At 39.8% G+C, this 72,089-nt stretch overlaps 4 protein-coding genes and 1 pseudogene across 4 annotated transcripts; 1 reads left to right on the top strand and 4 right to left on the bottom strand.

The window, feature by feature from the left end:
• Window positions 1-2,097: 2,097 nt before the first annotated feature.
• Window positions 2,098-3,625, bottom strand: LOC122486379 (olfactory receptor-like protein OLF4). The gene has a single exon (XM_043585815.1). The coding sequence runs from the start codon at window positions 3,588-3,590 to the stop codon at window positions 2,559-2,561; it is 1,032 nt and encodes a 343-aa protein (XP_043441750.1). The 5' UTR covers window positions 3,591-3,625; the 3' UTR covers window positions 2,098-2,558.
• An 8,906-nt stretch (window positions 3,626-12,531) lies between these two features.
• Window positions 12,532-13,401, bottom strand: LOC122486579 (olfactory receptor 7A10-like). The gene is made up of 2 exons (XM_043585925.1): window positions 13,050-13,401; window positions 12,532-12,764 (listed from the first exon to the last, which is right to left on the bottom strand). The coding sequence occupies exons 1-2, from the start codon at window positions 13,399-13,401 to the stop codon at window positions 12,532-12,534; spliced, it is 585 nt and encodes a 194-aa protein (XP_043441860.1).
• Window positions 13,402-26,014: 12,613 nt separating this feature from the next.
• On the top strand, window positions 26,015-26,953 carry LOC122486578 (olfactory receptor 7A17-like). Its single transcript, XM_043585924.1, has one exon. It carries the CDS (start codon window positions 26,015-26,017, stop codon window positions 26,951-26,953), a length of 939 nt encoding a protein of 312 aa, XP_043441859.1.
• A 10,031-nt stretch (window positions 26,954-36,984) lies between these two features.
• Window positions 36,985-37,951, bottom strand: LOC122486378 (olfactory receptor-like protein OLF4). The gene is given in 3 exon segments (XM_043585814.1): window positions 36,985-37,649; window positions 37,652-37,756; window positions 37,759-37,951. Coding segments are annotated over 3 exon segments (963 nt in total).
• A 21,448-nt stretch (window positions 37,952-59,399) lies between these two features.
• LOC122486577 lies at window positions 59,400-60,467 on the bottom strand (annotated as a pseudogene).
• Between the last annotated feature and the right edge of the window lie 11,622 nt (window positions 60,468-72,089).

The raw sequence follows: 72,089 nt of genomic DNA, 5'->3' as shown, positions 1-72,089 counted from the left end.
TATTATATTATATTATATTATATTATATTATATTATATATAATGTAATATTGCTCAAGAATAAAAAAAATGAAATCTTACCATTTGCAACAATGTGGATAGAACTAGAATGCATTACGCTATGCGAAATAAGTCAGTCAGAAAAAGATAAATATATCATTTCACTCATATGTAAAGTTAAACATAACAGATGAATATAAAGAAGGGAGAAAAAAAAGAATAAAATAGAGAGGGAGGCAAACCGTAAGAGAGTCTTAAAGTGAACAAACAGGGTTGCTGCAGAGGAGGGCAGAGGAATGGGCTAACTGGGTGATGGGCAATAAGGAGGATACCTGTTGGCATGAGCACTGGGTGTTCAAGGCAAATGATGAATCACTGGGTTCTACTGTTGAAACCAATACTACACTGTATGTTAACTATAACTGAATTTACATAAATAAAAAAATTTAAAGGTGTAACAAAAACCTTGGGTACTACATTCTTTGGCTTCGTGATAGTTTCGCCAAAACCATTAGGAATTTCATAGTTAGATCACAAATTAAGAGTCATCATTTACTTCCTCATGATGAAGTATTTATTAACTATAAGAGATACATTTAGATTTTCTGCAGCATAGACTAGCTTAGCACACTAAAGAGATTCTATGGTTTAATTTTTACAAAAGTATAATCCATGATGGAGTACTTTCATGAGCTGTATTTGCTATTGTAGAAATGGGCTCAGAGGAATTCAATGTTGTGCTCAAAGGCACAAACCAATTAGCATGTAGTCTTAATTGGAATGATTTCGGGATATTTCCGATTCTAAAACTCTGGGAAGTGGTTCCCAACCAGAGTTGCTCTTAGGATTTTTGTCCATGTCTGAAGAGGTGCTTCTGAATACCTTCAGCCACAGGACAGCACCCGACAAAAATAGTTATCCAGCTCCAAGGGTCAATGGCGAGAAGGTGAGGAAACCTGTTCCACCCTAAGGTTTCTCCACTTCACTGTGCACACAATTCATTAGAGACTGTAGTTGAAATGCAAATTCTGATTGCTCAGGTCTCCAGGGGCCCCAAGGACCCTGCTTCTCTAACAAGCTCCCTGGTAGTGGTGATGCTGCGGGTCCTGGATGTGGAGCCCAGACTGAGAGCAAAGCTGTGGTCCTTTAAGTTAGAATTTAAGTTAGAATTAAAGTTAGAGAAATTTAAGTTAGAATTAAAGTTGTTAAGATGGCAGGCAATACTACCCAAAGATCTACAGATTCAATGATAATCTGAAAATAACAAAAATGGGGTATCCTTGGAAAACATTTTGAAAACCATCCTAAAATTAAATAAAAAATCTTCCAAGCACAAGCACAGGAGGTCATCCCATTTATTTATGTATTCTTTAATTTCTTTCAGGACCATTTTATTGTTTTTATTTATAAGTCTTTTGACGGCAATAAGTAACCAATCATTCACCCCAGCGAGTAAATCCCCTTAAACACTGCCACTGCTATTCCATACTTGATTGAGAGATGTACAGCTTGAGAAGAAATGTAGAGCATAGTAATACAAAGGAGAATTAAAAATTTGCTTTATCATAGTCGAGGTCATCTTTGACTCCAAGGCCGTATTAAGTCATTCTACTTTTTTGAATTTCTGTTTCCGTGTAGACTCCACTGGTAGACAAGTTTTTGATAATCAGTTTTGCCAGTGACTAATGTAAGCACTGGGAGTGCTGAGAAAAGAACAGAATCCTAATTTGGAGAAAAAAGCTAATGGGCCATTATGAAACACACTGGTTTGTTCATCAGGAAAAACAGTTAAGGCAGTGATAAAGGAATGACAGACTCAAAATGAAAAACTGTGGTCCCAGAGTTAATAGAATAGAATAGAATAGATAGAATAGAATAGAATAGAATAGAATAAATAGAATAGAGAATAGAATAGAATAGAGAATAGAATAGAATAGAATAGAATAGAAATGGCCTATTTGCCAAATTGAATTTATTCCAACAGAGAGGTAACAAATCACTATTCTTTTAGTAAAAATAAAAACATTATTATGTGGAGTGATTTTGTCATTGGTGAAGAAATTATTCTTTTTTCTTTAAAAAATTTTTAATGTTTTTTTTTTATTCTTGAGGGAGAGAGACAGAGACAAAACATGAGTGGGGGGGTGCAGAGACAAAGGGAGAGACACAAATCTGAAACAGGCTCCAGGCTCTGAGCTATCAGCACACAGCCCAATGTGGGGCTCGAACTCAGGAACCAGAACCTGAGCCGAGGTCAGATGCTTAACCAACTGAGCCACCCAGGTGCCCCTGTGAAGAAATTATTCTTAAGAAATCCAGGCAGTTCCATGAGACAAATGAGAACTCCTAATTTTCTCATATCACAGCTTGTGAATCAATTTAGAAATAAAAGAAAAAGATGAAGGGAAAAAGGTTGGAACACAGAGAGGGAAAAACTTAATAAAATGAGGAACTAAATAGTACTGAGTGGTTGAAAAAATAAAAATTCCGGGAAATAAAGGAGAGACACAAACTCTATGTCTACAATCTGCTTAAAAAAACAAAACGCAATTTCTGACCCTAAGACTTTGAGGCTTGCAATCCTGGGAAATTCTTCAACCGCAGGACAATTGGACCTTTTCTAACTGCCATCGCAGAGAATCTCTTCAGAGCCCCCTTTATATCTTTGTTCCTCAGGCTGTGGATGAAGGGGTTCAGCATGGGCGTGACCACCGTGTACATCACCGAGGCTGTGGCACTTGAGTGGGAGCTCTGGGTAGCAGCAGAGCTGAGGTACACTCCCAGGCCGGTACAATAAAATAGAGAGACAACCGAGAGGTGAGATGCACAGGTGGAAAATGCTTTATCCTTGCCCTGAGCTGATGAGATCCCACGTATGGAGGAAAGTATCTTGGAGTAAGAGTAAAGGATCCCAACGAAAGGACCACCACCCACTAGGATAGCTGCAAAATACATCACCAAGTTATTAAGAAAGGTGTCAGAACAGGCAAGTTGGATCATCTGATTGAGTTCACAGGAAAAATGGAGGATTTCTAAGCCTGTACAGAAGGACAGCCGCAACACCATTGAAGTTTGCAACAAGGAATGCAGGACACTCGTGATCCAGGACATCAGGACCAGCAGTGCACAGAGCCGGGGGTTCATGATGACTGTGTAGTGTAAGGGGTGACAGATGGCCACAAACCTGTCATAGGCCATAATGGCCAGGAGGCAGATGTCCAATCCTGAAAAGATTATGAAAAAGTTCACCTGTGTGATGCAGCCTGCATAGGTTATGACTTTGGTCTGGGTCTGGATGTTCCAGAGCATCTTCGGGATGGTGGTGGAGGTGAAGCAGATGTCTACAAAGGACAGGTTGGCCAGGAAGAAGTACATGGGCGTGTGGAGGCGGGAGTCAGAGCTGACGGCCAGGAGGATGAGCAGGTTGCCAAACACAGTGATCAGGTACATGGAGAGGAAAAGCCCAAATACGAGGGGCTGCAGTTCTGGACCCTCTGAAAATCCCAGAAGCAGAAATTCTGATATCCGTGTGTCATTTCCTGGTTCCATGAGGTTGCACTGACCACGAGGAAAGACGATGGGAGACATCATTAATTTTCACATGAACAGTATCACTCACATTGTTGCAATGCTACGATTTATATTTTGCTGTCAAGAAGTTGTAGTGAGGGTCAAACATATTCCAGGCATTGTCGAGGCAATGAGTCAGGGAAAATCAAAAGCCAGTATAATCCAGTGATGGAGAATGAACAGAAGGAAATCAAAATATCAATAGGACACCAGAGAGTGTCAAGTGCTGTGAAGAGAACAAGAGTAGGTGTAAAGGAGAGCGTGGATACAAGTGTTATTTTGAAACTGGTGTTCAGTCAAGAACAGTGAACAAGGCGACATCTGAACGGAGACCTCAGGGAAAGGAAGGCAGGAGCCACGAGCATGTCTGGGGAAGTGTGTGCTGGCTGAGGGAATGGCCTCTGCTAAGGCCCCGAGGATGATCCTACTTTGAGCTATTTGGGTCCCAAACAGGAAGCATGTGTAGGAAGGGGAGTAAACAGGAGGGGAATCAGAGATGGTGTCAGGCAGTTTCAAGGAAATGGGCGCTGCTGGTTAACCCTCAAGAAAACAGAGTCACTCACCCACACTATGTACTGCTTGTATTTTAGACTCTACTTGCAAAGTCTCCTGTCAATTGACATTGAGCCCTCCTGAGTACTGTGTGTTGATTGAGTTCTGGCTTCTGTATTCACCTTAGAACATATTAGACCGTGTACCCCTGTTCTGAGGATGAATCCCACTCCAAAAAGCATGCACACACACACACACACACCCCAAATCATTGTTTCTCTGGCTGTGTTCTGACCATGACTTCTCACCCCCAGCCCCCGTGATTAAGTTTGGAGGGAGTATAACTCAAGCTGGCCAGATCCATAATCATTCCCCTAAACAATGTAAAATGTTACCTGAATTCCAATGAACAAGCTTCCCGTGAAGAAATAACATTGACAAGTCAGACTGGCATGTTCATTTTCTTTCCTGTATTTAAATTTTTTAACGTTTATTTATTATTGAGAGAGAGAGAGAGAGAGAGAGAGAGACAGAGCATGAGTGGGGGAGGGGAGGAGAGAGAGGGAGACACAGAATCTGCAGCAGGCTTCAGGCTCCAAGATGTCAACACAGAGCCCGACGTGGGACTTAAACTCACAGACCGCGAGATCATGACCTGAGCTGAAGTCAGACGCACACTCATCAGCCTTTTATAATACAGAAAATCCCACGCAGGCTCCACGCTCGGCATGGAGACTGATGGAGTTTGATCTCACGAACCATAAGACCATGACCTGAGTTGAAAGCAAGAGTCAGATGCTCAACTGACTGAGTCACCCAGGCACCACTGTACTCCAATTTAGTTGGTGAAGGTTGTTTCCTAAAGGCTGGCAAAGGTGGCTATCCATCTGAAAGAAAATAAAGTTTCCCTAGTACACACATCTTAAACAATTCAGAGGGATTAGAGATCTTGAAGTAAATGGAAACAGTACATTTTCAGTGAACATGCATAAAAAGGCAGATACATTGTATCTGCAAAATCATTGTATAAGGCAGGAAAATCGGAAGAAGATAGATATATTTAGCTACATAAAATTTAAATCATTTTGTGGACATAATATCCAACCCAAGGCAATAAACGGTAATCTGTGAACTTCATGTGAAATGCTGCTAGCTGTGGAATAGGCGTAGTCTTTATGGACATATAATAACAATAGACATGTAACAATGAACCTGGTGATCAAATATGTACATATTGGCTCAAATTCAGTAACGGTTGAAGAAAACAAGATCTCTCGAGCTGACTGGGTTGAAATTTTTAAACAGGTAGAAAAAAGAGATTCTCTAATTTTTCTGGGAGGAATGTGAACCACTGCGATGTAGAGAAAACAACTGAAGACAACTACAAATGTGAAAACACAGATATTCTTTAACTCATCGATTCTCAGTCTCGGCACCTTTGACGTTCTGATCCAGACTGGCCTCTGTGCTGTGTGTCCTGGGCTTTGAACGTGTTCAGAGCATCCCTGGACCTTCCTGAGCACCCCCCCCCCCACCATGTGACACCCAAATAAGTCGTGTCCCCCTGAGGGACAGTGTTTCCTCCAGTGGAGAACCAGATTTTTCACATAACAATCTCAAAATATTTTTGCAGAATTGTTATAATAGCAATGCATCGAGAAAAGCTAGGAAAAGCTTTCGAAGTGTGAGTAGCACAGCCGTATCATGAGATATTATGCAGACATTGAAATAAAGAATCAGCATTTCCCTAGTCGGTTGGAGACAAGTCCATGAGGGAGTTTTGAGGAAGAAGGAGAGTGGACGCAGGTCAAGAAAAGACTACCCGAAAACCTAAAGAGCGTTTATGTTGTCCACAGGCCGCCATTCATTCATCCGTCTGGTTATGAATGTGTATGTGCGCCTAAGATAGCAAGAGAAGCTTTATGAGAACTGAAAGAATAAAGACTTCCAGGGGGAGTGAAATTAGGGCAAGTTTCAAAACAACTGTGTGAAACAAAATTATGTGAGACTCTAAAACCGACTTACAAAAGGCATAAAATGATTTAGTGGTATCGAGGTGGGCCACTGATTTCCGATCACACTCCAAACACGTGGAAAGAAAAGAATGCGATAGAATCACCTTTATCACTGGGGAAGGAGCCATATCTAAATGATAAATATTTTCTTATAACGATACATGGATTCAAATATGCTTATGGAGAGTAAGGTGATCTTCAGTCAAATGTAAAGAAGCCGTGGTGTCAGAGTTAACGCAACTTCCAGAAATAGATCTTTTCACAACGGGCCAAAGGAACTGTAGGGAATAACAGAGATGGGAAGGCACGTGGAAATGTGTATAGACAGTGATTTGTGAGCAATGTACAAAGTACCACGTATACTCCTTTTTGTTTATAGCAAGAATTTGCAAGTGAAGAGTATTAGTGACAGCTCAGTATAGGATAATGAAGTAAGACAAACAAATAAATAAATACATAAGTAAATAAATAAATAACGAGAGAGAACACAGTATAACCGACTGACAGATTTGACCCCATATTACTAATGAACACAGTCCTATATGTCTATGTCACAGTGAGTATATGTCTATATGTACACAATAGAACTCAATGGTAAATGGCAAAGTGGGGAAAATAACACCGAACACCCCATCCACTTCCTTTTTAGAAAGAATGCAATCAGAAATGGAAGTAGCACCTCCCGACTCCACTGTACACATGCAAAGACCCGTTAGAGACAATGCGTAAATGAGGCAACCAAGGAATAACTAACCACAAATATAGTCAACTTCGTAGATAATGAAATCACTGCAAAGCAAAGCTAGGTAACTAACTACCCACAAATAGGTGTATTTGTTACCCACCTAAAAACCACAAATATAGTCAACTTCATAGATAATGAAATCACTGAAAAGCAAAGCTAGTTTTTACTTATCACATCATGGCGGTCATACGAATACCCAGAGCAAGAGCACGCTGTGAAAATACATGTCTCATGAATTAATGTTGTAAGGTCGTATATGCAAGCAGTAATTGGTCTAGATATGTCTCATCAATATGGAAACGTAGCCCAGTATGCCCCATTTGTTTAATGTTTTGTTATTTATTTTCAGACAGGGTGTGTGAACGGGGGAGAGGCAGAGAGGGAGAGAGACACAGAATCTAAAGCAGGTTCCAGTCTCTGAGCTGTCAGCCAGAGCCCGATGCAGGGCTTGACCTCACAAACCATAAGATCATGACCTGACCCGAAATCAAGAGTTTGCAGCTTAACCACCTGAGCCACCCAGGCACCCCCCAGGATGCCTCATTTACAGACAAAAAAGGAATGTCCTGACTTCACTGCGCATCCCTCCATCCCTAATTTTCCTACTCCCTTCAACTGCAAAACTCATTGGACGTGTTCTACTTTTACTGGAAGTATTTCCTGCCTCCCCTCCCATCACTTCACTGGCAACAATCACCCATGTGTGGCTGAGTTCAATGTGCAATCCTTTCTGTAACATCATCCACGAGGTCATTAAGTAATCAGGCAAGCAAATGACCATAGAGATCTCCAGGTTCTGGGCTAGGCTGGTGGCTGTGTGGTGACCTTAGGTAAATGCACCTGGCTTTGATTCTCCCTAATCTTTTCCTGAAGATCCTGCTGGGTGTCAGACTCACCTGAATGGGAGCTCTGAGGGAGAGGTCTCCTTGTGGCTGTCTGAATTCCCTCCAGATGGTTATTGGTGGTGACTAAACTGTGTCCCCACACAAGATGACAGGAAGGAGGCTAGCATGAGTCTCCCAGCCAAGCTTCAGACTCCAGAAGCAACAACAGGGTCCCATCAGCCCAAGGTTGCACAGGCAGAGGGACAGCACACAGGAGATATTTATAGTTTCCTCTGTCTGTTCATGAGGCACGTTCCCCTCCTGCCTCTCCACCCTACAGCACATGATTTCCCTGGAGGACACTGGTCTGGAGACAAAGGAAAGTTTTTTGGAGATTCCATATTCCCAATAGACTGTGACCCCAGTGTTAATCACCCCTTGCTCTTGAACTCTGCTCCTCCCAGAGGGCAGACATTCCCGCATCTCATCCCAACCCTGATTTCAGCTTTTCCACCAAGTCTAGAACTGAACAATCTTTGTGGATTAGATGCCTTGGATGTCCAAACACTTGGCTTGTGGTGGAGACACAGCTCCGTTATCTATGGAACATTCCTATTTCCTTTTCAACGAGTTCCTTTGATATAAACCCCAAGCACTACGTACCTCAGCTTCATGACACATTTTCCAAACATTTAGGAATTCCATAATATGTCACAAGTTAACAGCTGCCATGTAGCCCCTCTGTGTGAAGCATTTGTCAGTTATATTAAATATATTTAGATCATATTTTGCACTATGATATGAGCTTGGGATAGAAAAGTAAACAGATTCTTCCCTGTAGCTTCCAGAAGGAACCAAGCCTTGCAAACATCTTCATTTCAGACCCATGAGAATGACTTCAGGCTTTTGAGCCCCAGAATTGTAAGAGCATACATGTGTTTTAAAACACTAATGTAGTCATTGTACATTAGCATTAGGACTTGAACACAAACATTTGTCCAATGAAATTTTGTTAAGAACCTGAGACTAAGCTTCTCCTTTCATTCAGTATAGCTCCCCCTGGGTAAAGGCATTTTGTGTTGTAATCCCATCTTTAAGTAGAAGAATTTTAAAATCAATTTGGAGATATTCGTCCTCTTTAGCTGGTAGAGAATTTCTCCGGGCATAAATACAAATGTGCTCCAGATTTTATTGTCTTTGACGCATTAGCAGAAGAAAAGTAATTCATCATTTGAATGTATGTCTATTGTTTATACTGAATTGTTGTGTCTACATGTCTACATTCTATCAATTGCATATTAACTCAAACATTTATTCTTTTGATATCAACACTCTTCAAATTTCACTCATTTCCTTTCAACATAAAATAAGAGGTCATAAATGAGTCTGTGTTCATTTTTTAAATTTTTGTTTGAGAGTAAGAGCATGTGTGATTGGAGGAGGGGCAGAGGGAGAGATTCAGAGAGAGAGAATCCTAAGCAAGTTCCATGCTCAGTGTGGCGGGGAACCCAATTCCACAACCCCATGGGAAATCAAGAGTCAGACATTCAGCCAACTGAGCCACTCGGGTGCCCCATTGAGTCTGCTTAAAATGAATAAACAAGCACACAAAACAGCAGAATCCGATCCATAAATATAGAGAATAAACTCGTGGTTGTCAGAGGGGGGTGGGGAGGATGGGTGGAGGGCAGTGGGAGGTACAGGCTTCCAGTTGTGGAATAAATGAGTCACGGAAATCAAAGGCACAGCGGACAGAATATAGTCAATGATATTGCAATGGCCCTGTAGGCTGACAGCCAGCAGCTGCCTTTGTGCTGAGCACCGCATAATGTACGGAGAAGTTGAATCTCTATGTTGTACACACGAACTCGTGTAGCATTGTGTGCCAAGTACACTCAGATAATATTTTTTAAAATGATTCTGTGTTGGGGTACCCATGTGTAGGTGTGTTTATTTGAAATAAAAATGTATACAGAGAAACACACATATATGCATACATACAACTTTACGGCTGAGCATTTTCTTCAGATTCAACGAAATATGTCCGCACACCCCATTTATTTCTTGCAATATCCATTTGAAGTTATGTTTACGCTCCCAAGTTACCTTTGGAAATAAAGAAGCTGAGGCCAAGGGAGATTACATTTTAACAATTGGATTAAGAAGTCATCAAGGTTGTGCATTTTCTTGAAGAACATCAAAAAGGAATGTGCAGTAGGTACTTTAGTGTTTGTATGGCTCCCTTGATCATCAAATCATACGTTCCGAATAGATGCAGTTTATAGCACATGATTATACCCCCACTAAATTGGTTAGAAGGGAAAAAAATCTAGCAGCGTACGGATCAGTGTGAAATATAGAGCAGAGGTAGCTGATTCATACTGAGTCGTGACAGGAGCTTTTTCTTCTCAGTAGGAAGAAAGCAAAGTGTCATGTATGAATACAGGAACAGTAGATGTAAATTAAAATCATTCACTTTTGATATTCTTTTTTTCCCTGTAAAACAGAAGATAAAAATGCACTCGGAAATCGAGTTAATTGATCATATACTTGTTCAGAAGAGAAGTGCCCCGTGGTCACACATGACATCATGGATGAGCCTTAGGAACAACGTAGAGTCGGGGCGCCTGAGTGGCTCAGTCGATTGAGTGTCCAACTTTGGCTCAGGTGATGATCTCACAGCTTGTGGGTTCAAGCCCTGCGTCAGGCTCGGTGCTGCCAGCTCGGAGCCTGGAGCCTGCTTCGGATTCTGTGTCTCCCTCTCTCTCTCTGCCCCTAACCCACTCTCATCCTGTCTCTGCCTCTCTCAAAACAAATAAACTTTAAGAAAAAATTAAAAAAAAAAGAAACAGTGTAGAGTCTCACAGCTCACTATAGACTCACGAGGAGACAGGCAGAGCTCAGAACAATCCCCAACATACAATATCATTTGGTAATAAAAGCATTACATTAAATCATTTTCTTTTAATTGTCTTGTTATGAGCAATCGCTAACTGATTCAATGATCACGGTGAACAGAAGTAAGGACAATTATAATCTGCTGCTGACTGTTCTTGGTATTTATTCTTGTATTTGAAGCCTGCATTCATGGTACCTCTGTTATTTCAGTTTAGTTCAGACAACTGCATATAAAACCTCTCACTGAGAAGCACCTTAGTGTCTCAGTCGGTCGAGTCTCCAACTCTTGATTTTGGCTCAGGTTGTGATCTCACAGTCATGAGATCAAGCCCCGTTCAACTTGGAGCCTGCTTAAGATTCTATCTCTGTCTCCCTCTCTGCCTCTTTCCCTCTCTCCTGCTCACTCCCCCTCTCTCTCTCTCTCTCTCTAAAAAACAAACAAACAATAACAACAAAAACAACAAAACAACTACCTCTCATTGAGGGTCATTTCCCCATAGCCAGAAAAGATTGAAAATGTATGCATTATTGTGTTGGAAAACTGGTGTCCCTGATTCACATGACCAGACAGGAATGCAAGCTCCCTCTTATGTCATCCCTTGAGCATAGAAGATGAATAGAATCCTGAGCCTGAGAAACATGTATAATGGAGGAAATGACCATTCGACACCCCTTTCATGGTTATGACAAAATTTAGAAGGAAGGAGGATATATTCCTTTTACAACAATGAAAGGAGTCATACCAAAGGCAGCGTAAAGATTTCAGGAAGAAACAAGGAGATATTTCAATAAAAGTAGAAAAATGTCAATCAGTCCTTCCCCCATTTGGATAAGCCCCCTTACACATGGCCACCAATCCTCCATACTCCAATGAATAGCTGTACAGCAGGAAGAATAAATATTTTAAAGAGCACAATGTGCAATTTAAAACTTCGCTTTGTTGGGATGGGCACTAGATGTTGTATGTAAGTGATGAATCACGGAATTCACTCCTGAAACCAATATTGCATGGTATATTAACTAACTAAAATTTAAATTGAACAAAACATAAAATAAAATTTTGCTTCATCATATTAAAGGGCATCTAGAGTCTAAGATCATATTCTAAAGTCAATCTATCTAAGTTTGTTGTTCCATGAAGACTTCTTTTGGAGACGCGTATTTGGTGAACACTTCAGTAAGGAAGTGACTTTCGTACACATTGTGGCCAACAAGGTACTAAGAGACCAGGATCCTAATGAGCAGAATAAAACCAATCTAGAAGACACATTAAGATATTAAGTGTCCACTATTAAGAAGAGCAGTTAAGATACTGATATACAAAGGACCTTCAGACATATAAGTGAAAAAACATAGTCTCAGAAATTGTTCTACTTTAAAATCATATATATTTGTCATAAAGTGTGGTTGTTTCCATAGGTGGAGTATCAATCATGACAGTTCTTTTTGTTTGTTTCACGTTTTTATTTAAATTCTAGTTAGTGAACATGTAGTGTAGTGTTGGTGTCAGGAGTAGAATTTAGTGATTCATCACTTACATACAACACCCAGTGCTCACCCCAACAAGTGCCCTCCCTAATGCCCATTGCCCATTTAGCCCATCACGCACCCAATTCTGCCCACTAATCCTAAGACATACAGAGAGCTAACCAGTGGTAAACGTGGCATTAAAAAAACACGTATGAAAGAAAAATGATTTGGTGTGACACAATTGTTTGAGAAAGATTATTTTTTAAAAACATCTATGTTGCCTCAAGGTAAATGAACATTTCCAAATATTTCAGATCCATGGTTGGAAATAAATATCAGAAAGTGGGAAATACAAGGGGAAAATCTGTAGGATATCAGAGAGAGCAGGGCTTCATAGAGTGACTTACATACATGGCATATGGAAGTTGAGGACAAGGAAATAAACGGGAAGAGGAATACTACATCTACAGTCTGAATAAAGACCACAATCTCTGACCCAGAGGCTTTGACCCCTGCAATCAGAGGCACTTCTTCAATCTTATGACGATTGGCCATGTAAGGGTCTCCTTCCCAAAGAATGCTTTCAGAGCCCTTTTCATGTCTTTGTTCCTCAAGCTGTAGATGAAGGGGTTCAGCATGGGCGTGACCACCGTGTACATCACCGCGGCTGTGGCACTTGACCGTGAGCTGTGGGTAGCAGCAGAGCTAAGGTACACGCCGAGCATCGTACAATAAAATAAGGAGACAACCGATAGATGAGATGCACAGGTGGAAAATGCTTTACACTTTCCCTGAGCTGATGATATCCCACATATGGAGGAAACTATCTTAGAGTAAGAGTAAAGGATCCCAATGAAGGGACCACCAGCCAACAAGACAGCTGCAAGATACATCACCACGTTATTAAGAAAGGTATCAGAACAGGCCAGTTGGAGCATCTGATTAAGTTCACAAAAAAAGTGGGGGATATGCAAGTGTGTACAGAAGGACAGCTGCAACATCATTAAACTTTGTAACAAGGAATTCAGGACACACGTGATCCAGGACACCAGAACCAGCAGCCCACAGAGCCGGGGGTTCATGATGATCGTGTAGTGCAGGGGGTGACGGATGGCCACAAACCGGTCATAGGCCATCACACTCAGGAGGAAGACGTCCATCACAGCAAAGAGTATGAGAAAATAAATCTGTGTGATACAGCCTGCATAGGTTATGACTTTGCTCTGAGTCTGGATGTTCACCAGCATCTTCGGGACGGTGGTGGACGTGAAGCAGATGTCTACAAAGGACAGGTTGGCCAGGAAGAAGTACATGGGCGTGTGGAGGTTGGGGTCTGTGCTGATGGCCAAGATGATGAGCAGGTTCCCAAACACAGTGATCAGGTACATGGAGAGGAAAAGCCCAAATATGAGGGGCTGCATTCCTGGTTCCTCTGAAAATCCCAGAAGAAGAAACTTTGAAAATTGTGTTTCATTGCTTGGTTCCATGTGGTGGAGGTGACCTCTGAGAAAGAGGGAAAGAAAAAAACACAAATTTGTATTACAAAATTGAAATGTGACTGGTTTTTTTTTATTTTGCAGTCCAGAAATTCCTTTTAATATGTTGTGCACGGATATGGTCCCCTTTAGGGAATCATCGCTGCCACATCTGATATATTTTTATTGTCAATCAGCTTCTTTCCTAAGAAATCATGTATTTTATACTTTTCCTGAGAAATGCTTCAAGTATTCAGGAATATAAATTGAGTGCTGACCAACTTTCACGCACTATCTAGGCAATGAGTATAGAGTGCTGAAGACAAAAATCCCTACAGCGATGGAGAAAAAATATGTAAGCAAAGAAGATAATTATACAATTTTCTTTTTGACACAATTATCTTTTGATTATCTCACGTTTTTGATGGTAAGATGTGCTGTGAAGAAATGGGAAACAGGGATAAAGCAGAGAGCAAATAGGGCATCTATTTTAATGGCATTTAGGCAATTCTGTACACAGGTGGCATTGGAGCACAGACGTCATGTAATACAGAAATATAGACACAGGATTCTGGGGGAAGTGTGTGCCTGGCAGGGGGAATGGCCAGTGCAAAGGCCCTGAGGAAGGTACTTGTTTCAAATGTTCAAGCGAAAAAGCAAAGCCAGCGCTGCAGGGGAATGATGTTGAGGGACACTGATGACAGACTCTGTCACACATGTGAGGAGGGATGTGGCCTCTCTGCAACAACTGTGACCCCCAGGCACAGAGTCGTCCTTGTCCACACTGCCTCTCCCTCGGTATTCATCGTGCTGCAAAGCCACCCCATGAATTGACACAGATCCCTGTCTTGGTGCCTGCTCTTGACTGAGTTCTGGCCCGTGTATGGTGTCACCTTGGGATTGAGGAGTCCTGGCCCCTGTTGTGAGGACGGCTCACCCTCTACAAGTCACACACGCACAAGACACCGTGGTCTTCTGGGTGGTGAATTTCCCTGTCCTCACAGCCCCCACATTCTTGGTTATGCTGGGAATGGATACAACCCAAGGAGACCCGATCAGCCATCTTTCCCCTGCAAAGTGTAGAAATGGTTCCCAGAAATGCTAATTCTTAAGCCTCCCATGGACCAATCATCGTGGAGCTCCATACTGGAATGTTAATTTTCCGCTGTGATTTACACCAATGTAACAAAATCTGTTCAATAAATGAAAGAGACAGAGGGTGAGATACAGAGGGAATGAAATCGATGAGGGAGAGCAATGATCTCATAAGCGGGGGTGGTCCCTGAGAGACTGTGAGGAAGAAATATCTCCCTTGCTTCTCCCCTGGTTACATCCCCTGATGCCCAGCAAAAATAATAAGAGAATGAAACAAACTTGTTTAAAAGACAGATAGTGATATATTCATGGTGTACTTGTACAAAACTATATAGATAAAAATATAAATAGATATAAATATTAACATATCCGTTTATATTATACATCAAGAAAAACAAACAAAGGGATAAACCAATACAATCAAAGTTGGGCATTTTTATATCAAACCTAGAAGACATTTTCCTGTACCTCCTGCATCATGATATGACTGATTCATTTCTATGTGATTGATAGGGGATGAGGTTAGCTCCTTTCTCCCTCTTCATATGTGGCACCTTTTCATTGATATTCCTGGGCTTGAGTAAAGATCTCTCTTTCTCAAACCCAATGGACACCCTCTAATCCTCATTCTGGATCTCATCCAACATGCAAAGGACTCCCCAGACTATGCTCTGTAAATCCTGCCCACATCATGACAGTCTCAATGCTACACTGTAACATTCAGAAGAGCAGGGACTTTATCCTCTCTGTTCATTTCTGTTTTTCACCAACTTAGTTGAATATATGTTTACTATAAAAAGATATAAGACTATGAGAAGTTATAGAATGGAAAGAATGAAAGGATCTGGAAACCAGGTTAAAATAGTAGCTTGAAAACAACTGTCATAAGCAAAGTTGTATGAAAAACAAAAGCAAAGTGGAACAGATAAAAATAGCAGTCATTAGTAATACCGACACAGATTAATAACTAAATTGTGAAAGACCATGAAAGAATATGACATATAACGTCCCTAGAATGTTCTGGCCCATGGCAGATGCTCAGTTATTATTTGTTGAATGAATCAGGAATTAAGTCTCAGTGTATAAGGACATTTACTATATGGCACGGTCGTATTTCAGTTTCGTTGGAAAAAGATGAATTGCTAAGTAACAGCTGGAATAAATGGATATCCATCTGGAAAAACATTAAATTAGTCCTCTTTCTCAGATACATTACTAACACCAGAGGGATAATGACTTCAGTGTAAATGTAACCATACAATATATGGAACATCAAGAAAACTGCATATAACATTTGCAGGTGGGAAAAACCACTAAAATAAAGCAAGAAACTCAGCAGTAAGAAGATAGGAATATTTAAACCAAGTTAAACATTTTTATGGTCAAAGAGTTTTTCCAAAGTCGACAGAAGCAATGATCTGAGGAAATCTTTTGAAATGCTAAAAAAAGTCAGGGAAGGGGGAATAGCATATGGCCATATAATAATCAGAAAGGTCATCAAATATATGACATTTGCTGAAACTGAGGGATAGATTAAGGAACAACAGGAAATGTCTTCTTCACCCAGGAACCTGGGGAAAAAACTTAGAGCAGTGTTACATTGTGTGTGGTTGGAACTTTTCTTTTAATGTTTATTTATTTTTGAGAGAGAGAGAGAGAGAGAGACAGAGTGCAAGTGGGGAGGGACAGAGAGAGAGGGAGACACAGAATCCGAAGCAGGTTCCAGACTCTGAGCTGTCAGCATAGAGCCTGGCGTGGGGCTCGAACTCATGGACTGTGAAATCATGACATGAGCCAAAGTCAGACGCTTAACTGACTGAGCCACCTAGGCGCCCCTGTGGTTGGACTTTTAAGCGGGTAGTCTTGGGGTTACACTGAATTTGCTGGTGGAAAAGTGGGTGTTACAGGTTGAAGGCAGGACCTGAAAGCAGCTATATTACAAATATTCATATTTTTAATGCAGGGTTTCTACGTCTCTGCCTATGGACATCCTGACCAGAGCCTGCCCAGTGCTGAGGTCTGTGTATCTTAGGATGTTTAGAGCATCCCTTTCATGATAAAGAATATGAAGGACTCTCAAAAGTGTTCGTAGGAGCCATTCTGCGAAACCGGCACAGTCAGTGAATAAATACATTCATTATTTACGCAAGCAAATAAACACAGTGATCACTTGCTATGGACTAAGTTGAACTGGCCCCCAGGTGATGATGGATTAATGTTCTCGGACAACCCTGTCATCCACGGTGCCCGGGGCTGTTGGACTCACCTGGCTGGGTGTCTGACAGGAAGGTCTCCGTGTGAAACTGAATTCCTCCCAGGACAGCAGGTAACAGGGACTAAGGCTCTGACCTCAGCAGAGGCAGTAGGGGGGAGTGAAGCATCAGTCCCAGCCGGAATTAGGACTCAGAACAAACAGACAAAAACCACTCGCCTTCCTGTCCAAGATCTCACAGGCTGACGGGAGACCAGAGGGTATTTATACCTCCCTGTATCTGCTCATTAGGCGCATTTCCCTCTTGTTACTCCAACCTCTAAGCGTATGATTCCCAATGGAAAGCTGCTCTGGACATAAAGGATTTCTTCCTGATGAATCTCAGTTCCCAAAAGACTAGGTTAGAGATCAAGCGAATCCAGTTCTTTTCTTCTTTCTCCTTTTCCCTGAACTTGCCCTCTTCCTGTTATGTAAATCTCCTAGCACGTTATCTCAGCTCAGAGTTACACTTTTCTCCAGCTCTAAGAAGGAAGAACACACCGGGATTAGGTCTCTCTAACTCCAAAACCTTGACTTGTCTCGGGGACCCAGCCCTGCCATCTCCAGTGTCTCCTCTTCTCCTTCCCCTCCCCTTCTTCCTTCTCCTTCTCCTCCTTCTTCTTCTTCTTCTTCTTCTTCTTCTTCTTCTTCATTGTCTTCTTCTATGGGAGAAAAAGTACCAGGGAGGGGCAGAGAGAGACAGGAAGAGAGATAATCATAAGCAGGCTCCTCACTCTCAATGCAGAACCTGATGGGGGCTCAATCTCCAGGCTCCTGAGATTGGGACCTGAGCCGAAATCAAGAGCCAGATGCTCAGCCAACTGAGTCACCCAGCATCCCTAGTGTCTATTCTTTAAAAAAATATTTTTTAACGTTTATTTATTTTTGAGAGACAGAGAGAGACAGAGCAGGATCAGGGGAGGGACAGAGAGAGAGGGATACAGAATCCGAAGCAGGCTCCGGGCTCTGAGCTATCAGCACAGAGAAGCACAGAGAACTGGGTTCTTCTGATAATAAACCTTGGGTTCTACACACACTGGCTTCAAGACACTTTTGCCATCACAATTAGGAACTTCTTACATTGTCACAAGGTAAAAGCTATTGGTTGGTCCTTTGTTATTAAATGTTTAATTATAATAGATGTATTTATATATTTTACGTACTACAATGTGAGCTTGACCTCTCATAGGGATAGTTGGATTCAATTTTTATAAACATACCTGAGGAAGTACATTTATGAGCTCCATTCTACATTGTAGAAATGGTGCTTTGTTATGTCTAGTCATCTGTCTAAACTTAATACCTGAGTATGTGGTGACCCTTGAGTTTGATTCTGTCAGGATGCTTCTAGTTCTCAGATTCTGGGGCAGTGTTTCAAAGCCAGAAATGAATTTTCCCCTGAGGATGTCTGTCAAAGTCTGAAGGGAAGCTGCCAAACACCTAAAATTCAAAGGAAAGCACCCCCTAAAATATTATCCTGCCACAAATGTTGATCATAAAAGGTGAGAAACCCAGCTACACCAGCAGTTCTCCAACTTCAATGTGCATGTACATTCACACAGATCCGACTACAAATGCAGAATCTAATCTCTCATCCTGGGTGGCCCAGAGATTCTGCATTTCTACCAGCTCCTGGGTGATGCTAAACTGTGGGTCTGGGTCTGTGGGCCACTCTTTGATTAGCAAGGCTGGGATCTTGGTGTTAAAGACAGGTGTAGGTATTTTTAAGTCTTCTGCACCAAATGGTGTCCTTGCATGCATGTAATTTTGAAGGAATAATGTATTCACTCTTTCTTAATTCTGTGTGAATTCTGTGTTTATTGCTTTTATAAGTGACAAAAATAATACATTTATGAAAAAGATTTTGTAGTGGGCAGAATAAGGCCCTTCCAAATATGTCCACATCCTAATTCCCAGGACCTTTCACATGTTATTTTTGAGAGCAATGTAGGATTAAGGTAGCAGACTAAACAGGGCTGTAAACTAGCTACCATGGAGATAAAAGGATCAGCTGTGATTCTCTAGGTGGGACTAGGGTAGTCAGGAAGGTCCTCCAAATGTTGAGGATGGAGACAAAAGAGTTGATGTCAGAGATTTTGAGAATGCACTCCTGCTGACTATGAAGGTGGTGAAAGAGCCATGAGTCAAGAAATGCAGGTGGCCAGCAACAGAGACTGCAATTGGAAAGGAAACACATTCTCCCCTGAGCCTCCAGAAGGACCACAACCCTGAAGACACCTTGCTATTAGCCCGACGGGAATCCTTCGAAGCTTCTGACTCCAGAACTGTAAGAACCTGTATGTGTTTGTCTTCAGCAGCTAGTGTGGGAATGATTTATAACAGCAGTAGGAATCTCACAGGGACATAGTCAATAAAATTATTTGAGGGAACCGAGTTTAAGCTTCTCCATTCATCAGCTTCCCCTGGTTAGGGTCAATTGACATTTAAAGAACCCACATTATAGAGAAGAAATTAAATCAATTTGGAGATATTCTGCCTAGCACCTGGTAGAGTGAATTCCTGGGGCATAAATGTGAGTGTGGTCTATGATGCTTTTGAGGTAGCAGATAGGCAAGCAGCTCATGATCAAAATTTAGGTCACTCACATCTTCTTTATCCATTCATCAATCCACGGACACTTGGGCTCTTTCCATAACTGGCTATTGTTAATAACACTTCTATAAACATTGGGGTACATATGCCCCTTTAATGGATCAAGAGGATGTGGCATATATATATATATATATATATATATATATATATAGTGAAGTATTACTCAGTGTTCAAAAAGAATGAAATCTTCCATTTGCAACAACGTGTATGGAACTAGAGTGTATTATGCTAAGCAAAATATGTCAATCAGAGAAAGATAAATATCATATGATTTCACTCATATGTGAAACTTAAGAAACAAAACCAATGAACACAGGGGAAGGGAAGGAAAACTAAGATGAAAACAGAGAGGGAGGCAATTTATAAGAGACTCAAAAATACAGAGAAGAAATTTAGGGTTGCAGGAGAGGAAGTGGGTGGGGGGAGGGGCTAAATGGGTGATGGGCATTAAGGAGGGCACTTGTTGGGAGGAGCACTGGGAGTTATATGTAAGTGATGTATCACTGGGTTCTACTCGTGAAACCAACACTCCACTGTATGTTAACTAACTTGAATTGAAATAAATAAATGTAAGGTGTGCTTGGGTGACTCAGTCAGTTAAGCATCTGACTTTGGCTCAGGTCATGATCTCACAGCTCAGTAACTTAACGTCTACTCTCTTCACTTCATTTCAGTTTATCTTAACTTCTGTCATTTTTATTATTGTTCTCAACAAACCAGCTTTTCATTTCAATGATCTTCTTTCTTGTTTTACTGGTTCATATTTTTATTATCACAAATCTTTATTACTTCCTATATACATACACATATATACTGTATAATAACATACTTAGGACCCTGAACTGCTTTTAGAACAGGCCATCACTGAATCCAAACTTCAGTCAACTAAGCGATAAAAATATATTTAAATATGCTCATTTGTTCAAGCTGCCATATGGACCTGGGTTTCTGAAAATCACTCCATCAATATATTTGGTTTGCTCACAAATTCCTTTCCATATTCCATCAAGCATGATCAGTAGAATTCATTCTGTTGTGCATTCATTACATTTTTATTAAAAAATTAGAAAAATCTCACAACTACTTGGATACCTTAATTTCCATATATATATATATATATATATTTTTTTTTTTTTTTTTTTTTTGAGAGAGAGAGGGAGAGAGCAGGGGAGGGGCAGAGAGACAGGGAGACACAGAATCTGAAGCAGGCTCCAGGCTCTGAGCTGTCAGCACAGAGCCCAATGGGGGGCTCAAACTCATGAACCACGAGATCATGACTTGAGCCTAAACTGGACACTTAACCAGTTGAGCCAGCCAGGTGCCCCTTAATTTAATCTTATCTAAACTTTGCATTTATCTCTGTGGTGTCCTGAGATCTGACGTCAGATGTTGGCTCAGGGAAGAGGAAAAGGAATGGACATGACAAGAATCGGCAGGCATCCCCTTGCAAGGTGAATGTGTTTTAGGTGAAGTGATTACAAAGCTTTTAGACAAGGTACTGTGTGGCTCATCAGACAGGTCAAGATGTGCTGTGTGGGCCAAACTGAAGCCTCTGTGTAGTTGGACAAATCAGAGTATTTGAATTTACCCAAATCCTAGATTCTTTCTACTCATTATTGTTCTCAACTGCCTCTTTACAAGTGATGCCTTGAATTTTATAAAAGATATTTAGCAGGCTATGAATTCAGCTTATTTTGTAGCACATCCATATGTGAGATCTGATTTTGTTTTTGTTCCATTCCCATACTGAGATACAGCTTTGAGAGATCAGAGATTTGATCTATGCAGTTCTGTATATGTCCTGATTATTGTATTCTAAATAATCTGAGGATCTAAAACCCCTATCTTTGTCATGTCTTTCTGTAGCCTCTCCAGTGCAATTGAAAGTGCTCAGCACACTCCCAACTTTATTCCTTTTCATGGCTGGATAACATCCCATGTATGGATACCCATGTATGGTCATTTGATGACCATGTGGGTAGTAACCATCTCTTGGCTATTGCCAATCTTTTCCCCACGTAACTACTTTCCATTCCAATCAGCAATGCATGAGGCTCCCAATTTCTCCACATCCTTGTAAACATTTCTCATATTCCATTTGAAAAATAGTAGCCTTCCTATCAGTGTGATTTGGTATCTCACGGTTGTGAGTTGTAGTTCCCTAATGACTGTTGATGTTGAACACGTGCCTCTTGACCCCTTGTATGTCCTCCTTGGGGAAATGTCTAGTTAGGTCTTTTGTCTGTTTTCAAATTGGGCTGTTATTTCTGTTGTTGAGTTTTTGTACTTTTTACATAGTCCTGATATTCAACTCTTACCAAATGTATAATTTGCAAACATACTGTGCTCTCCTATGGGTTGTATTTCTGCTCTCTTCATAGTGTCTATTGATACACTAAAGGGTTCAATGTGGTCCCGTTTTCTTTTCTTTTTCTTTTGTTGTTTGTGCGTTTGGTGTCATATTTAAGAAATCAGTGTCAAAATTCCCCTTGGTCACAGTGTAGGATCCTTTTAACATGTTCCTGGATTCCATTCGCTAGTAGTTTGTAGAAGATTTTTGCAGCTATACTCATAAGAACACTGGACTGTAATTTACATTTTTGTTTTCTTCAGTTAGGTGTCAGGGCGGTCTAGGTACCATCAAATATGTTTTGGAAGGGTTTGAGAAAGTTTAGTATAAATTAAGGTTTGATAGGATTAACCAATGAAGCCATCAGATCCTGGACTTTCCTCTGTTGGAAAGGTTTTTTTTTTTTTTAATTATTATTATTGTTCTAATATCCTTATTTGTTATAGATCTATTCAGATTTTTCATTTCTACTTGAGCCACTTTGTTAGTGTATTTCTAGGAATGCATCCGTTCAACTAGATGATCTAATTTGTTGGTGTACAATGTTTCATAACACTCTCTTATGTTCATTTTCCTATGGTCCACACTAATGTCCACACTTTCATCTCTTACTTCAGTAACTTATGTCTACTCTCTTCACTTTATTTCAGTTTATCTTAACTTTTGTCATTTTTATTAATGTTCTCAACAAACCAACTTTTATTTTCATTGATTTTCTTTCTTGTTTTACTGGTCTATATTTTTATTATCATGGATCTATTATTTCCTTAAGTAGCTTGGAGTTGAGTTTGCTATTATTATTATTAATTATTTCTTTAAGGTATAAAATTAGGATATTGATTTGAAGTCTTTCTTTTTTTTTTTTTTTAGATGTAGTCATTGATAGCTATAAGCTTACCCTCTGATCATTGCTTTTGCCAAACTCATAAGTTCTGGGAGGTTGTATTCTTGTTTTTGTTCTTTTTTTTTTAAAAAATTAATGTTTCTTTTTGAGAGAGAGAGAGACAGAACATGAGTGTGGAGGAACAGAGAGAGAGGACGACATAGAATCCAAAGCAGGCTCCAGGCTCTGAGCTGTCCACACAGAGTCCGGCATGGGGCTTGAACTCATGAGCCGTGAGATCATAACCTGAACCAAAGTCCGATGCTTAACTTACTGAGCCACCCAGGTGCCCCTTGTTTTTGTTCTTATCAAAGTGTTTTGTAATATCCCTCATTGTTTCTTCTTGGACTCACTGGTTGGTTAAGTGTGTGTTTTTGAACCTTCATGTATTTGACAATTTTCTAGTTTTCCTTCTGATACTGATGTCTAGTTTCCCTTCATTTGATTGGAGAAAATATTTTATATCATTTTAAACTTTTAAAAATTATTGAAGCATATTCAACATTTTGATGTAGTAACAGGAATCATCAGAGTCTCCACTCTCCGCCTCCCCCCACCCCCACCCCCAGGAATTATCTCGTTGTTTGCTGGGTTTATAGTCTGTTGAGTATTATTCTGAACTGTTTTTGTAATGACTGCATTCTCTTTCATGTGTGATCTCCGATGTCTCTGTTCTTTTAGCTTGGGTGTCAGCGTGCAGTTTGAAACAGAATTTGTTTAATGTCATGATTGAGGACAACACCAGAGAAAATAGATGGGAGAAAGAAGATATTCTGGTATAATCATGGTGTCCCTCCAGAATCAAGGCTAGAGCAGGCATTGTGGGTTTCTCTGCATTACAGCGGCCATACCTAAAAAGTGGTGGTCTTTTTCTGGGAGGAAAGAGTCCAAAGAGGTAAGAACTCCAAAGATGTCTCCCAGGATTAAATCCAGCACATGAGCACATGCCTGCACCGTGTTTTTCTCTTTTAGCTCCAGGGAACAAAATCTCTCAAGGTATAGAGAGACAAAAGAATACTTCATCAACAGGACTGTTGGGAATTCAGCTCCTAAAGCCACAGAAATTCTTAAATGCTTCCACTAGGCCCTCTAAAGTCAATTCTACTAATTTCGGATGGTGAGGAAACACAGTTGTGTCTTCCAGAGACCTCATGAGTGGTTCCATCACCCTGCCCTTTCTGGGGGCAAATTCATTCATCTCAGTGGGAAGGAACTTCATGAGTGAGCTCAGACTTTTTTGTGATAATATCTGGGTGAACCACAGCATTTTCACAGGTACTGGGGAGTATGATAATGATGCATAGGACTCTCTTTATTGGCAGTAACTTTATGTTATACAAAAGGATAACAAGTAAAGAAATGTTTGTTAATACAAAATCCTGGCACGTTTAAGTCCCAGATTTTGGAAGTCAATAAGTGGGATGCACTAAAATGTCTTTTTGCACCCATCGGTCTCCTCTGGTGTTGGCTATCCATCATGGGGCCTCCCTGTCTCAATGGTTTGTTCTGTTGTTTCACTGTTTCTTCCTTTTCCCTGTTAGTGGTATCTCTTTTTAATGCCACTCAACCATTCGTTCTTTCCACAAACATTTATTGAGAAATTACTGCATGGTAGGAACTAACATATTCTGGGAATAAAGAAATTAATAAGGTATTGTTTCTTCTCTCGAGGTGCTCCTGATCTAAACAGAGGAAGAGACATAGAAATAAGTAAATGCAATCTTTGATATGGTATTCCAATTCTGGTGAAGTGGGTCCTAAAATAGTAGACTTTTCCTGAGGAGATTAGTAAAGGCTTCACAGTCAAGGTTTTAAATGTACAGAGCTTTGGGGCATCTGGGTGGCTCAGCCGATTAAGCATCCGACTTGAGCTCAGGTCATGATCTCACCTTTTGTGGGATCAAGCCCCACGTTGGGCTCTGTGCTGACAGCCCAGAGCCTGGAGCCTGCTTCGGATTCTGTGTCTCCCTGTCTCTCTGCCCCTTGATGAAGGCCTTGATGAAGCTGGAGAATTGAGTCCCTAAGTCTTCTTTGCCAGTGGAAGCTGCCTATCTACCCCAATGGGTTTGGCCTCCCCATGCCTAGTGATAGGGTCACCCGCCGCCCCAGTGGTAGTGGCCTCCATACCCACAGTGGTGTCACCTCTCCACTTCAGTCTGAGGGGTTAACTCTGCTCTGCCTGAGGAAACGAATGCCTCCCCACCAGGCAGTTGCCACCCAAGACAATGCCAAATCTCCTCATGTCCCACCCTTAACACTCCTCTTTGCTTCTAGATCCATAATTAGACTCATTTGCTGGCAGGCCCCTAAGGATAAGGTGCAGTGTGATCTGTGAGAAAGTGTTCTACACTCCAGAAGAACGACTTGAGTTTTCTAATTTATACAGACAGAAATCCAGGGAACATGTGTGGGAAGGGATAGATTCAGAGTGTGGGCTAATGTGGGAAAGAACATAACGGTGGAACGTGCTGAACGTATTGATATGGGCTCACTAAGCAGACATTCTGCGTTCAATGTTGCAGCCTGGGAACTTACAGTTTGTTTGGTGGAAACCGGACCACAGGTAGCCCACAGTGAGTGAGTTGAAAGTGCCAGACATGCCTAGGTTTAATGTAGAGTTGTGGATTTAGAGGCTTGGGGAGATTGGAATGTTAGAATGGGTTTATCGGGTTAGACCTACTCACCCACGCTGGAAGAGTCCAGAGGACATACCTTGCACAATGACTATGAGAAATGGATTGTGAGGGGAGCCACAATATCCTTGATGAGCTCTGGGATTGCTGTTCTCTGTAGGCTAGATCTTACAGTGGAAACTTCAGCCACTGGGTTGGAAAACTTAAATGAAGTGGGAGTAATTGGGTCCTGGGATGGCAGAGGCCAAGTAGCAGCATCAACAACCAAAGGCAAAGTGCAAATGATTGCTGTAGTGGACTGGAATAGTCTGACTTACTCCAATGGTTGGTGGTGACTAGTTGACCATGGTGCTCCTGGAAGAGAAATTAGGTAGAAAGTCTACTAAATTCTTGCTTGATCTGTTTAAGCAGAAAAGTTCAAGGTCAAGTAAACAAAAACTAACCTTAATCAAAAAACGGTGAGTCCCAACCTCTTAATAAATTCCCAGAGCTGGTTTACAGACCTAGAAATTTTGGAATGAAAGGGGGCCAAGTCCTCTTGAGGAAGGACCCCTGTATACTACCCTAAACTTATTTGATTAATCTTTTTCCTCACCTTCCCAATCAGGACCTTCAGCCTTTTACCAGGGTAATTGTATAGGGTAACTTCTTGAGGTTAAATCTGCATTTCTTTGTCTCTTTTCCACCATTTCATCAGCTACATGGAATCAGAAAATCAAACATGTGTTTCAGAATTTATCCTCCTGGGTGTCTCAGAAGATGTATTACTACAGCCCCTCCTCTTTGGACTGTTTTTGTCCATGTATCTGGTCACATCCATTGGGAACCTGCTCATCATCGTGGCCGTTATCATGGACTCCCACCTCCACACGCCCATGTACTTCTTTCTCTCCAATCTCTCTTTGGCAGACATCTGTTTCATCTCCACCACCATCCCTAAGATGCTACTGAACATCCAGACACAGAGCAAAGTCATTACCTATGCAGGATGCATCACCCAGTTGTACTTTTTCATGCTTTTTGGAGTTCTGGACAACTTCCTCCTGACTGTGATGGCCTATGACCGGTTTGTGGCCATCTGTCACCCCCTCCACTACACGATCATCATGAACCCCCACCTCTGTGGGCTCCTGCTTCTGGCATCCTGGATCATGACTGCCCTGCACTCATTGTTACAGAGCTTAATGGTTTTGCGACTCTCTTTTTGTGAAGAGTTGGAAATCCCTCACTTTTTCTGTGAACTTAATCAGCTAATCCATCTTGCTCGTTCTGATAATTTTCTCAACGATTTGGTGATGTATTTTGCTACTGGCCTTGTAGCTATTGTTCCACTCACAGGGATCCTCTTCTCTTACTCTAAGATTGTAACCTCCATTTTCAGAATTTCATCAGCTGGAGGCAAGTACAAAGCATTTTCTACATGTGGGTCTCACCTCTCAGTTGTCTCCTTGTTCTATGGCACAAGCCTTGGGGTGTATCTGAGTTCTGCTGCTGCACAAAACTCCAGGTCCAGTGCCATAGCCTCAGTCATGTACACAGTGGTCACCCCCATGCTGAACCCTTTTATCTATAGTCTAAAAAACAAAGACATAAAGCAAGCCCTTAAAAAGCTCTTCAGCCAAGAAACGTTGTCTACATAGGGGTATTATTTGTATGAAGACAGAGACTTGATCGTGAGTAACAATGCTCAAAACCCCACAGGACCTAAGTCATGATGATGTTATAAGCTCACAGAATGGTAATCTGCAGTTTATGTTATCTCAAGGGTTCAGCCTCTTTAATTTTTCATACATGATAAGTAACTGTTTCTTCTGTATTTTATTTAAAACTTTGATCTCTCATATTTTGGGAGGTCAGTGTGGGAAATAGAATCCAGTGCATGAGTGTTCAGCAGCAAATATATGTAATACAGGAGGTTTAGTACTTATAATATTATAGGAAGAGCTAGAGGAATAAATGTGTAATGCTTCCCGTGCCAATGAGAGCAGCTGCCCTCAAAGAAAATTCTGGTCTCAAAGAAAACCTACTTGACATATCAAAGGCTATATACCAATCACTAAAGTTTGTGTGAATCCACTTTAGAAATTGAACACATTGCAGAACAGAAGGAACTGGAGTCACCATTGGGTAAAGTCTACAATAATCCACATTCAGTCTCTAAGATCTAATTTCTTCTGCACCATCTAAAACATGAGTCTGGCACAACAGAAATGACAGCCCTTGACATTCAAGAATTGATAGTGTCATTGATCTTTGGAATTTCCCCAGGGATGCATTGCTATTCTTAACATTTTTATAAGCAAGAACACTACCAGAGGATCTATTTTGCTCCCTCTTAATATAATGTCCCTTTCTCAGATTATAAAAGCACCGTGGGTATTTTGCCAAATTCCATCTATGGCTTTTCCATCTCTTCATGTTAGAAATTAGGTCATAATAACAGGATACAGTTATGGACCTGAAATACACTTTGTGAAACATAATGAGGTTAATACTTTATCATCACCTGACCCAGAAGTGACATCACTAATTTGTATGCTATAATGGTAATTTCCTATTTCAGACTCCCTACTTCACAATTTTCTGATAAATTTCCACAGGAAGGAAGGAAGGAAGGGAAAGAAAGAAAGAAATGAATGGTAGAAAAATGCCTAATTACATTATTTGCCAATTTCTATAGTATAAATCTCTCACATGGCTAACTTTAAGCTACCCATGTGACTTTTACCCAACAAAGTGGGATGAGACATGCACGGTCACACCTCATAACCCATTAGGAACCAGCTCCAGCACATAAACATCTTTGTGTAAAGTCAGGAGAAAAATAAAGAGCATTAGTCTGTTGCAGTTTTAATGTTTTTTCAAGGTGAGCTGGTCCCATCATTTGAGGGTCAATGAAAAGTCTCAGGCTTGAGTCATTGCGACTCTTCGTTCTGATGACTTAGGCCAACTTTCTTTGTATGAGAACTTGAATTTTTCTTAGTTATACAGATGGATGGGATCTTAGTAAGATGCCCATCACTTTTAATTAAGAAGGCATCAAGATCAATTGCCTATTCCAAAAAGTCCCTATGGTTCAATCAATTTTGATTAACATTTGATTCTTCTACCCATTACATTAACGATAAATTCCTCACCTCTCACTTTGAGTGACATCTGCTCGGCCTCTGCCAGTTCGGGATGTCATTCTCTCTGTTGAACCTAGGTTGAACGTGTTCCAATGTCAGCACCTCCCATGTTTCATAACTCCGTCACGCAGAGGACAACCACTACAGAACTCTGCAGAGATGTCGCACACCTCACCAATGTATTTCTCAATCTCTTGTTGATACTATGGCCTCTGACTGCTTTCTTAAGACATTCTTGGGAGTTTAGATGTTGAATCACTGGAGATAAATCTACACAACACTGCTTTGGTCTCATCCCATAAGTTTATGTATGTTGTGATTTATCTGAAGATCGTTTCTAATTTCCCCTATGATTTCACCCTTAGTCAATTGATTGTGCTCTGCAATTTTCACATAGTTGTGGATTTTCCAGTTTTCCTCCTTATATTGATTTCTAGTTTCATTCCCTGTGGTTGGAGAAGATACTTAGAGTAATTTCAACTTAAAAATGTACTGAGAATTGTGTTTTCAGTCCTTTTTTGGAGTCAATTTGATTTTTGTATACTGACACACTTTGATTCCCTTCTCATTTCTTTTGTCCTGTAGTTTATAGATATTTTAGTTGTAGTTACCATGGGGATTACATGTAACATCCTTAGCTTGTAACAATGTCATTTGAAGTGATATCAACTTGACTTCAACCATATATAAAACTCTACTCCTACACAGTTCTACCCATCATTTTATCATTATCAAAATTCATGTAATTATTAAAAAATTTTAAAGTAGGAGTATTTTTATTTTATTTTTTATTATTTTATTTTATTTATTTGTTAAATTTATCTGAGGGAAAGTGAGAGAGCGAGCGAGAAAGCATGTGAGCAGGGAAGAGGATCAAAGGGAGAGAAAGAGAGAATTTACTAAATGTGGACCCTGACTTGGGACTCAATCCCACAATCCTGGGATCATGACCTGAACCTAAATCAAGAATCAGGTATTCAACCAACTGAGCTACCCAGGTGCCCCTCATGTAATTATTTTTAAGCAGTTGTATTGTAAGCCCTGCGACATATGGAATGTGGAGTTAAAATCTGATATTACAAAATGCTGGTTTTGTATTTTCCCATGTATTTAACTCCAGCCAAAATATTTCTGGCCTCCTAAGGCCTCACGTTACTGTGTAGTGTCCTTCCATTCTGACCTGAAGCACTCCCTTTGGCTTTTCTTGTAGGGCGGGCCCAGTAGGAATCCAACTGCCTTGGCTTTTGTTTATCTGAGAATGTCTGAAATTCTCCTTCATGTTTCATACACTTTCATGAGGTGTAGAATTCTAAGGTGACAGTATTTTCTTTCAGTAATTTAAATATATTATCCCATTGGCTCTGGCCTCCAAAGTTTCTGTGGAAAAATCGGCTTACAATCTTATTGAGGATCTCATGCATGATGAGTTCTCACTGAACTCAGGATTACCTCTTCTATATTTGGCTTTCAGTAGTTTGATTATGTGTCTCAGTGTGAATCTCTTTGTTTATCCTACTTTGAGTTCACTGAATTTCTTGGATATGTAGATTAATTTATTTCATCAAATTTGGGGAGTTTCAGCAATTACTTCTTCAAATAATTGCTTCTTTCTTTCAATTACTTCTCTTTGCCCGTTTCTCTCTTTTCTTTCTGGACTCCCTTAATGCTTGTGTTGGTTTTGGTAATGGAGTCCCACAAGTGTCTTAGGATCTGTTTAGTTTTTCTTACTTCTTTTTTCTTTCTGCCCCGAACACTCAATAATTTCAACTGGCCTGTCTTCAAGTTCATGAATTATTTCTGTCTGTTCAAAGCTGCTCTTTTTAAAATAGATGGTCGCTTTCTTTATTATGATGAAGATATGTTACTTTAGACCTACATTAACATTGTACTAACTGGGGAAACCATACAAGCATTCCAATAAAATCATAAACAAATCAAGCATTTAAAAATCATCTTTATTATAGTTCCTGCTACAACATAATAAACAAGAGAAATAAAGTACAAGTAATCATTATTACATTCAGATAGCTAATACTTACATGAGACTTGCTATATGTAAATGTTGTTCTAAGTGTTTTACATACAGAAATAATTTATTTGTCTCAAAATCTTTAAGGTATTTGGCAATGAGATTACGTGTTACATATGAGGAAACCAAGGCACAGAAAGGTTAAGTAACTTCTATAGTCACACATCTAATAAGTGCTAGAGCTTAGATTTTGGAATTCTTTCCAGAAATGTTCTATCATATTCAGTATCATCTCAATCAAAATTCTGGCAGGCAATTTTGTAAAAACTGTTAAGCTGATTCTAAAATGAATATGCATTTTGAAAGATCTAGAAAACCCAAAAACTATGGAAAAAGGAAAAACAAAGTTAGCATTTTTATACTACCTGGTTTCCAAACGATTACAAATTTATAGTAATCAAGATACTGTGATATTGGCTTACAACACATAAATAAATCACTATAAGAAACATAGAGCCCAGAAATAAACCCACACATATACAATCAAATTATTTTAAAAGGTGACATGATAAGTCAATAGGAAAAGTATATTCTCAACAAATAGTACTAGAATAATTGGATATCAATATGGCAAAAAATAAACATTGATGCCAATGTATACTATATTCAAAAATTAATTTTAAATGGAGTATAGACCTAAACATAAAAGATAAGACTATAATACTTCCAGAAAATCATAAGACAGAAACTTTGTGACTTTGGAGTACCTAATATTGCTTACAAATAAGATACTAATTATTAAAAAATTGATCGGTATTTTTTACGAGGTAGCATTAAGAGATAGGATGAAAATATCTACCATATTATATCTGATGAAAGGCTTGCATAGAGAATACATAAAGCACTCTTAAAACTCAATGGTAAGAAGACAAATAATGTAATAAAAATGGTTAAAAGACTTGAAGAGATATTTCACACAAAATATATATGAATGTCCAATAAATGTATAAAAAATTGCTCATCATTAGTCATTTAGAGAAATATAAACCAAAGTACAATAAGATGCCATTGAAGTGGCTAAAGTGGCATTTTCAACTTGACAACACCAAATGTTGACCAGATGATGAGTGTGGTAGGCAGACTTCTAAGATGGTCTCCTGTAGTCTTCATCTCATGTTATTCATGCCTTGAATGTGAAACTGATGTAGCAAATTGTTTCTAATAAATAGGGTACAGCAGAAGTGATAGATAATTTTCGTGATTAGGTTGTCAAAGACTGTGACTTCCGTCTTACTAGCAGACTCTATTGCCTTCTTAACTTTCACATCTTGATGAAGCAAGCTGCCATATTGGAGAGTCCCATGTGGCAACTTGTGGCATGTATCAATAGTTTGTTCATTTTTATTGCTTAGTATTCTTGCTTGTTACATGCTTTCCAGCAAACATCTACAGGACAAATGGAGCTATCAAGCCAAGAGCTCCTGAAAATTGAATCCTTCTAAAAATGATGTAAACTTAGAAATATAACTTTCCCCAGTCAAACCTTCACATAAGACCCTGACCACTTCTGATGGGTGGATTGTAGCTTTTTGAGAGATCATGGTTCAGAGAATTTAGCTAAGCCATGCCTAGATTCCCAGCCCACAGAAACTTTAAGATAATCAATATGTGAGATAATCAAGATGTCTTTCCTGAACTAATATTTACATGGGTGCATACATTTGTGAACACATTGAGTTAAAAATATTTCTGAGGGACACTGGTCCAAAGGTGGCAAGTTAAAACAATAGTCATCCTAAAAGGCCTTCTCTGAGTGGCTTGTGTCTTAAACCATTTTCACAAAAGCAGTTTTTGTTTCCTTTTAAGGCCCACTTCATAAGCACAGTTGAAGAAGTCATCTTTTATAGATTGGGCAGCCCTATGATTGGGGCTTGGGGGAGCCTAAACTTAGGCTCTAGGTAAGACTGTCCAAGAAGAATGACTTATATGGATAATACTCTACCGAAAAAGAAAATTATTCCTGGAGTATTGCTCTGAAGAGACAAGAAAAGCTTCTCCCGGGACTCAGAACCAGAGTCAGGGCACATAGAATATTACTGCCTTATACCATATATAATCTTTTCATCAAAAGACAAAGACTTCCATAAAAACTTCCATATATGTTTTTCAGAAATTGAAGAACATTTGGGTAATTTATCTAAGGGAAATGTACTCCTCCTTCATTCATCAAATGGGTGCTACACATTAGCTTAGATCACAGAAGTTTATTTTCTCACAGTTATAAAGGATGGAAGTCCAAGATCATGTGCCATTATCATTGAGTTCTGGTGAGAGACTTCTTACTGACTTGTAGGAAGCCACCTTCATGCGCTGTCTTCATTCAACTGACCTTTCCTTGGTTCATGTGGGGACAGAGAGAGAGAGATAGTAAGAGAGAGAGAGAGAGAGAGAGAGAGAGAGAGAGAGATCTTTCTCTTCTTATAAAGACACCAACCCAACAGGGTTAGTACCCCACACTTATGACTTCACTTAACCATTATCACTTCCTAAAAATCCTATCTGCAAATACAGTCACATTGGGGATTGGATCTTCAATCTAGGAATTTTAATGGGACACAATTCAGTCTATACTACACAGCTCAAGTGTGTCAGGCTCTGTGTTGGGCATGGAGGGGGAACAAATGTACTTTCAGCAGAGTGAGGGTGTACAGAATTTATAGCAGCTGTATTATAACTGTTGATTTTGCCATTTGACTCTCAGCTGGCAGTCTATTTCCCTTACTCTGGCTTTAGAATCTTAATATCCTTTCATTTTTATTAATGAACAAAAGAAAGGAAAGAATCAGGACTCTATCTAGAAGGACTGAGTTAGGGAATAATACTTGAGGCCAATTGAATTCAGTTATCTCTGCCCAAACCATCTTGAATTGCCTCAAGGCAATTCTGTAATCCAGAATCTCAGACTGGGAGGTTTTTGCTTGTCTTTTTTAGTGATGCTGGGGAAAATCAGAAAAGAGAGTCAAAAAAGATCCAGCCGGAGTTTCTACCCACTTTGCACATTTCTTTCAACCCTTTCAACTAGCTAGCATTACCCCAATCAGCTAGGTAACACTGGGAGCTAATATTGCTCCCTGATACGTCTTACATGGCTTCTCCTTGGACAGGTTTTTTTACTTCTCATTTACTATTCCCAGCTGACTCCATTCCTCAGTGATATGTTTTCACACTCCTTAGATCTTTTCCTCCATAGTGCAGAAAATCACACAATGGTTCTAGTTTTGTTGACAGTAATCTACCAAAGAACATGTTCACCTGACCTTGACTCTGACCTAGTCATCTTTGTCATTGACTTGGAATTTCATGTCTATTTGTACATGTGACTTCAGAATATCATGTGACATATGTATGACAGCACAAACAGGCATGTCTTGTTTTATTGCACTTTACTGCACTTCGTAGATATGGAATTTTTTAAAAAACAAGTTAAAGGTTTGTGGCAAGCCTGTGTGAAGGAAGTCTATTGGCACCAATTATCCAACAATACCTGCTTACTTCATGTCTCTGTATCACAATTTGGAAATTCTTGCAATATCTCATTTTTTCATTATTATTATTGTATTTGTTATGGTGATCTGTGACCCTAATGTGACTATTGTCATTGTTTTGAGGCTTCATGAACCACACACATATGACAGCAAACTTAATGGATAAATGGTATGTATTCCGACCAATCCACTGTTTGATTGTTCCCCATCTCCTTCCCTCTCCTTAGGCCTTCCTGTTCCCCAAGACACAGCAATATTGATATTAGGTCAGTTAATAATCCTATGATGGCCTATCCATATTCAATTGCAAGACTCAGATGTCTCTCGCTTTAAATCAAAAGTAAGAAGAGAAAGACAGATACCATATGTTTTCACTCATATGTGGATCTTGAGAAACTTAACAGAAGTAATTATGTCTGGTGAGGGAAGAATGTAGAAAGCCAAGAGAGGACTCCCTGGATGGTTGATGTTGGGGACTGAAGCTCTGTCCCCACAAGATGGCAGGAAGGGGTCAGGTGCTGGTCTCCCAGACAGTCTTGGGACTCCAAAGAAAGAACAGTGTCCTGTACAGCCCAAAGTGGCACACGCTGTGGGACTACAGAGGAGATATTTACAGCTCCTATGTCTGCTCATTAAGCAGCTTTTACTCTAACCTGTAAGCACATGATCTCCCTATGGAGCAATGATCCAGACACAATGGGAAATTTTCCTGCTGGTTCTCTCTCTGATCCTAGGACACTGTGTGCTAATCCAGGTGAATTCACTTTTGATTCCTTCTTCTCCATTAATCTCCTACCTTCCAGTGGTCCACACCTCCCAGCACCTCATCACAACCCTGACTTCAAGTTTTCCCAAAAATCTAATACTGAGGAACTCATCTGATTAGTTCCCTTAGGTTTTCAAAACATTGATTTACGGTGGGGACACAATCCCTGATGTCTCTAGAAAATTACTATTTCCTTCTTCGGCAGAGGGGAGAAATTTGATCCTGTAGTATAAAACCTTGGGTACTGGGCACCTGGGTGGCTCAGTCAGTTGAGCGTCCGACTTCGGTTTGGGTCATGATCTCACAGCTTGTGAGTTTGAGCCCCACGTCAGGCTCTGTGCTGACAGCTCAGAGCCTGGAGCCTGCTTCGGATTCTGTGTCTCCCTCTCTCTCTGCCCTTCCCCTGCTCTCGCTCTGTCTCTCTATCCTTCAAAAATAAATAAACATTAAAAAAATTAAAAAAAAAAACCTTGGGTACTATACTCCTTAGCTTCATGATAGTTTAGCCAAAACAATGAGGAATTTAATGGTTAGATCACAAGTTAAGAACTGTTGTTTACTCCCTCATGATGAAGTGTATTTTAATTATAAGAGATACGTTTAGATTTCTGCAGCGTAGGCTAGCTTAGCACACTAAAGCGATTCTATGATTTAATTTTCACAAAAGTATTATCTATGAAGTCATCCTTTCATCAGCTCTATTCTCTATTGTCTAAATGGGTCTCAGAGGAATTTAATGTTCTGCTCAAAGGCATAAACCAAGCAGGGATGTAGTCTTAATTGGAATTATGTTGGGAGCTTCCAGTCTGAAACTCTGGGAAGCGGTTCCCAACCAGAGTTGCTCTTGGGATATTTGGCCATGTCTGAAGGGATTCTGCTGACGTACCTTCCTTCACAGGACAGCACCCAACAACAATAATTATCTATGTCTAAAGGCCAACCGTGAGAAGGTGAGAAAACCTGTTCCCCACTGAGGCTTTTCCAACCTCAGTGTGCATGCAATTCACCAGGGACTGTAGTTGAAATGTAAATTCTTATTGCTCAGGTCTCCAGGGGCCCCAGCAACTCTGCTTCTCTAACAAGCTCCTTGGTGGTGTTGATGCTGCTGGTCCTGGATGTGGAGCACAGACTGAGAGCAAAGCCATGGTCCTTTGTTGGAGAAATTTTAAATTTAAATTTAAAGTTGTTAAGATGGCAATACTACCCCAAATATCTACAAATTCAATGACAATATGAAAATAACAAAAAGGGGTTTTTTTTGGAAAAGTTTTTTAAAAACCATCCTAAAATTAAATTTTAAATTAAAAATTTCCAAGCATGAGCACAGAATGCCATCGCATTTATTGATGTCCTCTTTAATTTCTTTCAGCAACATTTTATGGTTTTTATTTATAAGTCTTTTGACTGTAACACCTTAACCAGTTATTCACCCCAGCAAATAAATCCCCTTAAACACTGCCACTGGTGCACCATTCTTGATTGAGAGATGTACTTGAAAAGAAAATGTAGTGCCTAGTAATACAAAGGACACTTTAAAATTTGCTTTATCATATTCGAGGTCATCTTTGACTCCAAAGCTATATTAAGTCATTCTATTCATTTGAATTCCTGTTTCCATAGACTCCACTAATAGACATGTATTTGATAATCAGTTTTGCCAGTGACTAATGTAAGCACTGGGGACATAGAACCTGAGAAGAGAACAGAATCCTAATTAGGGGAATAAAACCAATGGCCTGTTATAAAATATGCTATCATGTTAATCAGGAAGAGAGTTAAGTTAGTGATTTACAAAGGAATGACTGACATAAAGTGAAAAACTGTGGTCTTAGAATAGAATAGAATAGAATAGAATAGAATAGAATAGAATAGAATACAAATGACCTATTGCCAGATTGAATTTTTTTCCATCAGAGCGGTAACAAATGACTACTTTTTTAGGAAAACTACAGACATTACGTGGGGTGATTTTTGTCATTGGAGAAGAAATTATTCATAAGAAATCCAAGCAGTTCCAATAGATAATAGGAATTGCTAATTTTTTCATAAAACAGATTGGGAATCAACTTAGAAATAGCAGAAGAAAATGAAGGGAAGATGGTTGGATATCAGAGAGAGGTAAAAAAAATTAATAAAATGAGTAACTACATTGTACTGTATTGAAAAAATAAAAATTACAGGGAGTTAATGAAAGCAAATTCTATGTCCACAATTTGCTTTAAAAAGATCACACCTTCTGACTCAAAGTCTTTGAGGACTGAAATCATGGGAAATTCTTCAACCGCAAGACAATTGGACCTTTTCTAACTGCCATTGCAGAGAATCTCCTCAGAGCCCCCTTTATATCTTTGTTCCTCAGGCTGTAGATGAAGGGGTTCAGCATGGGCATGACCACCGTGTACATCACCGAGGCTGTGGCACTTGAGTGGGAGCTCTGGGTGGCAGCAGAGCTGAGGTACACGCCTAGGCTCGTACAAAAAAATAAGGAGACAACTAAAAGGTGAGATGCACAGGTGGAAAATGCTTTATATTTGCCCTGAGCTGATGAGATCCCACGTATGGAGGAAACTATCTTGGAGTAAGAGTAAAGGATCCCAACGAAAGGACCACCACCCACTAGGATAGCTGCAAAATACATCACCAAGTTATTAATAAAGGTGTCAGAAGAGGCAAGTTGGATCATCTGATTGAGTTCACATAAAAAGTGGGGGATTTCTACCTCTGTACAGAAGGACAGCCGCAACACCATTGAAGTTTGCAACAAGGAATGCAGGACACTCGTGATCCAGGACACCAGGACCAGCAGCCCACAGAGCCGGGGATTCATGATGACTATGTATTTCAGGGGGTGACAGATGGCCACAAACCTGTCATAGGCCATCACAGCCAAAAGATAGATATCCAACACTGAAAGGATTAAGAAAAAGCCATCTGGGTGATGCAGTCCTCATAGGTTATGATTTTGCTCTGTGTCTGGATGTTCAAGAGCATCTTCGGGATGGTGGTGGATGTGAAGCAGATGTCTACAAAGGAAGGTTGGCCAGGAAGAAGTACATGGGCATGTGGAGGTGGGAGTCAGAGCTGACGGCCAGGACGATGAGCAGGTTCCCAAACACAGTGATCAGGTACATGGAGAGGAAAAGCCTAAATATGAGGGACTGAAGTTCTGGTCCCTCTGAAAATCCCAGAAGCAGAAATTCTAATAGTTGTGTATCGTTTCCTGGTTCCATGAGGTTGAACTGGCCCCCGGAAAAAGATATCATCAATTTTCACCTGAAGGCATTACTCACATAGTTGAAAGGGTCCAATTTATATTGTGCAGTCAAGAAATTAAATTCAGTATCTTGTGTATTGACTGTCCCCTTGAAGGGATTCCTTCTCATTTCATCTTTGATTAGGCGTTTCAGTCCCTTTCTCTGCATTCCCCAACAGATGTCATGCATTTTACTGTTTTGCCAAGAATATCTTTCATGCATTCGAAGAATATGTACTGAGTGTCAAACATGTTTTGGGCGTTGTCTAGACAATGAGCACAGGAAACTGAGAACCAACAGCCACTATGATCCAGTGATGGAGAATGAATAGAAACAAATCAAAATATCAATAGGACATCAGAGGGTGTCAAGTGCTGTGAAGAGAACAAGAGTAGGTGTAAAGGAGAGCGTGGATACAAGTGTCATTTTGTAATTGGTGTTCTGTTAAGACCAGTAAACAGGTGACATTTGAAAGGAGACCTCAGGGAAAGGAAGGCAGGAGCCACAAGCATGTCTGGGGAAGTGTGTGCTGGCCGAGGGAATGGTCTCTGCAAAGACTCTGAGGATGATACTATGAGCTGTTCAATCCAAAATAGGTAGCATGTGTGGGAAGGGGAAGGAAAAGGAGAGAGATCAGATGTGGTATCAGGCAATTTCAAGGAAATAGGTGTTCTCACTGCTGGTTAACCTTCAAGAGAAAGGAGTCACTCGCCCACGGTATACACTGCTTGTATTTTAGAATCTACTTACAAAAGTGTCCTGTAAATTGACATAGAGCCCTCCTGAATGCCATGTGTTGGTTTAGTTCTGGCCTCTCTATTACAAGAATCACCTTAGAATATATTAGACCATGTCTAATATACCCCCCGCTCTGAGGATGGATCTCACTCCACAAGGCACTCACACACACACACACACACACACACACACACCCACACACACCAAATCATTGCTCCCTGGGCTGTGCTCTTAGCCTGACTTCTGACCCTCAACCCCAATGATTAAAGTCGGAGTGGCTATAACTCAAGCTGGCCAGATCCATTATAATTCCCCCAATGTAGAATTGTACCTGAATTCCAATGCTCATGTTTCCCATGGACAAATAACATTGACAAGTCAGACTGGCATGCTCATATTCCGTCCTGTATTTAATGAAACACAAACAATCTGCTCAAAATCACACACACACACACACACACACACACACACACACACACAGAGAGAGAGAGAGAGAGAGAGAGAGAGAGAGAGTAGCAAGAGAGGGAAATGAAATAGAAGTGGCACAAAAGTTCTAATGGTTCAGGTAGTCGCTGAAACCTAAGTGTCCATGAAGAAGAAAGTGCATCCCTGGTTCTGACAACATTCCAAGTCTTGTTACCTCCCTGATGCCCAGCAAAAATAGTAAGGAGGAAACTTAAATTCAGTCCGAAGACAAAATTAGTGGGAACTTCAGGGCGTTGCTCACCTGACAGAGTGAATGTTTCAAGAGAAACCTGTGCCAAGGAATAAATCAACACTTTGGCACAGGAAATATGCAAAGCACAGCAAAAGTTTGGCAGGTTATAATGAATCAGTAGGAAACTTGTTTTTTTTTTTTTCTGTGCCTGTTTCAATTGGATGTCCTGTGATCTTAGAGAAGGTGGACAAGTCCCTTTCACTTTTCAGATGTGGCATCTTTTCTTCGTTTTTCCTGGGCTTTGCGTTGTGATCTCTTTTTTGACAATAGCAGTGGGCACACTCTGGTCCTGTTTCTGGTCTTTGCACAACACTGTAAGGTCTGTTCAGAACTTTCTCTACAAAATTCTGCACATACTGCGACAACCATTCTGGCTCTAAATCACTGTCTTCATAGGATTTCTGCCTGAGGCTCTCACACCACACACTTAGTTCATTCTACTGTGATTCCACCACATAAGGCAAGTACCAAAGGAACAGGGCCCTCTCTGACCTTGTTCGCTGTAGTTTTTCAGAATGACATGGTCAGGCAAGCAAATGACCATAGAGATCTCAGCTTTCTGGGCTAGGCTGGTGGCCATGTGGTGACCTCAGGTAAATGCACCTGACTTTGACTCTCTGACCCTTTCTTGCCGGACCTGCCAGGCTCCTGGACTCACCTGTTTGGGAACTCTGAGGGAGAGGTCTCTGTGTGGAAGTCTGAATTCCTTTCTGGATGGTTACTGATGGTGACTAAGCTCTGTCCCCACTCAGGATGGCAGGAAGGAGGCTAGCATGAGTCTCCTAGCCGAGCTACAGACTCTGGAAGCAACAGCCAGGTCCCATCAGCCCAAGGTGGCACAGGCAGAGGGACGGCACACAGGAGATATTTATAGTTTCCTTTGTCTGTTCTTGAGGCACATTTCCCTCCTGCTTCTCCAACACAGAGCACATGATTTCCCTGGGGGCACTGGTCTGGACACAAAGAAATGTTTTCCTAGAGATTCTGTGTTCCCAATAGATCATATTATAACCACGTGAATCCAGTGTTGATTACTCCTTCCTCATAAACTCCACTGTAGGAGATAATAATACATACAGAAATAGTTAGCTGATCATATATTGGTTCAAGAGAAAAGAGCACCATAGTCACACATGACATCATGGACGAGCCTTAGAAACACAAGGTAGAGACACACAGCTGACTATAGACCCACGAGGAGACAAGCACGGCTCAGAACAAACTCCCAACATACAATATCATTTGGTAATAAGGACATTAGATTGAACTGTTTTCTTGTAGGATTGCTTGTTATGCAGCAATAGCCAACTGATTCAATCATCAAAGTGAACAGAAATAAGGACAATTATCACAATCTGCTACTGATTGTTCTTGCCATTTATTCTTCTATTTGAAGAATACATTCATGGTAACTGTTTTATTTTGGTTTAGTTCAGACAACTGCATATAAAAGCTCTCCTTGAGGGGTGCCTGAGTGGCTCAGTCTTATGAGTGTCTGACTCTTGATTTTTGGCTCAGGTCATGTTCTCATGGTCCTGGATTGAGCCCTGCATCATGCTTCTTGAATGTGGAGCTGTGCACTGTTTATTCAGTTCCTCTGTGCAATTTTAAATCAGATTTTTTTTGTTACTGAGTTGTATGGACCACAGCCTTGATGCTTAAAGAGTGGCCATGGACCAGGACCTGTGGCATCAACAACTGGGAGCTAGATCCAAATACAGAATTGCTGGGCCCACGTGAGCCCTGCCCAATCAGAATCTGCATTTGGGTAAGATAACCAAATAATTCTCATATATACTGAGTTTGGAGAAGTGCTGGTCTAGTGTAGTGTTGCTCAACCTTCACACTGTTGACATTTGTAGTGGATAATTCTTTGTGATGAATGTATCCTGGGAACAGTAGATGCTGTGCATCATTCCTGGCCTGAACTGTCTAGGGGGGGCAATTGCACCTGCCCAGTTCTGACAACCAAACATTTCACTAGGTCCTTCCAAGTGTTCCCAAGAGGCAAAATCTTCTCTAGATGAGAATGATTAGGTTAGAGCAAGAGGTCTGTAAACACGTTGAAGGAGTTCCAATCAAAGCCCATCCTTACTCAGTTCACAACATTGGGCAGACCACTCAACCATTCTGAACCCCATTCTGCAAATGTGGAATGAGACTCATAAGAGTATTGACCTCGGCAAATGGACTTGTATAAAAAATTAAAGTCAACTGGTAGAAGGTGTTATAAATATCAAGGCAATGTGCATAAGAGTTCCAAATATATATTTTTTTAGTTAAAGATTTTTTTTATTGTGCTAATAATACATGTCCCATATGATTTGCCATTTTAACCACTTAGTTATTCACTCTCTATATTTTTCTTATTTCATTTTTAATTCCAGTATAGTTAATGTACAGTGTTATAATAGGTTCAGGTGTACAATACAGTGATTCACCAATTCCGTACATCCCCCAGTGCTCATCATGACAAGTGCCCTCCTCAATCCCTGTCACCTATTTCACCCCCATCTTACCCATTTCTAAGTGCACAGCTCAGAGGCATTAAATACACTCATATTGTTGGACAGCCATCGCCACAGTCCATCTCCAGAATTCCTTTCCTCTTATGAAACTGAAGCTCTATACGTAAATATATACCTTTTAGTTACCAAAATATATTATAAATTAAATTGACTCAATGACAGCTCTTATTTTATGTCAAAGCATTGAACACTTAACCGTTTTGGCAAAAGTGTTGCGAGAGCCAAGGACTGTGGTACTCGTGGTTTTATGTCAAAGGAACACAGTTCTTCCCATTGTTGAAGGCGGGAATAGTAATCCTCTGGGGGTATCAGTGCTGTGTCCTATCACGAATCAATATTTGGGAGACCCAAGGAACCTAGTAGGAAAACTGTTCATTCTTGGATTTGGAGAAAACTTGAACTCAGGGTTGGGCTAAGGTGCCAGGAGGTGGTAGGGAGACAGGTGAGTTCAGGGAAGAGTAATAACCAGATTCACCTGACTTGTAACCTAGTATCTTGGGAACAGGGAAGCTACAGGAAAAAATTTTATCTGTGCAGAGCAATGTCCCATAGGGGATGGTGTGCTCAGGGGTGGGAGCGACAAGGGGGAAATATGCCTAAGGAACAGATAAGGAGCTGTAAATATCTCTTCCATTGTTGTCCCTCAGCGTGTGCAACCTTGGGCTGAATGGGACACGTTTATTTCTTTTGGAGTCCTAGGTCTGGCTACTAGACTCCCGCTGTATTGTTTGAGAACAGAGCTTCAGTCTCCATCATTAATTGTAGAGGGAGGGATTCGGACTTCCACACAGAGATGTTGATCCCAGAGACCCCCTGCAGGTGAGTCCGAAAACACAGTAGGCTCTGCAGGGCAGGGCCAGAGAGAAGAGAACGATGAGAACATTTACATGAAGCCACATAAAAGTCAAGACAACCTAGCTCAGCACTGGAACAACACTGTGGTTGTTGGCTTGCTTGATTAACTAATTAATATATTTATTTAAAATCTTAGAAAGGAAAGTAAACATTGAAATCAGCAATGCAGGGGAGATTGTTGAGAATTAATTGGTGGTAATGAAAGAATGTAATGGGTGGCACAACAGGGTCCCAGTAAAAGTAGAAAACAAGTCCAAGAATATTAGCAATTAAGAGGAATAGAGAAGTAGGGTATTAGCTCTGAGGGCTATGCAGTCAAGTGAGGGTGTTCCTTTTAATATTTTTAAGCAAGGGAAAATTTGAGTATGTTTCCATATAGTGAGAAAGATTTGGACCTATGGATCATGAGACAAACATTTCAGTGTCCTTTTTCTTGCTGGGTATTCCAACCAATTAAAAAAATTAATAGGTGAAAAGGGATATACTAAAAAGCTTTGCATGGCAGTTATTTCTTTACTGGTCGGGATGAGTATATTTCTGTGTTTCTTAGACATTGACTTTCTCTGTTGCAAATTGTCTGTGCCAGTTCTGTGTTTTGTTCAGTAGGTTTGGAATGTTTCTATTCCTGTTTCTGATTGCATTTTTTCAAACATAAGGACTAGAGTTTTCCACCAACTTTGCTGTTTGCTATTTAGTTCTTTTATTTACGTATAGATGTATTAGAGGGTAGTAGGAAAGTTAACACATTTTGTGTGCTCAAACCTATCATTTGGTCATATTTTCCTCCCCCTTCTTGTTTTTTTAAGTGTAAAAGCTTTTCTACATTGTTTGAATTAATAAGTCACCTTTTATACATATTTTTAACCTGTCTTCACTTTTCTGTTATTCCTTGTTGTACCTTTTGGCCTTTTGTGATTAGATCTATTCTCAAAGTCACATCACCTTCAGCCATGGTTTGGAAGGGCATTCTTCTTTGTCATTTGACTAATGTTCACCTTTTCTTCCTAAAAAATATGGATTAGTGTATGTGTGTGTGTATATATATATATATATATATATATATATACATATACACATATATATGTGTATATACATATATATACATATATATGTATATACACATATATGTGTATATATACATATATACACACACACACACACCATGTTCTTTATCTACTCATTGGTTGAGGGATATTTGGGCTCTTTCCATAATTTGGCTATTATTGATAATGCTGCTATAAATACTGGGATGCATGTGCCCCTTCGAATCTGTATTTTTTTTTTTTTTGGTATCCTTTGGGTAAATACCTAGTAGTACAATTGCTGGATCATAAGGTCGTTTTATCTTTAACACTGTTTCCCTGAGTGGCTGCACCAGTTTGCATTCCCACCATCAGTGTGAGAAGGTTCCCCTTTCTCTGCATCCTCATCATCATTGTTGTTATCTGAGTTGTTAATTTTAGCCATTGTGATAGTTGTGAGCTCATATTTCATTATGGCTTTGATTTCATTATGGCTTTGCATTTCCCTGATGATGAGTGATACTGAATGTTTTTCCATGTGTATGTTAGCCATCTGGATGTGTTCTTTGGAGAAGTGTCTGTTAATGTCTTCTGCTCATTTCTTAACTGGATTATTTATTTTTTGGTTGTTGAGTTTGATAAATTCTTTTTTTTGTTTTGTTTTTTCTTTTTTTCTTTTTTGTTTTTTTCAATATATGAAATTTATTGTCATATTGGTTTCCATACAGTACCCAGTGCTCATCCCAAAAGGTGCCCTCCTCAATACCCATTCCCCACCCTCCCCTCCCTCCCACCCCCCCCATCAACTCTCAGTTTGTTCTTGGTTTTTAAGAGTCTCTTATGCTTTGGTTGTCTCCCACTCTAACCTCTTTTTTTTTACCTTCCCCTCCCCCATGGGTTTCTGTTAAGTTTCTCAGGATCCACCTAAGAGTGAAAACATATGGTATTTTTCTTTCTCTGTATGGCTTATTTCACTTAGCATCACACTCTCCAGTTCCTTCCAGGTTGCTACAAAGGGCCATATTTCATTCTTTCTCATTGCCACGTAGTACTCCATTGTGTATATAAACCACAATTTCTTTATCCATTCATCAGTTGATGGACATTTAGGCTCTTTCCATCATTTGGCTATTGCTGAGAGTGTTGCTATAAACATTGGGGTGCAAGTGCCCCTATGCATCAGTACTCCTGTATCCCTTGGGTAAATTCCTAGCAGTGCTATTGCTGGGTCATAGGGTAGATCTATTTTTAATTTTTTGAGGAACCTCCACACTGTTTTTCAGAGTGGCTGCACCAGTTTGCATTCCCACCAACAGTGCAAGAGGGTTCCCATTTCTCCACATCCTCTCTAGCATCTAGAGTCTCCTGGTTTGTTCATTTTAGCCACTCTGACTGGCATGAGGTGGTATCTGAGTGTGGTTTTGATTTATATTTCCCTGATGAGGAGCGACGTTGAGCATCTTTTCATGTGCCTGTTGGCCATCTGGATGTCTTCTTTAGAGAAGTGTCTATTCATGTTTTCTTTCCATTTCCTCACTGGCTTATTTGTTTTTCGGGTGTGGAGTTTGGTGAGTTCTTTATAGATTTTGGATACCAGCCCTTTGTCTGATATGTCATTTTCAAATATCTTTTCCTGTTCCGTTGGTTGCCTTTTAGTTTTGTTGGTTGTTTCCTTTGCTGTGCAGAAGCTTTTAATCTTCATAAGGTCCCAGTAGTTCATTTTTGTTTTTAATTCCCTTGCCTTTGGAGATGTGTCAAGTAAGAAATTGCTACGGCTGAGGTCAGAGAGGTCTTTTCCTGCTTTCTCCTCTAGGGTTTTGATGGTTCCTGTCTCATATTCAGGTCCTTCATCCATTTTGAGTTTATTTTTGTGAATGGTGTGAGAAAGTTGTCTAGTTTCATTCTTCTGCATGTTGCTGTCCACTTCTCCCAGCACCATTTGTTAAAGAGACTGCCTTTTTTCCATTGGATGTTCTTTCCTGCTTTGTCAAAGATGAGTTGGCCATGCGTTTGTGGGTCTAGTTCTGGGGTTTCTATTCTATTCCATTGGTCTATGTGTCTGTTTTGGTGCCAATACCATGCTGTCTTGATGATGACAGCTTTGTAGTAGAGGCTAAAGTCTGGGATTGTGATGCCTCCCGCTTTGGTCTTCTTCAAAATTACTTTGGCTATTTTGGACCTTTGTGGTTTTATATGAATTTTAGGATTGGTTGTTCTAGCTTCAAGAAGAATGCTGCTGTAATTTTGCTTGGGATTGCATTGAATGTGTAGATAGCTTTGGGTAATATTGACATTTTGACAATATTTATTCTTCCAATCAATGAGCACAGAATGTTTTTCCATTTCTTTATATCTTCTTCAATTTCCTTCATAAGCTTTCTGTAGTTTTTATCATACAGATCTTTTACATCTTTGGTTAGATTTATTCCTAGGTATTTTATGCTTCTTGGTGCAATTGTGAATGGGATCAGTTTCTTTATTTGTCTTTCTGTTGCTTCATTGTTAGTGTATAAGAATGCAACTGATTTCTGTACATTGATTTTGTATCCTGCAACTTTGCTGAATTCCTGTATCAGTTCTAGCAGACTTTTGGTGGAGTCTATCGGATTTTCCATGTATAATATCATGTCATCTGCAAAAAGCGAAAGCTTGACTTCATCTTTGCCAATTTTGATGCCTTTGATTTCCTTTTGTTGTCTGATTGCTGATGCTAGAACTTCCAGCACTATGTTAAACAACAGCGGTGAGAGTGGGCATCCCTGTCGTGTTCCTGATCTCAGGGAAAAAGCTCTCAGTTTTTCCCCGTTGAGGATGATGTTAGCTGTGGGCTTTTCATAAATGGCTTTTATGATCTTTAAGTATGTTCCTTCTATCCCGACTTTCTCTAGGGTTTTTATTAAGAAAGGGTGCTGGATTTTGTCAAAGGCCTTTTCTGCATCGATTGACAGGATCATATGGTTCTTCTCTTTTTTTTTGTTAATGTGATGTATCACGTTGATTGATTTGCGAATGTTGAACCAGCCCTGCATCCCAGGCATGAATCCCACTTGATGATGGTGAATAATTCTTTTTATATGCTGTTGAATTCGATTTGCTAGTATCTTATTGAGAATTTTTGCATCCATATTCATCAGGGATATTGGCCTGTAGTTCTCTTTTTTTACTGGGTCTCTGTCTGGTTTAGGAATCAAAGTAATACTGGCTTCATAGAATGAGTCTGGAAGTTTTCCTTCCCTTTCTATTTCTTGGAATAGCTTGAGAAGGATAGGTATTATCTCTGCTTTAAACGTCTGGTAGAACTCCCCTGGGAAGCCATCTGGTCCTGGACGCTTATTTGTTGGGAGATTTTTGATAACTGATTCAATTTCTTCGCTGGTTATGGGTCTGTTCAAGCTTTCTATTTCCTCCTGATTGAGTTTTGGAAGAGTGTGGGTGTTCAGGAATTCGTCCATTTCTTCCAGGTTGTCCAACTTGTTGGCATATAATTTTTCATAGTATTCCCTGATAATTGTTTGTATCTCTGAAGGATTGGTTGTAATAATTCCATTTTCATTCATGATTTTATCTATTTGGGTCATCTCCCTTTTCTTTTTGAGAAGCCTGGCTAGAGGTTTGTCAATTTTGTTTATTTTTTCAAAAAACCAACTCTTGGCTTCGTTGATCTGCTCTACAGTTTTTTTAGATTCTATATTGTTTATTTCTACTCTGATCTTTATTATTTCTCTTCTTCTGATGGGTTTAGGCTGCCTTTGCTGTTCTGCTTCTCTTTCCTTTAGGTGTGCTGTTAGATTTTGTATTTGGGATTTTTCTTTTTCTTGAGATAGGCCTGGATTGCAATGTATTTTCCTCTCAGGACTGCCTTCGCTGCATCCCAAAGCATTTGGATTGTTGTATTTTCATTTTCGTTTGTTTCCATATATTTTTAAATTTCTTCTCTAATTGCCTGGTTGACCCACTCATTCGTTAGTAGGGTGTTCTTTAACCTCCATGCTTTTGGAGGTTTTCCAGACTTTTTCCTGTGGTTGATTTCAAGCTTCATAGCATTGTGGTCTGAAAGTATGCATGGTATAATTTCAATTCTTGTAAACTTATGAAGGGCTGTTTTGTGACACAGTATATGATCTATCTTGGAGAATGTTCCATGTGCACTCGAGAAGAAAGTATATTCTGTTGCTTTGGGATGCAGAGTTCTAAATATATCTGTCAAGTCCATCTGATCCAATGTCTCATTCAGGGCCCTTGTTTCTTTATTGACCGTGTGTCTAGATGATCTATCCATTTCTGTAAGTGGGGTGTTAAAGTCCCCTGCAATTACCCCATTCTTATCAATAAGGTTGCTTATGTTTATGAGTAATTGTTTTATATATTTGGGGGCTCCGGTATTTGGCGCATAGACATTTATAATTGTTAGCTCTTCCTGATGGATAGACCCTGTAATTATTATATAATGCCCTTCTTCATCTCTTGTTACAGCCTTTAATTTAAAGTCTAATTTGTCTGATATAAGTATGGCTACTCCATCTTTCTTTTGGCTTCCAGTAGCATGATAAATAGTTCTCCATCCCCTCACTCTCAATCTAAAGGTGTCCTCAGGTCTAAAATGAGTCTCTTGTAGACAGCAAATAGATGGGTCTTGTTTTTTTATCCATTCCGATACCGTATGTCTTTTGGTTGGCACATGTAATCCGTTTACATTCAGTGTTATTATAGAAAGATATGGGTTTAGAGTCATTGTGATGTCTGTATGTTTTATGTTTGTAGTGATGTCTCTGGTACTTTGTCTCACAGGGTCCCCCTTAGGATCTCTTATAGGGCTGGTTTAGTGGTGACAAATTCCTTCAGTTTTTGTTTGTTTGGGAAGACCTTTATCTTTCCTTCTATTCTAAATGACAGACTTGCTGGATAAAGGATTCTCGGCTGCATATTTTTTCTGTTTAGCACACTGAAGATCTCATGCCAATTCTTTCTGGCCTGCCAAGTTTCAAAAGAGAGATCAGTCACGAGTCTTATAGGTCTCCCTTTATATGTGAGGGCACGTTTATCCCTTGCTGCTTTCAGAATTTTCTCTTTATCCTTGTATTTTGCCAGTTTCACTATGATATGTTGTGCAGAAGATAGATTCAAGTTACGTCTGAAGGGAGTTCTCTGTGCCTCTTGGATTTCAATGCCTTTTTCCTTCCCCAGTTCAGGGAAGTTCTCAGCTATTATTTCTTCAAGTACCCCTTCAGCACCTTTCCCTCTCTCTTCCTCCTCTGGGATACCAATTATGCGTATATTATTTCTTTTTAGTGTATCACTTAGTTCTCTAATTTTCCCCTCATACTCCTGGATTTTTTTCTCTCTCTTTTTCTCAGCTTCCTCTTTTTCCATAACTTTATCTTCTAGTTCACCTATTCTCTCCTCTGCCTCTTCAATCCGAGCTGTCATTGTTTCCATTTTGTTTTGCATTTCGTTTAAAGCGCTTTTCAGCTCCTCGTGACTGCTCCTTAGTCCCTTGATCTCTGTAGCAAGAGATTCTCTGCTGTCCTCTATACTGTTTTCAAGCCCAGCGATTAATTTTATGACTATTATTCTAAATTCACTTTCTGTTATATTATTTAAATCCTTTTTGATCAGTTCATTAGCCGTTGTTATTTCCTGGAGATTCTTCTGAGGGGAATTCTTCCATTTGGTCATTATGGATAGTCCCTGGAGTGGTGAGGACCTGCAGGGCACTTCCCCTGTGCTGTGGTGTATAACTGGAGTTGGTGGGCGGGGCCGCAGTCAGTCCTGATGTCTGCCCCCAATCCCACCACTGGGGCCACAATCAGACTGGTGTGTGCCTTCTCTTCCCCTCTCCTAGGGGCGGGATTCACTGTGGGGTGGCGTGGCCCCTCTGGGCTACTTGCACCCTGCCAGGCTTGTGATGCTGGGGATCTGGCACATTAGCTGGGGTGGGTAGGCAATGTGCACGGGGGCAGGAGGGGCAGGCTTAGCTCTCTTCTCCTTAGGTGATCCACTTCAGGAGGGGCCCTGTGGCAGCGGGAGGGAGTCAGATCCGCTGCCGGAGGTTTGGCTCTGCAGAAGCACAGAGTTGGGTGTTTGAGCGGAGCGAGTAAGTTCCCCGGCAGGAACTGGTTCTCTTTGGGATTTTGGCTGGGGGATGGGCAGGGGAGATGGCACTGGCGAGCGCCTTTGTTCCCCACCAAACTGAGCTCTGTCATCAGGGGGCTCAGCAGCTCTCCCTCCCTTTGTCCTCCAGCCTTCCCGCTTTCCCGAGCAAAGCTGTTAACTTATGACCTCCCAGACGCTAAGTCGCGCTTGCTGTGGGAACACAGTCCGTCAGGCCCCTCCGCTTTTGCCAGCCAGACTCGGGGCTCTGCCTGGCCGGCGAGCCGCCCCTCCGCCCCGGCTCCCTCCTGCCAGTCCGTGGAGGGCGCACCGCCTCGCCGCCCTTCCTACCCTCTTCCGTAGGCCTCTCGTCTGCGTTTGGCTCCGGGCGACTCCGTTCTGCTAATCCTCTGGCGGTTTTCTGGGTTATTTAGGCAGGTGTAGAAGGAATCTAAGTGATCAGCAGGACGTGCGGTGAGCCCAGCGTCCTCCTAAGCCGCCATCTTCCTCCAATAAATGTTTTAAATGATTTTTGGGATTGAGAGAAAGAGAGAGGGAGAGAATGCAAGTGGGGGAGGGGCATAGAGAGAGGGAGTAACAGAATCCAAAGCAGGCTCCAGGCTCTGAACTATCAACAGAGAGCCCAACGCAGGGCTCAAGCTCACATACTACAAGATCATTACCTAAGTTGAAGTTGGACACTTGACTGACTGAGCCACCCAGGTGCCCCAATTTTTTTAATAAAAGGAATTTAAGCCTCTCAATTCATTCACTTAGCTTTCTTGGATAAAGGCGTTTTGTGTTGAAACCCTACTTAAGTAGAAGAAACAAAATAAGGTCAGTTTGGGGGATATTCAGCCTATTGCCTGGTTCAGAGAATGTCTCCTTGCATAAATGTAAATATGGTTCTGTCTTTGAGGCCTCTGGGCATTAAGATAGGAAAAGCCATATATCATTAACTTATGGCTACCTGTTCTATTATAATTTATTTTGCCTAAATTTCTACATTCCTTGAATTCCATGTTAATGAAAACCTCCATTCTCTTCCTTTCTTTACCCTCCAAGTTTCTTTCAAGCTTGCTTTCAACACAGCAGATAGGTTACAATGATTTCTAATGACTCTCTTATACTCTTATATCAATAAGAGTCATGGCCAAGAGTAGACTTTCATAGGAGTAGTATAACTCATGACTGGGTTTTTTTTTTTTGGTCAAACAAAAGAAAAAATACTCACTATGATGCAGTTTATCTGAGAAGAAATTATTCGTAACAGATCCATGTAGTCCTTTGAAATGAGTGAGAATTCCAAATATTTCACATCAAAGGTGTGGAATCACATTGGGAGAGTAGGAAAATGACAAAGGGAAAATCTTTTAGATATAAGACATATCAAAAAGCTTAACATAGGGAGTTATATAAATTGTACACAGATGTTGAAATTTAAAAAAATAGAAATTCCAGGGAAAAAAATAGAAGAGGCATGTTCCACTCCCACAATCTGATCAAAGAATCTCAACATTTGGGTCAGACTTTGGACCCTGCAATCATGGGTACTTTTCAGCACAAGACAATTGGCCCTTTTATAGCTGCCATACCAGAGAGTGATGAGAGGTACTGGCAGTGAATTTTGTGGATCCATGTGGCCTCGCAGCTGCTTAAAATTCAAGACACTGGGAGCTCCTTGTCCACACTATGTACCTCTTGCACTTTGTTAATCTGGTTGTAATAGCATCCTGTCAACTGAACATCCCTTGTCAGTATCATCTGTTGATTGGGTCTGACCTGTGTATTATAGGGTCAACCTGGAATAGAGGCGCCTATAAACCCCTGCTCTGAGACCTGCTGTCACTGCACGCACACACACACACACACACACACACACACACACTCTGCACCGTATCCCCCTGGTGTGTGTTACTTGTATGTCTTCACCTCCCCCTGCCTGCCCCAACACACTTTTTAGGATATGAATGCATACACATCATATTACCTTTCCCAGAAGGAAAGTAGAAATAGTACCAGAAAGTCCTATTCATTGCTTCCTAAGGACAAATAATCCTGGGGCTCCATTTTGGAATGGTCTTCTGGCCTGTATGCAAAGAAAAATTAAAAAAATTGTGTTCAACGGACAGAGAGAGAGACAGAGACAGAGACAGAGAGAGAGGGAGAGAATGATGTTGGTGGCCTCCAATCCTAATTATATCCCATTTACACCCAGCAAAAATAATTAAAGGGCAAAATAAATTTCTCTAAGGAAAAAAGTAGCGACATCTTTATGACGTGAACATCACAGATTGAACATCGCAAGAGAATAAACCAACACGTCTCATAATTTGGGCATTTTTATTGGCAGATAGCAGAGACCAGACTTGATTTTCCTGTGTTTATTCCATATGCATTTGATTAATCAGTTTTTATATGGCCAAATAGAGGATGAGGTAAGCCTCTTTGTCACTTGTCTTATGTGGCATTTTTTTGGTGTGTATTTGATGTTCTTATGCTTTGAATTTTAGTCACTTTCTTGACAAGTCTGATGAGCACAACTAGTCGTGGTTCTGTTCCTTGTCCAACAGGTAACGTGCTCTCCAGACCCTGTGAAATCCTAAACACCCCATGACAATCTATCCCCTAACTCTGAATAAGCTTCATGTAACTTATCCAAGTACATTATTTTGTACTCACATTTATTTTTACTGCACTCCTGTGTGTCATTGTGACGTGATTACCAAAGGAGCAGGAACTTCTGCTCGTCTTTCCTTTACAAAAGTATGTGGATGTATATGCACTTATATAGAAACGGATTCATGAAAATGAGACATTATGAAATACAAAGAACGACAGACAGAATAAAACCAGGTTAAAGAGCAGTTTCAGTACAACCATGTTATACAAAACTGAATGAAGTTTTGAGCAGTAACTGAAACATGATCTACAGGACCAGTAAGTCAACAAAATCAACATAGAAAATAATAAAATTCCCCAAGACCTGGATAAAAAAAGAGTATAGCATATAAAGTTCTTAAAAATTTCTGGCACCATAGCAGATGCTCTTTCAGTATTAATTGAACGAGTCAGGAATTAGGTCTCATTATATATGGACATTTAATACTTGACAAAGCTGCATTTAAGTGTCGTCAGCAAAGACTGGATTGTTGAGTGAAAGCTGGCACAAAGGCTTTCTACGTGGAAGGAAGAGTGGTGCTTCCTTATTTCACACATCTCACCGAAAATCCAAAGGAGTAAGTAAACCCCCAGTGTAAGAGTAACCATTCCATTTTAGATGCACATCTAGAAAATTACATATAAAATCTACTGGTGGGAAAATCATCATTTGTAAGGCAAGAAAAAAAAACCTCAGAAGGTAGAAGATACATACATTTCACTAAATGAATTTTAAAACTATTTTATGGGCCCAAAGACCTAACTAAAAGTCAATAGAGAAGCTGTGATTTACAATAATTATTTCAAATGCTCATAATTATAGATAAATAGGCATATAATATGTGGACATATAATAATAGGCAAATTAAATCAAATATGTGAATCTTTAATTGAGCTCACTAATAGTTTGAAGAATCAACAAGTAATCTTTCACACTGGTCATCTTGTGAAAATACTCAAAGGGCTGTCCCACTGATTGGGATCAGAATTTTTAAACAAGTAGCAAAAAGGCACCTTTTTTTTAATTTTATTTTTTTAATTTACATCCAAGTTAGTTAGCATGTAGTGCAACAATGATTTCAGGAGTAGATTCCTTTGATGCCCTTTACCCACTGAGCCCATCCGCCCTCCCACAACCCCTCCAGTAACCCTCTGTTTGTTGTCCATATTTAATAGTCTCTTACGTTTTGTTCCCCCTCCTTGTTTTTATATTATTTTTGCTTCCTTTCCCTCGTGTTCATCTGTTCTGTGTCTTAAAGCCCTCATATCAGTGAAGTCATATGATATTTGTCTTTGTCTGACTAATTTCGCTTAGCATAATACCCTCTAGTTCCATCCACCTAGTTGCAAATGGCAAGATTGCGTTCTTTTTGATTGCCGAGAAATACTCCATTGTATATATACACCACATCTTCTTTATCCATTCATCCATCAATGGACATTTGGGCTCTTTCCATACTTTGGCTATTGTTGATAGTGCTCCTATAAACATAAACATGGGGGTGCATGTGTACCTTCAAAAGAGCACACCTGTATCCCGTGGATAAATGCCTAGTAGTGAAATTTCTGGGTCTAGGGTAGTTCTATTTTTAGTTTTTTGAGGAACCTCCATACTGTTTTCCAGAGTGGCTGCACCAGCTTGCATTCCCACCAACAATGCAAAAGAGATCCTCTTTCTCTGCATCCTCGCCAACATCTGGTGTTGCCTGAGTCGTTAATGTTAGCCATTCTGACAGGTGTGAGGTGCTATCTCATTGTGGTTTTGATTTGTATTTCCTTTATGATGAGTGATGTCGAGCATCTTTTCATATGCTGGTGGCCATCTGGATGTCTTCTTTGGAGAAGTGTCTATTCATGTCTTTTGCCCATTTCTTCACTGGATTATTTGTTTTTTGGGTGTTGAGTTTGATAAGTTCTTTATAGATTTTTGGATACTAACCGTTTATCTGATATGTCATTTGCAAATATCTTCTCGCATTCTGCTGGTTGTCTTTTAGTTTTGCTGATTTTTTCCTTTGCTGTGCAGAAGCTTTTTTTAATTTTCTTTTTTATTTTTTAAAATGTACATCCAAATTAGTTAGCATATATTGAAACAATGATTTCAGGAGTAGATTCCTTAATGCCCCTTACCCATTTAGCCCATCCCCCCTCCCAAAACCCCTCCAGTGACCCTCAGTTTGGTCTCCATATTTATGAGTCTCTTCTGTTTTGTCCCCTCCCTGTTTTTATATTATTTTTGTTCCCAGAAGCTTTTTATATTGATGAGGTCCCAATAGTTCATTTTTGCTTTTGTTTCCCTTGCCTCCAGAGACGTGTTGAGTAAGAAGTTGCTGCGGCCAAGGTCAGGGAGGTTTTTGCCTGCTTTCTCCTTGAGGATTTTGATGGCTTCCTGTCTTACATTGAGGTCTTTCATCCATTTTGAGTTTATTTTTGTGTCTGGTGTAAGAAAGTGGTCCAGGTTCATTTTTCTGCAAGTTGCTGTCCAGTTTTCCCAGCACCACTTGCTGAAGAGACTGTCTTTATTCCATTGGATATTCTTTCCTGCTTTGTCAAGGCCATAGGTTGCTGGGTCCACTTCTGGGTTCTCTACTCTGTTCCACTGACTTGAGTGTCTGTTCTTGTGCCAGTCCCACACTGTCTTCATGATTACAGCTTTGTAAAACATCTTGAACTCTGAGATTGTGATGCCTCCTGCTTTGGTTTTCTTTTTCAAGATTGCTTTGGCTATTTGGGGTCTTTTCTGGTTCCATACAAATTTTAGGATGGTTTGTTCTATCTCTGTGAAGAATGCTGGTGTTACTTTGATAGGGAATGCATTGGATGTGTAGAAGTCTTTGTGTAGTATTGACATTTTAACAATATTTGTTCTTCCTATCCAGGAGCATGGAATCTTTTTCCATTTTTTTGTGTCATCTTCAATTTCTTTCATGAGCTTTCTATAGTTTTCAGTGTATAGATTTTTCACCTCTTTGGTTAGAATTATTCTTAGGTATTTTATAGGTTTTGGTGCAATTGTAAATGGGATCGATTCCTTGATTTCCCTATTGCTTCATTGTTGGTGTATAGGAATGCAATTGATTTCTGTGCATTGGTTTTATATCCTGCAGCTTTGCCAAATTCATGAATCAGTTCTAGCAGTTTTGGGATGGAATCTTTTGTGTTTTCCATATAAAGTATCATGTCATCTGTGAAGAGTGAAAGTTTGACCTCCTCTTGGCTGATTTGGATGCCTTTTATTTCTTTGTGTTGTCTGATGGCTGAGGCTAGGACTTCCAACACTATTTTGAATAACAATGATGAGAGTGGACATCCCTGTCTTGTCCCTGACCTTAGGGGGAAAGCTCTCAGTTTTTCCCCATTGAGGATGATATTAGCATTGGGACTTTCATATATGGCTTTTATGATCTTGAGATATGATCCTTCTATCCCTACTTTCTTGAGGGTTTTTATCAAGAAATGGCGCTGTATTTTATCAAATGCTTTCTCTGCATCTATTGAGATGATCATATGGTTCTTGTCCTGTCTTTTTTTTGATATGATGAATCACATTTGTTGTTTTGTGGATATTGAATCAACCCTGCATCCCAGGTATAAATCCCACTTGTTCATGGTGAATAATTTTTTTAATGTATTGTTGGATCCAGTTGGCTTGTTGAGGATTTTTGCATTGATATTCATCAAAAAAGGAGCCAGCATTACATTAGTGGATTGGAGACAAGTCCATGAGGAATTGTTAGGAAAGAAGGAAAAGGGACACAAGGTAGAAGAAAAGCCTGTACTGAAATATAAAGAGCATTCATGATGAGCATAGGATCTTACTGAAACATTTGTATGAAAGTGTATGAATAGGAGTTCATGCATAAAATGGAAGAGAAATTTTATAAGACTTCTGGAACAAAGAAAATCAGTGAGAATAACATTTGGTTAAGTCTACTGTTTCTAAACAACTATATTGAATGAAAACAACACAATTGAATGAATATGTGCTACTAACTTACATAAAGACTTACAAGAACAATAACCTAATGAAACCAACATTGGTCACTAATTCAAGGGCAGATTGCCAAAGACTTGGAAATGAAAAGGTATATCAAAAGGGCATTTACAACGTGGGGAAGAAGCAGTGAGTAAGTTGTGATTTCATCTTACACAAAGATACACAGATTCATATAGACTTCTAGAATGGAAAGGTGATCTTTAGTCAAATGATGAAGAAAAATACCTTCCAGATGATGGCCAAAGGTGATGCAACTTTCAGAAATAGATCTACTCCCCAAATGCCAAGAAGACCAATAAGGAATAACAAAGATATGAAAACAAGTCAGAAACATGCCTAAAGGGTAATTTATTATGGCTAAGAATGAAGCACTTTATTTCTTGTGTATAGCAAGGACTGACACAAGAAGAGTATTGAAGTGCCTGCTCAACCCTGTCAGTAAGAAAATGAAAAATAGGAGTGCCTAGGTGGCTTGGTAGCTAAGCGTTTGACTCTTGATTTCGGCTCGGGTCATGATCTCACGGTTCATGAGTTTAAGACCTGCATCAGGCTCCATGCTGAATGTTGAGCCTGTTTGAGATTCTCTCTCTCTCTCTCTCTCTCTCTCTCTCTCTCTTTCTTTCTCTTTCTCTCTCTCTTCCTTTGCAGCTCTTCCCCACTCATGTGCTGTCTCTAAAATAAAATAAAATAAAATAAAATAAAATAAAATAAAATAAAGTAAGATAAGATAAAATAAAATAAAAGTTTCTTTAAAAAAAAAAGAAACACAATGTAGAGACTGATAAGTAGCACAGAATTGAATAGATCAGAACAACTCCCACCAGACAATCCCATTCGATTACAAAGACATTATATTAAAACAGGTGTTTTCAGAAGGGTTTGTTACACAGTCCTAGGGAACAGATATAATTATAACAGCAACCAGAACCCAGAGGAATTATAATAATATGCTTCTTCCCATTTTAGGTATTTGTGCTGATATTTGGGGACAGAAGTCACGGTTACTCTGTTATTAAAATTTATTTTAGATAGGCTGTGTTATAAAGAGACTTCTTTAGGGTTCCAACCAGGTAATCAAGAGAAGTTGGGAGAACAAGACTCTTGGCACCAAAGTTGTGACCTGAATCATATGACTGGACAGGAATTCAATGTCTAAAGAGTCATCCTTTGATCATGAGGATATATATGTATGATATATAAAAGATGATATTGGTATTGTTCAATCATTGCCCATAGCATGGTTATGATCTTTCATTTAGAGCAGCAGAATGATTCCTATCTGTAGCAGCAGAAAGAGTAAGATGATTCAGTAAAAACACCACAAACATGTTTTTGGAAAACATGGAAAAAATACAACTCTAGTACATGGACACCAAACTAACTCCATACTTCAGTGAGTAGATGGACAGCACAAAATGAAATATTTTGCTCAGCAATACCCAGTATAATTTCGATTTTTCTTCATCATAGTTAAGATCTTCCTCGACTCAAAGGCCATATGAAATTAATTTATTCAAATATGTGTTTCTGTTGTAAACGCCATTTGGAGACATGTATTTGGTGATCATTTTGCCAATCACTGTTGTAAGCACTGTGGATACAGCTGCATAGGAGAACATGATCATCATAAGGAGAATGGAATGCAATGGCTTACCTATAAGATGAACTATATTAGTCTACATTGTCAGAACGAGAAGTCAAGGCAGTGAAGGAGAAAGTATTGATACACACAAGTGAAAAACTGGGGTCTCATACTTTCCTGTATTATGAAATTATGTGAATGGTCTTGGTTATCAAAAGTAGTTTTTTCTTTTTTTAAAATATAATTTATTGACAGATTGGTTTCCAAACAACACCCAGTGCTCATCCCAACAGGTACCTTCCTCAATGCCCATCACCCACTTTCCCCTCTCCCCCACCCCCTTCAACCCTCACTTTGTTCTCAGTATCCAAGAGTCTCTTATGGTTTGCCTCCCTCCCTCTCTGTAACTTTTTTTTTCCCTCCGCCTCCTCCATGGTCTTCTGTTAAGTTTCTCAAGATCCACCTATGAGTGAAAACATATGGTATCTGTCTTTGTCTGCCCAACTTATTTCACTTAGCATAATACCTTCCAGTTCCATCCATGTTGCTGCAAATGGCCAGATTTCATTCTTTCTCATTGCCAAGTAGTATTCCATTGTATATATTAGTCACATCTTCTTTATCCATTCGTCAGTTGATGGACATTTAGGCTCTTTCCATAATTTGGTTATTGTTGAAAGTGCTGCTATAGACATTGGGGTACAAGTGCCCCTATGCATCAGCACTCCTATATCCCTTGGGTAAATTCCTAGCAGTGCTATTGCTAGGTCATAGGGTAGTTCTATTTTTAATTTTTTTAGGAACATCCACACTGTTTTCCTTTTTCTATATGAGTAATATAACTCATGGCTATCCTTTTAGTAAAATTTAGGAGAAAAATTACTTGGAATGATATATGTTGTTTGAGTAGAAATTGTTTTTAAGAAATTCATGTTACCCCAGGAGACAAGTGGGAATTTCCAAGTATTTTTTTCATCAAAACTGAAAAAATCTTTGAAAAAGTAGGAAATAGACAAAGGGGAAACTGTCTATATATCAGACAGAGCAGAGGCTTAATAAGTGAGTTACTTAAAAAAATATGGAGAAGCTGAAGTCAAGCAAATGAAATTCTGGGAAATAAATAGAAAAAGCAGATTCTTCTTCCAGAGTCTGATCAAAGAACGGCAGATTCTAGCTCTGAGGTTTTGAGCCCTGCAATCACGGGCATGTCTTCAGTCCCTGGACAATTGGTCCTTATGTCACTGGAACCCCAACGATTCTTTTCAGAGCCCTCTTTATGTCTTTGTTCCTCAGGCTGTAGATGAAGGGGTTCAGCATGGGCGTGGCCACCGTGTACATCACCGAGGCTGTGCACTTGAGTGGGAGCTCTGGATAGCAGCAGAGCTGAGGTACACTCCTAGGCTGGTACAATAAAACAAGGAGACAACCGAGAGGTGAGACGCACAGGTGGAAAATGCTCTGTACTTGTCTTGAGCTGATGAGATCCCACATATGGAGGAGACTATCTTAGAATAAGAGTAAAGGACCCTAGCCAGGGGAGCACCACCCAGCAGCACAGTTGCAAAATACATCATCATGTCATTAAGAAAAGTGTCAGGGGGCGCCTGGGTGGCGCAGTCGGTTAAGCGTCCGACTTCAGCCAGGTCACGATCTCGCGGCCCGTGAGTTCGAGCCCCGCGTCGGGCTCTGGGCTGATGGCTCAGAGCCTGGAGCCTGTTTCCGATTCTGTGTCTCCCTCTCTCTCTGCCCCTCCCCCGTTCATGCTCTGTCTCTCTCTGTCCCCAAAATAAATAAAACGTTGAAAAAAAAATTTTTTTAAAAAAGAAAGGTGTCAGAACAGGCAAGTTGGATCATCTGATTGAGTTCACAGAAAAAATGGAGGATTTCCATGTCTGTACAGAAGGACAGCTGCAACACCATTGTTTGTAACAAGGAATTTGTAACACTGATGATCCAGGACACCAGAACAAGCAATCCACAGAGCTGGGGGTTCATGATGATGGTGTAGTGCAGGGGGTGACAGATGGCCACAAATTAGTCATAAGCCATTGCAGATAGGAGAAAGTCATCCAGCTCTGCACAGAGTAAGAAAAAATACATCTGGCTAATGCAGCCTGCATAGTTAATGACCTTGCTCTGAGTCTGGATATTCAGAAGCATCTTTGGGACAGTGGTGGACGTGAAGCAGATGTCTACAAAGGACAGGTTGGCCAGGAAGAAGTACATGGGGGTGTGGAGGTGGGAGTCAGAGCTGATGGCCAGGGGGATGAGCAGGTTCCCAAACACAGTGATCAGGTACATGGAGAGGAAAAGCCCAAATATGAGGGGCCATAATGCTGGTTCCTCTGAAAATCCCAGAAGAAGAAATTTTGAAATGTGTGTATCATTGCCTAGTTCCATCTGGTGGAGTTGACTACTTAGAAAAGAAAAAAAAGAACATGATTAATTTTCAAGCAAATGGCTTTATTTATTCATTTTCTTTTTTTCTTTTTTTAAAGTTTTAATTTATGTTCCAGGTAGTAGACATACAGTGTAAAACTAGTTTCAGGTGTAGAATACAGTGATTCAACACTTCCACACTTGACCAGCGCTCTTTAGGACCAGTGCGCTCCTAAATCCCCATCAGCTATTTCCCCCAAACCCCACCTCCCTCCCCATTGACAAGTTTGTCCTCTACAGTTAAGAGTGTATTTTTTGGTTTACCTCTCTCTTTTTTCCCTTTGTCCATTTGTTTTCTTTTTTAAATCCACAGGTGAGTGAAATCATATGGTATTTGTCTTACTCTGACTTATTTTGCTTAGCATAATAAACTCTAGCTCCATCCACATTGTTGTAAATGGCAAGATTTCATTCTTTTTGATGGCTGAGTAAGATTCCATTGTATATATTAATATATGTGTGTATATATACATGCACCCAGCACACATGTGGACACATACATGTCCATGTATGTATAGATAGTTGGGCCATTTCCGTAGTTTGGCTGGTGTAGATATTGCTGCTATAAACATCTGGGTGCATGTATTCCTTTGGGTTAGTATTTTTGATGTTCTTTAGGTAAATACCTAGTAGTGCAACTGCTGAATCATAGGATAGTTTTGTTTTTAATGTTTTGAGCAATCTTCATACTGTTTTCTAGAGCTGATGCACGATTTGCCTTCCCACCAACAGAGAGAGAGGGTTCCCCTTTCTCCACGTCCTCTCCAACATCTTTCGTTTCCTGTGTTCTTGATTGTAGCCTGTCTGACAGGGGTAAGGTAATATCTCATTGTAGTTTTTATTTGTATTTCCCAGACAATGGGTGATATTGAGCATCTTTTCATGTGTCTGTTAGCCATTTGGATGTCTTCTTTGGAAAAAAATGTTTATTCATATTTAATGCCCATTTTTTTAACTAGATTATTTGTGTTTTGGGTGCTGAATTTGATAAGTTCTTTATAGATTTTGGATGCTAACCCTTTATTAGATAAGTCTTTTGCAAATACCTCCTCCCATTCCATAATTGCAGTACATAGTATTTTCCCAAAGCATATAAAAATACTAACTCAAAGAGATACCCACACCCTGATGCTTATAGCAGCATTATCAACAATAGCCAAGTTATGGAAAGAGCCCAAATGTCCGTAGACTGATGAATGGACAAGGAAGGTGTGGTATATGTTATGTGTGTATACACACACACACACACACACACACACACACAAACACTGAAATATTACACAGCCACAAAAAGAATGAAATCTTGCCATTTCCAACAATGTAGATGGATCTAGAGAGTATTATGTTAAGCAAAATAAGTCAGTCAGAGAAAGACAAATACTGTATGATTTTACTCATATGTGGAATTTGAGAAACAAACCAAATGAACATGGGAGGGGGGGAAGAGGCAAACCAAGAAACAGACTTGTAAATCTAGAGAACAAAATGAGGGTTGCTACAGGGGGATGGTGGAGGGGGTGGGTTAAATATTGGTTGAGGATTAAGAAGGACACTTTTGATGAGCACTGGGTATTGTATATGTGTTGAATCACTAAATTCTATTCTTGAAACTAATATTACACCATATGTTAACTACCTGGAATTTAAATAAATACTTGCAGGAAAAAAGTCCCTACAATCCAAATCGGAGAAAGAATATATATATAAAACATAAAAAATCATATACCATGTCAGATGGTGACAGGTGCTATGCAAAACAAAAAAAAAGTAGGTATAGAAAGGAATGGATGGGGAGGGCTCTATTTTTTAATAGGTGTTCAGGAAGGCCTGCAAAGAAGGTGACACTTTAACAGAGGCTTCCAGAAAGACTTGGCAGGAAGCAGGAGAATATTGGGGGAAGCGTGTGCCCTGCAGGGAAAACAGAGCCAAGGCCCTGGAGAAGGCGTTTAGTCCAGATATTCAAATCTCACAATGAAGTCAGCATGGGGAGGGAATGCATGGGGATAAGAGGTGTTGGCAGAGAATACTGAGGGGCAAGGTGGCTCTCCTGCCACTGTTGAAACTTGAAAAGACAGGCAGTCCTTCCTTCCCAAGATGTTCTTGGCATTTTTAAAATTTTGTTCCAAGGTATTCTGTGAATTGAGATAGATCCCTTCCTTATTTCCGTCCATTGGTTAACATCCTAGCATTTAAAGGTCACATATTGGAGTATATGAACTCAGGTACCATTGCCCTGAGGACTGCTTGTGCCCCACAACACACACGTGCACACACACGCAATGCACACTCACACGTGAACACACACACGCACACACAGAGTGCACTGTGGCCTCCTGGCGCTGCGTTACCATCATGCTTTTCTCACATGCAACCACCATAATTTTGAAAGAAACGATACAAGGCAAGCTATCAACATCAGATTACCTTTACCCTAAAGAATGTGTAAATAGTACTTAAATTCTAGTTAGAAAGCCATGGACATGTAAATATGGGGCTCCATTTTAATTAGATCATCTTGTGTCCTGTATTTAAATAAACAAAAGAAATCGGTTCCAAGAGCACAGAGAGGAAAGAGATGGACACAGGGGAAAGAAGATCTAAGAAACTCAGGTTGTCCCTGAGAGACTGTGATGAGAAAACTTCCCTGGCTCTGGCAGCATTCCAGCCCCAGTTACATACCCTCATGCCCAGAATAATTAACAAAACCAGAACAAAACAGTATATCTAACCCAGAGAGGAGTGGCGTTATTTATGTTAAGACATTTTAATGATTGAATATCCCTCTAGAAAAATGTGCAAATGGAAGAAACCTACGTAAGACAACAGAAATTACACAGTGTACAACAACAGAAGGGATTTTTCAAGATGCAGAACAAGAGTTTTCTGAACGATTTTAAATGCAAAACTTTTGGAATCAGAAAACCAGCTTTTGAATGTCAGATCTACCCCATATAAGCTGTTTGAACTTGAGAAAGACAATGAATCTATTCCAAATGTGAATATCCTTACTCAGATAGAGGGGATAAGCAGTGTCCATCCTCCTAGGGTGGTAGACGGCGTTAGTGAGTGTATGTAAAAGGCTTACAATGGTTCCTTCTCGTTAGCAAGTGGATGGTTATCACTGGTGAAGAGATTGGCTGAGTTTTTTCTTCTATGTTGAACAAATATCTTCCTAGTTTCTATACAACTTGGTAATGAAGTATTACGCAGTAAAGCTAGTTAGCATACACTCTTTCGTATATGGAATACAAATTTTATGTGAATACTCCATGTGAAAGGTGATGCTGAGAAATGTGTCTCAAGAAGTGCTGTTGCAAGGAAACAGCTACCTCCATGGCTCTGGGTCTTTCTACAAACACAGAACATGCTCAAAAACACCACATCTTGAAAAGCTCACGGCACATGCCTTCAAGCTTGATACTCTGTTTTCCTACTCCCCTTAGCTGCAAAACTCGTAGGTATGTTCTAATTTCACCGTGACCAATTTGTGTCCTCCTCCCCACCACTCCTTCCTCATTCTCATCCAACTGGACTTCCATTCCCACCGCTCATTGTCAACAATGACTCCTGTATTGCTGAGTCCAGTGGAGCTTCTCTTTTAAACATATTACATAAATTAATTGTAAATGAATCTACCTCGTCTCAGGTGACCGCAGGTAAAATCTCTCAGATTCCATTCTCTCAGAATCTTTCCCAAAATAACCACTGAGCTCTGAGACTCACATGGATGGGGTCTATAAGAAGAACGTCTCTGTGTGGAGGTCCGACTTTGTCCCTGGATGGTTGATCATGGAGACCAAAGCTCTGTCCCCAGACAGGACAGCAGGATGGAGTGAAGCATTGGTCCCTCTGCACAGACCTGGGTCCCAAAAGCAACAACCATGCCTTGCCATATACAAGGTTTCCGATGATGACATTCTGCAGTGGAGGAGATATTTATAGCTCCCTATGTCTGCTCATTAGACACTGTTTCCATTGTTACTCCCACGTTGGAGCACATCATTTCCCCGTGGGCCACTGGAGCGGTGGGAAAAGAAAAGTTTCCTGCTGATACTCTGTTGCTGGGATATCAGACTGGAAGTCAGGTGAATCCAGTTTTGTATTACGCTCATGAACTTGCCTGCCTACCAGAGGTCTAACCAGCTTGCACTTTACCTTCACCTTGAGCTGATTTTGAATTCATTGAGTTGAGGGTTTACCATTTATAACTCTGGATGATTTTAATAAATGAGCCATGAGATCCTCTTTATGTGTGGTTTTGAAAGAAAAGTCTTAGGACTCACCCTAGTGTTTGAAAAAAAGTCTGTATTTGATTCTTTAATCTGAGGACTGCTGAGTTGGCCTCAAATACACCCATGAAAAAGACTTTTAGTAGGCAGAATAATGTCCCCCAAATATTTCCACATCTTAATCTCCAGACTTTTCGAATATATCTTGTGTCGTGGCAAGTGAGAATTAGGGTGACAAATGGTGTTAACATTGCTAGTCAGCTGACCTGAAGAGAAATTTGTTCTGATGATCCAGGTGGGCTCAATAGATCACAAGGTGCCTCCAGATATGGAAGACAGAGGCAGAAGAGTAGGAATCACAGAGAAATTTGAGATGCTATGTTGCTGGCTTTGAAGATAAAGGGAGGGAATATGAGTCAGGGAATACAGGCGGCTTTAGTTCCCCAGGACCTCCCCCAGACAGAGTGATTTTAGCCCAGGGAGACCTACTTCAGACTTCTGACTTCCAGAACTATCAGAACATAAATTTATTTGTTCTAAGCCAGCGGCATGGAATTTGTCACAACCACAATAAATATCTATTCCGGATAGTTACCCAATAACACTCTGTTTAGAGAAATGAAATTCAGCCTTGGATCATGTTTATATTCTTTCAAATAAGGCTATTTGGTGTTGAAATACCATTTTATGTAAAACACCAAATCTGAAGTCACTTTGGAGTCTCTCAACCCCAACAGCTGGTACAAAAAATCCTCTAAGCCATGAGCTGTACTGTCTTGCAGGCACTGAAGTAGACAAACTAAAACATTAAGGCCACTTGTTCTACCTTAAATATTTATGTTCAAATTTTTACCTACTTTTATTTTCATGTTAATCCAAATGTTCTTTTCATTTTTGTCCTCTCCCACTTTCTCTCAAGTTTATTTTGACATGAAAGCTTTCCTAATAATGAATCTGTGTGTGCACACATGAGTGTCCATGTTTACTTGAAAGAAAAATGTATAAACGCACACACACACACACACACACACCATATCTACCCCTCACCATTGAGCATTTTCTTTGGAATCCACATAATGTTACCACACAGTTGTTTATTTCCCACAACATCCCTCTGAAATTAGTTTTATTATCCCACATTATCTGCAGAAATAAGAAAACTGAACCTCAAGGGGATTACATTTTAATAAGTTACAGAACAAAGCAGTTAAAGCTTATTGTGTACTTTCTGGAATTACATACAAATGAATGTTCAGAAGGTGCTCCTAAATATTTATGATTCCCTTAATAGAACAAACCGTTTAATTTACTAAAAAATTTTTTGAAGTATCATTGACACACAAAATCATTAATTTCAGGTATACAACATACTGATTCGACAGACTCTTTATGTTATGCTGTGCTCACAAGTGTCAAACTATAAACTTTAAATGTACACAGATGATTATATATAATTAAGCTACAATGATAGAGTTAAAAGGAAAAAAGTCTAGCGGAGCGTGGCTGAGGGGAGGACCGAGAACATTGGTAGCTGATTCACATTGAAGAAGGAAGAAGGATCTCTCTTCTAAATAGAAAGAGGCTAAATGTCTATATGGATATAAGACCAATGAAATGAAGTTAAGGCCGCTCACGTTTGATATGCCACTAAGTCACTATCCAGTACTGATTTTATATTCAAAGTACTCTTTCCTGAAGAATAAACAAAGCCAATGAGAGTAGAAGAAAGGAAATAACACAGAGGTGAAATAAATGACACAGAGATTTAAAAAATGAATGGAACGAAATCAATGAAAGCAACAGCTGGTTCTTTGAAAAGATAAACAAAATTGACAAACCCTTAGCCACATTCATCAAGAAAAAAAAGGGCAATGACCCAAGTAAGTAAAATCATAAATGAGAAAGAAATAACAACTGACACCATATAAATACAAAGAATTGTAAGAGAATGTTATTAAAAAATATATGCCAACAAAGAGGATGACCCAGGTGAAAGGATAAAGTCCTAGAAAAATACAAACTTCCAAAACAGAACTGGGAAGAAATACAGGATCTGAACAGATTAATTGTCAGTAACAAAGTGGAATTGGTAAACAAAAAGTTACCTAAAACTAAAAGTTCAGGACCAGATGGAGTCACAGGTGAATTCTACAAGACACTTATTTTTTTTATGTTTATTTATTTTTGAGAGAGAGAGAGAGAGAGAGAGAGAGAGAGAAAGAGAAAGAAGGGGAGGGACAGAGAGCAAGAGAGAGACACAGAATCTTTTTTTAATATGAAATTTATTGTCAAATTGGTTTCCGTACAACACCCAGTGCTCATCCCAACAGGTGCACTCTTCAATGCCCACCGCCACCCCCCATCAACCCTCAGTTTATTCTCAGTTTTTAAGAGTCTCTGATGGTTTGCCTCCCTCTTTCCCTTTTTTCCCCCTTCCCCTCCCCCATGGTCTTCTGTTAAGTTTCTCAGGGTCCACATAAGAGTGAAAACGTATGGTAACTGTCTTTCTCTGTAGGACTTATTTCACTTAGCATAACACTCTCCGGTTCCATCCACGTCACTACAAAAGGCCATATTTCATTCTTTCTCATTGCCAAGTAGGATTCCATTGTGTATATAAACCACAATTTCTTTATCCATTTGTCAGTTGATGGACATTTAGGCTCTTTCTATAATTTGGCTGTTGCTGAAAGTGCTGCTATAGACATTGGGGTACAAGTGCCCCTATGCATCAGCACTCCTGGATCCCTTGGGTAAATTCCTAGCAGTGATATTGCTGGGTCACAGGGGAGACCTATTTTTAATTTTTTGAGAAACCTCCACACTGTTTTCCAGAGTGGCTGCACCAGTTTGCATTCCTACCAACAGTGTAAGAGGGTTCCTGTTTCTCCACATCCTCGCCAGCATCTATAGTCTCCTGATTTGTTCATTTTAGCCACTCTGACATGAGATGATATCTGAGTGTGGTTTTGATTTGTATTTCCCTGATGAGGAATGACGTTGAGCATCTTTTCATGTGTCTGTTGGTCATCTGCATGCCTTCTTTAGAGAAGTGTCTATTCATGTTTTCTTTCCATTTCTTCACTGGCTTATTTGTTTTTTGGCTGTGGAGTTTGGTGAGTTCTTTATAGATTTTGGATACTAGCCCTTGTCTGATATGTCATTTTCAAATATCTTTTCCCATTCTTTTCGTTGCCTTTAGTTTTGTTGATTGTTTCCTTTGTAGTGCAGAAGCTTTTTATCTTCATGAGGTCCCAATAGTTCATTTTTGCTTTTAATTCCCTTGCCTTTGGAGATGGAGACACAGAATCTGAAGCAGGCTCAAGGCTCCAAGATGTCAACACAGAGCCCAATGCACACATCCCAACGTGGGGCTCAAACTCACGAACCATGAGATCATGACCTGAGCTGAAGTTGGGACTCAACCAACTGAGCCACCCAAGCACCCCATCTACAAGACATTTAATGAAGAATTAGTATCTATTCTCCTCAAACTACTCCAAAATATTGAATAGGAGGTAAATCTTACAAATACATTCAATCAGGCCAGCATTACCCTGATGCCGGAACCAGACAACGACACCCCCCAAAAAGAAAACTATATACCAGTAACCTTGATGAAGATAGATGCAAAAATCCACAAGAAAATACTAGCAAACCACACATGACAGTATATTAAAAAGATCATTCACCATGGTCAGGGAGGATTTATTTCAGGGATACAAGGTTTTCAATATTTTGAAAATCAATGTTATACATGTCAACAGAATGAAGGGTAAAAATCATATGATCATCTCAATAAATGAAGAAAAATCATTTGACAAAATTCAACATTCATTCATGATAAAACCTCAGTAAAGTGGGGTTAGAGGCAACATACCTCAACATATAGAGGCCACCTATGAAAATCCCATAGGTAGCATCATACTCAGTGGTGAAAAATGGAGACATTTCCCCCCAATGTCAGGAAGAAGAAAAGATGTCCACTCACACTTATTCAACATAGTACTGGAAGTCCTAGCCACAGAAATCAGCTAAGAAAAAGAAATAAGGGGTATCCATATTGGTAAAGAAGTTAAACTGTCACTATTTGCAGATGACATGATACTATACATGGTAAATCCAAAAGAATCTACCAAAACATTCCTAGAAGTATGGATAAAGAAGATGTGGTATACATACATACAATGGAATAATATTCAGTGATCAAAAAGAGTGAAATCTTGCCATTTGAAAGAATGTGGATGGAACTAGAGTGTATTATGCTAAGCGAAATAAGTCAGAGAAAGACAAATATCATATCATTGTACCTATATGTGGAATTTAAGAAACAAAAAAGACGAACATAAGGGAAGTGAGGGAAAATAAGTTAACAACAGAGGGAGTAAAACATAAGAGACTCTTGAATACAGAGAATAGGCTGGGGGTTCCTGGAGGGGAGGTGGATTGGGGGTTAGCTAAATGGGTGATGGGAATATATTTAAGGAGGGCACTTATTGGAATGAGCATTGAGTGTTCTATAGAAGTGATGAATCACTGGGTTCTACTCATGAAACCAATACTACAGTGCATGTAACTAACTTGATTTTACATACATACATACGTACATACATACATATAAAATTACTAGATGTATTACATTAATTCAGTAAAGTACAAGATACAAAATAAATACCCAGTAATCAGCAACGTTTCTGTACCTTAACAACGAAGCAGCTGAAAGAAAAACATTTAAAAACACCATTTACAATTGCACCAAAAAGAATACAATATTTAGGAATCAACTTAGCCAAAAAGTAAAAGACCTATGTTCCAAAAACTATAAGACACTAGTGAAAGAAATTGAAGGTAATGTAAATAAATGGTAAGATATTCCATGCTCATGGATTGGAAGATTATTCTTGTGAAAATGTCCATATTACCCAAAGCAAAGCAATCGACAGATTCAATGCAATCTCTATCAAAATACCAACAGCAGTTTTCACAAAACTAGAACAAATAATACTAAAATTTGTATGGAACTATAGAGGATCCTGCATAGCCAAAGCAATCCTGAGAAAAAAGAACAGACCTACCAGGTTTCAACATATACTCCAAAGCTGTAGATATCAAGACAGTATGCTTTAGGCACAGAAATAGACACATAGGTCAGTGGGACAGAATAAAGACCCCAGAAATAAAACATGACAAAATGGGTTTAATCTATTACTTGGATGTAAATTTCAAAAAAAAATTTAAAAAGGTGAGACTATGGGGAAAAGACAGTCTTTTCAATAAATGGTGCTGGGAAAACTGAGCAGACACATGTAAAACAATGAAACAGGACAACTTTCTTACACCATACACAAAACCAAAAATGGATGAAAAGCCTAAATGTGAGACATGAAACTGCCTGAAAAGAACACAGGCAGTAATTTCTCTGACATCAGCTATAGCAACATTTTTCTAGACAAGTCTCCTAAGGCTAAGGAAACAAAAGTAAAGATAAACTATTGGGATTCTATCAAAATTAAAAGATTTTACACAGCAAAGGAGAGAAGAAAACAAAACAAAATAAAACAAACCTGATCTATTGAATGGGAGAAGGTATTTGCAAATGATATATCTGATAAAAGGTTAATATCTAAAATACACAAAGAATTCATACAACTAAACAACAACAAAAAAACCCCAAACCATCCACTTAACAATTGGGCAGAGGTTCTGAATTGACATGTCTGTAAAGAAGACATCCAGATGGCCAACAGACAAATGCAAAGATGTTCATCATCACTCATCATCAGGGAAATGTAAATCAAAACCACGATGAGATACCACCTCACACAGGTCAGAAGGGCTAAAATCAGAAACACAACAAACAAGTGCTGGTGATGAAGTGGAGAAAAGGCACCTCAGACACTGCTGGTGGGAATGCAGCCACTGTGGAAAACAGTATGGAGGGCCCTCAAAACTTGGAAATAGAACGACAACATGATCCAATAAGTCCATTACTGTTTCCAAAAAAAAGAAAAACGCCAATTTGAAAACATATATGCACCCCTATGTTTATTGCAGTATTCTTTACAACAGACAAGATATGGAAGCAACCTAAGTGTCTGTCAATAGAGGAATGGATAAGGAAAATGTGGCGCACACACACACACACGAATATTGATCTGATGTGTCATTTACAAACATCTTCTCCCATTCTGTAGGAAGCCTTTTAATTCTTTTGGTTTCTTCACTGTGCAGAAGCTTTTTACATTGGTGAGGTCCCAATAGTTCACGTTCGCTTTTGTGTCTCTTGCCTACGGCAACACGGGTAACAAGAAGTTGCTATATTTGAGGTCAAAGAGATAGCTGCCTGTGTTCTCCTCTAGGATTTGGGTGCTTTCCTATCTCACATGTAGGTCTTTCATCCATTTTGAATTCATTTCTGTGAATGGTGTATGGTGTAAGACAGTGGTCCAGTTTCACTGGCATGTTGCTCTCCATTTTGCCAATACCATTGCTTAAGAAGCTGCCTTTTTTCCACTGGACACTTCTTCCTTCTTTGTCGAAGATTGACCATATTGTTTTGGGTCCATTTATGGGTTTTCTATTCTATTCCATTGTTCTATGGGTCCGTTTTTGTGTCAGTACCATACTGTCTTGATGACAACAGCTTCGTAATACATCTAGAATTTCCAAATGTTTTATAAACGTCAATCTTTAACCTGTCTTAAACATACGAAACTCCCAGATGATTTGACAAAAGAAGATCAAATCCAAGGATTATTAAACCCATGGTTGTATAGCAAAGGAACACACTTTTTCTTGTTGAAGAAAGAATAGGTATTTTCTAGAGTATCAGGAGTTGTGTTCCCACCACAACTCAATGTTTCGGAGAGCCAAGGGTCATTGTCAAGACAGGTTCCTGAGTCCTAGATTTGGAAAAAAAAAAACTTTCACTCAGGTCTGTGAAAAGTTTCAATGTTAGACAAGCCAGGAAAGTTCGAGGAGGAGTAAAAAAAATTGGATATGCCTGAATTCTAATCTGATCTCTTGGGAACAGGGAATCTACAGGAAAAAATTCCATTCTGTCCAGATAAGTTCCCATGGGGAGATGGGCTCAGGGGTTGGAGTAACAATGGGAAATGTGTCTAACGTTTCAGACACATTTTGCTGTGTCAGATGCAGCAAACATAAGGAGCTGTAAATACCTCCTCTGCTGCAGATCCAGAACATGTTTAATCTGAAGCCGGAGTAGACATGGTTTTTGCATTTGGATTCTTAA

The sequence above is a fragment of the Prionailurus bengalensis genome, chromosome A2 (genome assembly GCF_016509475.1).
Source record: "Prionailurus bengalensis isolate Pbe53 chromosome A2, Fcat_Pben_1.1_paternal_pri, whole genome shotgun sequence".
NCBI classification, from domain to species: Eukaryota; Metazoa; Chordata; class Mammalia; order Carnivora; family Felidae; genus Prionailurus; species Prionailurus bengalensis.
This window is presented reverse-complemented; position numbering and strand designations above follow the sequence as displayed.

Excerpts from the sequence above, each read along its gene's own strand:
- LOC122486379 (XM_043585815.1), bottom strand. The coding sequence starts at position 3,590 with ATGATGTCTCCCATCGTCTTTCCTCGTGGTCAGTGCAACCTCATGGAA.
- LOC122486579 (XM_043585925.1), bottom strand. The coding sequence starts at position 13,401 with ATGTACCTGATCACTGTGTTTGGGAACCTGCTCATCATCTTGGCCATC. Across the intron at positions 12,765-13,049 it reads GGTTCTGGTGTCCTGGATCA|CGGTTGTCTCCTTATTTTAT; the intron begins CGTGTGTCCTGA and ends CATCTCATCTAT.
- LOC122486578 (XM_043585924.1), top strand. The coding sequence starts at position 26,015 with ATGGAATCAGAAAATCAAACATGTGTTTCAGAATTTATCCTCCTGGGT.